Source organism: Zootoca vivipara, chromosome 12 (assembly GCF_963506605.1).
Source record: "Zootoca vivipara chromosome 12, rZooViv1.1, whole genome shotgun sequence".
Lineage (NCBI taxonomy): Eukaryota > Metazoa > Chordata > Lepidosauria > Squamata > Lacertidae > Zootoca > Zootoca vivipara.
In genome coordinates, this window is record NC_083287.1 from 9,989,505 (window position 1) to 10,061,593 (window position 72,089).

General features: G+C 42.2%; 1 protein-coding gene across 2 annotated transcripts; it reads right to left on the bottom strand.

Moving 5' to 3' along the window:
• Window positions 1-33,840: 33,840 nt before the first annotated feature.
• PDCD6IP (programmed cell death 6 interacting protein) lies at window positions 33,841-59,167 on the bottom strand. Of its 2 annotated transcripts, none has more exons than XM_035129289.2 (18): window positions 58,842-59,167; window positions 55,205-55,259; window positions 54,428-54,497; window positions 53,964-54,091; window positions 52,309-52,462; window positions 50,983-51,083; window positions 48,462-48,593; window positions 46,169-46,391; window positions 45,391-45,514; window positions 44,591-44,768; window positions 43,789-43,900; window positions 42,540-42,709; window positions 40,826-41,074; window positions 39,586-39,720; window positions 38,287-38,381; window positions 37,161-37,287; window positions 35,781-35,959; window positions 33,841-34,830 (listed from the first exon to the last, which is right to left on the bottom strand). In XM_035129289.2, the coding sequence occupies exons 1-18, from the start codon at window positions 59,045-59,047 to the stop codon at window positions 34,644-34,646; spliced, it is 2,625 nt and encodes an 874-aa protein (XP_034985180.1). In that variant the 5' UTR covers window positions 59,048-59,167; the 3' UTR covers window positions 33,841-34,643. The 2 variants fall into 2 exon arrangements, with proteins under 2 accessions (XP_034985180.1, XP_034985181.1); XM_035129290.2 differs by having other exon boundaries at window positions 48,462-48,578; window positions 58,842-59,166.
• Window positions 59,168-72,089: the final 12,922 nt, after the last annotated feature.

Here is a 72,089-nt window from a genome sequence, read left to right on the forward strand (position 1 = left end):
TATCATTTTTACTTTTATTTTCAAAGCAAACTTGCTTTGTGCATTGAATGAAGTACACTGTGGCTTACAAAAGCTCATAGCAAATAAACCAGTTAGTCTCTAAGGTGTCACAGTGCTTTTGGTCATATTAGATAACTTATTCTTTCAACAAACAAACTGGTGCATGGTTCATGTGGAAAGCACCGGATTTTAGAAATTGGCAGTAGTGGTAGAAGAAGAAATCAAGCCCTCCATTATAATCTAATCTGTTTTTAACCGCCACACTCTTTCCCTCATATTAAAAATGTGCCTTTTTGACACAAGCTTTCTAACTCAATTCACAAGCTACAGAAGAACGGGGAGGGTAATATTAGAGACTCTTGAGAGCTCCTGCTAAAGTTGTGAAAATTCAGTGAAAAATGGGCAGCATTTTCCTTTTTGATAGGCACCGGCATTATCTTCCATCACTAGGAAATGCTATAAAATGATAGTCTGTGAGAATACCTTGAATTGATATTTCAAAGTGTTTCTTTTGAAAGGATGATTTATAGATCACAAGACCAATGGGGCTTTTATCAAAAGAAAATGGATTCTTTTGTTGAACTATTGAGAAAAGATTGATGATGTGCTCCAGCCAAGCTTAGTTTTGGTGACTTGGTGGTACGTAAATCACTAGCATCGTATAAGCTCAATACTTATTATGCTGCATCCCAAACAACACACACAGACTAATTGCCAGCAAAGTTGTTTTCTTCCAGAAGAGGCTTGAACGGATGATTTTTAGCATAATGGTGGATTCCATGTGATTTATGAGTCTGCTGATGCAGACCAGTCATTAGACCAATTATGTACTATATAGCAAGATGCACATAGAGCTTCAGTATGCTGATGGCAACATAGTGTGTGCACACTCAGAGGATGACCTCCAAACCATCCTAAATATCTTTGCAGAAGCTTACGGAAAGCTTGGCCTATTGGTCCACATCAAAAAAACCAAAGTGCTGCACCAACAAGCACAAAACAACCCCTCTGCAGCACCACAAATCCAACTCAATGGTGTAACACTGGAAAATGTCAATCACTTCTCCTACCAGGGCAGTTATGTATCTTTCCACAAGGGCTGACATTGATGCCAAAATCCAGCATCGCCTGAGCTCTGCGAGTGCAGCTTTTCCCCAATGGAAGTGCAGTGTGTTTGAGGACCGGGACATTTGCAGGGAAACCAAAATGCTTGTTTACAAAGCTATTGTACTACCAACCTTACTGTATGCTTGCAAAACATGGACCACTTATAAACACCGTCTCCAACTCCCTGAAAGATTCCATCAACGATGTCTCCCCAAAATTTTACATATCACTTGGGAAGACAGGCGAACTAATGCCAGTGTATTGGAAGAAGCAAAGATCACCAGTGTCGAAGCAATGATTCTTCAACACCAACTTTGTCCAGCTGCACGCAGAAATTCCCAACCACAAACTCCAGAGAGCAGCTGATCCCTCCTGAAAATGCAGTTGGCATCCATCAACTGACCTTGAAACCCTGCATTCAGGAGTGTTATTCAGGGAGGTTTATGGCTGAACACATCCTAAGGCAATCAGGTGAATACAGGGGGCATCTGATTTGGGTGACTGGTGTTAAAGGTTTCCTAACTGTAAGGCAGAAGGGTAATGGGACATGTTGTGAAGTTTGTTCTGTCTCTGGAAGTGGTTTCGCTCCCCAAACCTGTTTAATATTTTGGGGGGGAAATGTTCTTGTTGTTGTTGTTTGTTGTTTAGTCGTGTCCGACTCTTCGTGACCCCATGGACCAGAGCATGCCAGGCACTCCTGTCTTCCACTGTCTACCGCAGTTTGGTCAGGCTCATGTTCGTAGCTTCAAGAACACTGTCCAGCCATCTCGACTTCTGCCGTCCCCTTCTCCTTGTGCCCTCAATCTTTCCCAAAATCAGGGAAAGCATCAATTCTTCAGCGATCAGCCCTCTTTATGGTCCAGCTCTCACTTCCATACATCACTACTGGGGAAACCATAGCTTTAACTTTACGGAGCTTTGACGTAATTGGAAAAAGTTTGGTTCTGGTGCTTCTATTCAGAGAGTGTTGGATTCAGAAATCCTTTGAGCAGCCTTAAAAGTCTTTGAAGCTCTGACTAGACTAGGGCAGAGAAAGGAGAAATTCATGTGATAAATATACTAGGGAGTAGTGTTTTCTAAAAGCCTGCTATAAACTTAATCCATTGTTACACGTATTTTATTAACCCACTTGAGTGGACACCACAATGAGGATGAGGGTAAAATTCGGACTAAATCCCCCACAGAAGCCACAGCTTCATGCGCTATGCTCCTCTAATGTACTTCTGAAACAGCTTTGCTCCCTGATGATTTATATTTGTTTACTTTTCAAATCCCTAAGCCTGACATACTGTAAAAAGGATAGGTCCATAACTAATAAGAGCCGTATGTTTGTCTAGCGTTCGTTGCCTGTGCCTTTTGTTCTGCTGTGTTAATGTGCCGTGTCTCCAGCCTATGCGTAGACAATAACCCATAATGCAATTTGGACTTGGATTCATTAAACATGATTAGCACAGCATACTAATGAAAATCCAAAATTAGCTTGTGGAATAGAACACCAGGCGACCTTCCCAACCCATTCAGAGAAGCTCACCTTCGACATAGCAGAGCTTTGCTCGATGGTAGATGCTTTCTGCATTCGTCTATCTTGCAGAGAGAAATGTTCACAAGTTAAATAAAATATTCTGGAACACTCCACATGCCCTTTTAATTCCCCGTACCTATCCTGAATGTGTACTGCCGTGTTTATTTTGCAACAAACATTTTGTTGCAGAAATAATACTTAGATTTAGATCCTGCTTATTTTTGCTGGCGATTTACAAAATCATTATCCAGTCACTTCCAACGATCCCCTGGGACTTGGATTGCATGAACAAGTCGAAAGCAGGGCTCCGTTGCACACCAAGTCCTACACTCCATGTTTGTGCCAATGGCACACTTTGAAGATGTTGGTTTGCATTTAAGTTCCATACCTGTCCCCTCTCTAATGAAAAAGTGCTACAATCATATTTGGTATGAATGCAGGAAGGTGATTCCATTCCCCCCCACACACACCCTCCCAAAATTATATCTCACAAACATGGATTTTATCCTCAGAGTGTCAACACTGAAGGTGGCATAGAAATTTTCTCCCTTTAACGACACAAATCTGTCAATTAGTTGCACACAGCAATTACCGGCCCTTTTCTTTAATATTTGTGACGACTCCAACCTTTCCAAGGATGATAAATGACTCCTTAAAGTATGCAGTGCAGGGATTTGCTAAATGTGCACTTTTCCTCTCTCCTTTTATATATTTTTTATAATAATTCCCCCCCAGTTATTTTGCGCAATCAATAGAGAAAAGGCATCATTTTTTTAAAAGAAAAAGAAAAAAGCACAGAGGAATAGTTTAAATGAAAATAAAGTGCCTTCTCATTCAGCAAATGGCCAGAGCAAGGAGACATTCTTACACTTTGGCTAATTAACGGAAGAGCTAACATTGTTAGCCAAATTAGGAACTAAACCTCATTTTAATTGTTTTGAAACTGAACAAAAAAGAATGAAAAGGAAAGCACTAGTATATTCCAAATATGACCTTTGAGAATTCCAGCTTCATTAGCATTTCAAACAGCACAGCACAAATTAAGATGGGAGATGTTCTGGAAGTGAGCTTTACATGGTACACAATTAAAGAGTTGCAAACACTTGTTCCTTTGCCTCTATTAATTGTGGAATAGTATGTAAGTAGTGATTTTTACCCCAGTCACTATTATTCAGGGTAGGATCCTTCAGTTTATTTATGAGTTTCTTTTGGAATGCCTTGAAGAGAGAGTCCTGTTCACATTCAATTTCACATTTCCCCGCCCCAATAATTCAATCCAGTGTTCCCCTGTTACCCTTCTTCTTTCCTCTTCAGTGTCCTCACTGAGGTAGCCCAAAATTTCATGGCTCACCTTCACCCCACCCCACCCCTCCTCCTCCTTCCCTCTAAAGCTCTCTCCTTGGTCTCTCTAAACCACCCCACTTTCTTTGTCTGTATTTCTCCTCCATCTCTTCTCCAGTCCCACTCCTCCTCCTCGCTCGGACCAGAAAGAATGCTCTCAGATGTTGGCCATTCATCTCTTGAAGGATGCTCTCGACGTCCTTATATACCAACGCTTCCCCAGTTGTGTCTGTCGTAGGTTATGTCTTCGCTGCAGTCAGTGCCAGGCATATTAACAGACCCACATGATGGATTCAGTTACGAAATAGGACTGTCTGATCTCTCTGTTGTGCCATACTACAATTTCCACAATTCTCTGAGTCTTTGTTCCTCTTTGCCAGTAATCGTTGGTGTGTCTGTTTGTCGAGAATGTGTGCCCTGTGCAAAGGGGCTGTTGCCCTCACAAAGTGGCTTCCAACCCTCAAACCTGGATCCACCCAACTTTCTTTGGAGCAAGAGTTTGCGAGGCCTCAGGCGGGCACAAGAGACTGCAAAACCGAATAAGAACACTGAATTAGGTACCGTAAGTCAATAACCTCTGCAATATAAATGAAACCTTCAGCATATTTTACCTCTGCAAAGAATCATAGAATTGTAGAGTTGGAAGGGACCCCAGCAGCGCCTATATGATATTGAGCGACAGAATAATTTGGCCGTGGTAAAGAATTTTTGTCCACAATATGGTTATTTTCCACCTAGTCATTTTGGCACATTGGCACCCTATTTATAAAATTTAACAATTCCAAAATACAGGCATGATTTCACTTTTGCAAGATTGAATATACTGGCTTCAGCAGTGCTGGAAGGTCGATTTCAAAAAAAAATCCACTGGAAAAATGGTTATGTCCATGTGGAGATGGAGGTAAAAGGTAAAAGACCCCTGGAGAGTTAAGTCCAGTCAGAGGCGACTATGGGGTTGTGGCGCTCATCTCACTTTCAGGCTGAGGGAGCCGGCGTTTGTCCACAGACAGCTTTCCGGGTCATGTGGCCAGCATGACTAAACCGCTTCTGGTGCAACAGGACACCGTGACGGAAACCAGGGCGCACAGAAATGCCGTTTACCTTCCCGCCGCAGCAATACCTATTTATCTACTTGCAATGGTGTGCTTTCAAACTGCTAGGTGGGCAGGAGCTGGGACAGAGCAATGGAAGCTCACCCCATCGCAGGGATTCGAACTGCCAACCTTCCGATTGGCAAGCCCAAGAGGCTCAGTGGTTTAGACCACAGCACCACCCACATCCCTATGGAGATGGCAGTATTGAGTCAGTGGTTCATGAGCTTCTGGCTTGCACTCTTTATAAAGATTTGAGGAGTGAGGTTATTACCCTTCTATTATTGTCCATGCCAAGTTGCTCAACCATTGCTACTGTGTCCTTTCTTCTAGCAGATCAAGATAATCAGGTGAAAGCAAAAACTGCAAAAAATAATAATAATAATTGCAGGGGCAATTAGAATAAGATCTATTATTTGATTATTGATGTAAACCTCCATTAGCTATGGCTAATGGCTGATGCAAATAATGATTTTTTCTGATCTGATCTGAAGGGTGCCTAAGGGTCATCTAGTCCAACCCCCTGCAGTGCTGGAATCTCAACTAAAGCATCCATGAAAGAGGGACATTCAACTTCTGCTTAAAAAGCTCCAAGGAAGGAGAGTCCATAATTGAAGTTCTTCCTGCTCAACATTTCCATTTGGAATTCTAAATATCAATCTGTTGTGTAAAGGAAAGAAGCTATTTTAAAAAAACAAAATCCTATACTTATCTCCTCAGAAGTCAGCACCACTGAATTCAGTGTTGCTGACCCCCACCCCCACCCCCAGGTAACTGTGTACAACTGTCACTTGCAGCCTGATTCAGAAATCTTATACAAAATTACCTGGAAGTAAGTCCTGCTCATATTATTCATAGGACTGCAGTGTGCATCAGAGAGAGAGAGAGAGAGAGAGAGAATTTTCACCTAACCTAGAGTTTGGGAAGAATTAGCAGATAGGTAAATCGACCTTGAATTTCTACTCTTACTTTGCAGCATAAGTCGTTGCAGTGATTCCCACAATCATAGAGGTGGTGTGTAGAAAAGAGAAGTTGAGCATTCTAAAGTGATTGTTATCAAACTGTAATTCACGCTTAGAAGCAGCTTCGAAACCCCCAGAAATAATGATTCAGCCACCGCCACGCAGGCTGATGTTTGGACAGTCAGCAATGAAGTTGGTGAGCACATGAGTGGCAGGGGGAGCGATGAGATCCCTTGGCTACGGCATGATTTTTCTCTTTGTCACAGACAATGTGTTCTGGGATTAAGAAAATAATTACAGTGGGGCCACGAGACTTAGTAAACAGTAATAGCCCAAGGATGAATCAGATTTGCTGATCCCAGCCGAGAATGACAATTAAGACATAATATTTCCTCCCATTACCCCCTTACTGTTCATCAGTGTTGAAAAGTCAATTTAGACTTCACCATCTCTAGATTGGTCAATGTGCTTCAGAGTAAGCAAGCAAGTAAGTATATAAACTGTCGATCATGCAACGCTTCCATTTCCCTGTTGTTTTTCTAGTGGGCCTAGTGAGATTAGAGCCAGTTGGAAACATAAAACAAATTATTTCCTTTGCTTTGAAGTCTGAAACTACGCATATCAGGAGCCAGATAAATGTTAAGTCTTCCTCAGCAAGTAAAGAGGCACCCTTAAAATAGGTATGTCAGTATAGGAGAATAATGGGGGGGGGGAACCATTGAATTTTTGGAAGGGCAGCGGCGGGCAACTGGTCACCTGGTTCTAATAACTCAACTCTCCACCCGACAGAGGCTTGCAGGAAGAGGAAAATGGAGGATGAAAAGCAGGTCTGAGCCATCTTCTGACACCTCCCCCTCCCATGCATTTCCCCTATATTCCACATGTGGAAAAACATAGGCATCTGATTTTTGTATTTTAAACCCTCCCCAATGTCATTGTCCCATCGTCCCATCTGAATCAGAGAGAGAGAGAGAGAGAGAGAGAGAGAGAGAGAGAGAGAGAGAGAGAGAGAGAGAGAGAGAGAGAGAGAGAGTTGGCTGTTGTTAACTTCTTTCTTCAACTATGGGGCATTTCATTCATTAACCGCAGGGATCATGCCTAGTTGGGCCCTTAGTAAGGGTTCCAAAAGTTCTGCCACTGGTGATAAGGGCTGCTGTGCACTGGCGGAAGAATGGGGGGCAGGGGGACCAGCACCCTGGCACCATCGGGGAAGGGGGGTACCATTGCGGCCGCCCTCAAACACACACCGTGCACCCTCCCCAACACGCCAGGCGCCACCCCCCATTTATTTATACCCCGCCCATCTGACTGGGTTTCCCCAGCTACTCTGGGTGGCTCCTAACAGAATATTAAAAACACAATAAAATATCAAACGTTAAAAACTTCCCTAAACAGGGCCGCCTTCAGATGTCTTCTAAAAGTCAGATACAGTGGTGCCTCGCTTAACGAATGCCCTGCTTAACGAAAGGGTTTTTCAAGCGGAGGTTGCCTCACTAGACGAATTCGTTTTGTGAAAAATTTGTCTAGCGAATCGCAGTTTCCCATAGGAATGCATTGAAATTCAATTAATGCGTTCCTATGGGCAAAAAAAAAAAATTCAGAAAAAAATCAATGCATTCCTATGGGATTCGCTAGACGAATTTTTCGTTATAAGAAAAGACCCCTGGAACGAATTAAATTCGTCTAGCGAGGCACCACTGTAGTTGTTTATTTCCTTGACATCTGATGGGAGAGCATTCCATAGGGTGGGCGCCACTACAAAGAAGGCCCTCTGCCTGCATACCCCCTTATCTAGCCCAGCAAATGCTGAATCATTTGCAACAGCTGGCAGGTGACCATTATTGAAGCTCAAGGTCAGGGGTGCCCAATGGAGTGACCTCCAATTGTTGTCAAACCATAATCACCCCTGCTTTCTGGGACCGATAGGAGTTGCAGTTCAGTAACATCTTGAGATCACCATGATGATTGTCTGTTCCTTAGGCACAGCCATACAGGGCTGAGATACAAGTACTGGGGGAAGGTGTTTTAAAAAATGAGGTGCCGGTTCTCCTATCTCAATAAAGGTGGCATGGGTACCACCACAAATTGCCTGCCACATACCACATATAAAGAGGAAACACTAGTTTGTACCATTAAGTACGGTCAGAAAAAAAATCATTGTAAATCCCTGTTCATTTCTAAGCTAGCCACTACCAGCTCACGGATAACAACGGTGTTTCAAATCTCCTCAACAATAATTCTGCCACTCACTGTCTGGTCACGCACCCAGATCCCTCCCACTTTGTACAGAAGCTGTACAAACCATAACCATTTTCACAAGTGACACTTAAATCAGCTCCTGAATTCCTAGTATCTGTCGGGCAAATGAAAAACCTGCATTGATTAGAATGTACATTCGGTTTTTAAAGTGCCTCTTCTCCACTGTCTATTTACAATATTCCATTTATTTCTATCTTACTCAATTCACAAGTAATGCATTCCGGTCTAAAAGGAGTTCTTCGTCTTTCTTGTACAAAGCCTCCTTTATATTCCTCCAGAAGGAAGATATGGACCATTTTTGGTTTCCTCAAGGTGCTTCAGGATATATTAACTACACAGAGAAAACAACGTTTTATTGACAAGTTCCCCACTCCCTCCCCTGACCATTGCAATTTCCAAAACAAAATCAACATAAAAAACAATCGTCAAAAACTATAAACTATGTTTACATCCAAAATTTAGGTAAAAACAAATAAAACCATACTGTATTTTAAAAAGGCTGATCATTTGTACAGTCAATAAAACATTTTCTTACTCTTGTTGCCTGGCAATCAAACTTAAGATCGGCTTTTGTGATCTATTTCTGCTCATCTTCCAAAGGTTTATCCAAAGACAACTAAAGTTAATTGAACCAAGTTTCCCTCTGAGCTTAATATAACTTGCAAAATAGCACATAGTGAGCCAGATCATTTACATCACTAGAATTTACCCCTATATAAATGATTCGCATAAATAGTCTTATTCAATCTCCCATAAAGAACTACAGTATTTGTGGTATTTGTTGTCCGTGATAAAAGTGTGTGTCTGTTTGTGTGTGACGTACATATTGTTAGGAGTTTTTCGAGGAGGGATAAGGCTGTATGCAGAAACCCTTTCAACCCCTGGATCCAGCAAATGTTAAAATATCGCCAAACTAGCTTCCTGATGAGGTGATAGCCAGGGCAACGGGCAATTCAACCTTTTCAACCTTTTTAAGTCCGCAGCTCCCTTGACCAATCACTTTCTTTCTGCAGCTCCCCTTTGGAAGCCACTACAGTCCAGGATTTTCCCGTTCCACGTTTCCCCCCCCCCCGGTTCGGCACTATTTTTGGTGTGTGTATAAGTGGAAGCCCATGTGTTTGACAGGAACCCAAACAATGTAGCTGCTCTGCAGATCTGTTGCACTCCACATGGCAGACCCAGCCTGCCTTTCCCAAAATCTGTGTGCACATGATGGGAGGGAGATGGAGAGGTCAAAACGAGATTACGTTCTCCCTTTTCTCCATAAAGCTTGGTGGCTGTTAAAGAGGATGGGATTTCCCTTGGTGGGGAGAGGTAGAGAAGAAGAGGGGGGTGTTGGGGGTTGGAGAGAGAAACATAGAAGCCAATCCTCACTTCAGGATTATTTTCAAATCCCTCCTTATAGAGCACACACACACACACACACACACACACACACACACACACACATATCCAGGCACACAGACCATCGAGCTACTTTACAGTTTTTGTGCATGTCTCAAGTCTTCTGTGTAAAACTAAGGGACTGTTAATTGCTGAAACTGGGGAGGATTTTTGTTTGTGCGTGAAGAGGGAGATTTTAAGAAGATAAAAAGTCATGCAAAAGCATTTCCCCACTTTTTTTTTACCTCTGCTTTATTTCGGAAAGATCTCTGAATGTTCCTCAGAGAGAAAGAGAGAGGGGAAATATATGCATTCTATATGTGTGCTGTCCCTTAATATATTCTCTCTCTCTCTCCTGTAATCATGTTTTGGCTGGAGAAGTACATCACTTAATCTGGGAAAGTGCAGATTTCAAAGGATAGCTATGTTTTAGTTCATGTGTTGGTTTGGAAGGTATGAATCAAACCATCAATTCTAGCATGTGGGGGGCACTTTATCTAAATTACATAGTTCGGTATTTGAAAGATTGGTATTACTAATTGTATTGTGAATTGGTATTGTTATAAGGAGGCTATTATTGGATTGTAACTGAAAACTAATAAAAATATTATTAAAAGAGAGAGAGAGAGAGGTAATGCAGGAAGATATAATATGGGCTGGAAGTTAATGAAAGGACAGCCTGCTGGGGCTCCCTGGACATTCCTCAAGTCACCCCAGGGTGCCACAGCACACCGGTTGAAAACCAATGGTATATGGTTTATTTATATATAGAGACATATATATATACACACACACACACACACACACACACACACACACACACACACACACAATGTGAGCCTGGGGAGGGGGGGGGAATCTAGCATTACACTCCAGGAGGGTCCCATCTCTTCTATGCCTGCCATGTTGGGTTCAAACTGTTGGGTTCAAACTGGTAAACGGTGTTTCCGTGCGCTCTGGTTTCCATCACAGTGTTCTGTTGCGCCAGAAGTGGTTTAGTCCTGCTGGCCACATGACCCGGAAAGCTGTCTGTGGAGAAACACCAGCTCCCTTGGCCTGAAAGTGAGATGAGCACTGCACCTCAAAGTTGCCTTTGACTGGACTTAACCATCCAGGGGTCCTTTACCTTTTTTTACCTTACCTTTACCCCACACTGTGTTGTGACAATATGCCATATTGTTTTGCAGAAAATTAACTTCTTCCTAACCTTTTTATGATGAGCTTCCCGAACTGTGAAGTCACAGCAGAATATGCATTCGTTTTTCTCTTCACACAAGCACACATGGTCTCCAAAGAGACCTGCTTCTTGACACGTGAAGCAACACTATTCCTAAACACCAAGGGTCGAATTTTATAAAATTGTCTGAATCTGTTTGAGCACATTATTTTTATCTAGCATTTTTCCCCCTGCAGCATCCATCACCATAGCAACAAAACTCCCTCATCACATACCTACAGGGCATCTGAAATTAAGAGGCGGGTGGGGGGAGAGGATGTCTTCTTAAAAAGCTAAACAAAGCAATAAATGTATGTATCTAGCAATTTAGGGATCTAAGAAAAAACATCCAGAGATGTTCACATCCCCAGCACAAATGCTAATCGGCAGTTGAGCGAGGCTTTTAATTCCCATTGGGCTGCAACTACCCACATCTAAGAGAATCACTTTTGAAAATTCAGCATATGATACGTGCACTAAGAATGTGCTGTATTATGATGCCATTTGTAAATCACATTCCAATTTGGCAGCTGGACATCCACGGAGTTCACCTGAGGACCGCAGGTAACAGCTGGAAGCGAGCAAAACATTATCTCCTAGCAATTCCGCAAAAAAACTATTGCGGGAACAGATGCCAAAGAAACCATCAAGATCTAATGAAAACATTGGAGACATCTCAGATACTTTGAGAGACAAGACGGAAAAGTTTCATTTCCCAAAGATCAGTTAGTAGTGGACTTTGCAGAAATTTAAATGTTTAAGCATGGAGTCCTGATTACAAATTCATTGCTTTCCTTTTCAGTCAAGCATATCTATTTGGTTGCTTTTCCTCAGATCCTCGCTTCCATCACTGTTAGACCAATTTATGAGTGCTCCACCCAGGCGTGCCTTGTCTTGACAGCTCTAGAAATGTTGCAGGCTGAAAGTGCTCCAGAAGACCCATTCATTACAGCCAATGACAGCAAACGTTGGAGCTGCAAGACAGAAAAATGAGTGTATGCCTGTTTATTTTACCTGCATGCGTTTTTCTCTGAGCTCATAAATTCAAGGACAGCCAATCCACTTGGCCACAGATGATCTTCTCCCCCTGCCCTGTTCTCCACTTATCTGCAAGCTGCCTTGTCTAATTTTGTTATACCTTGGTGTCAGAAGCGGCAAGAGAACATGCCAGCGTACAGAAGGTGGCTGCAGATTATCAGACTGATGAAGTAGACAAACCTAAATGATATGATCTAATCTAAAATAGGGTGCTCCGAGTACTTGTAAAGCAGTCACTCGACAAAAACAAATAACCCATCCTGTTCCAAAGACCATTAATCACCGAGGAGAAAGGAGAAGTCGTTTCTCCTGCCAATTCTAGTGATGGTTCAGAGACACCCCAAATTCATCATTCTTTGGGAATAATTGGCTATGTCGGTGTCAAGCTGAAATTTTCCTCCAAACACCTGACACACAAGTGACCAGAAGCACCACTTTCTTCATTATCTCTGGATGATACATTTGTTCTGTTCATAGAGATAAGGCTCCCAAGAGGCTGCAGAGCTGAGAGGCTCAAACAATTCCTTCCAATTGCCACAACAGAAGTGACATGTGTTTTCCCTTCCTCCCCACCCCAGGAGTTCTTCCAAATTTCCTCTGAGCTGGTGCCTGAACAGCTGATGAAGAAGAAAGGTACATTGCAGCCTTACCTAATTTATTTTAGATGGCATCAATGGCCTTTGTTGTTGTTGTTGTTGTTTTGCAAAGGTGTTTATGAAGTGTAACTCCACCGAGAGCTCCACAAACAGCAAGAGGACTATTAGCATGTGTGCGTGTGTTTGTCTACCAGATAGTTAATGATATCTCAGCACATGCTTATCGTAACTGGAAACATATGTGGAGACTTGGGAGGCCAAACCCCCAGCTGTGGATTTAACACCCAGAGCTCCCAACTCTATTTATTTTCCTTGCGTGTGTGCAATGTGCACACACCAGACAGCAATTCACATTCGAAAGCTCAGAACAAAATCCTTTGTAGGGTGCAGGCATGCAGCATCCTCACCTTTTCTTTCAACTAGCAGCAGACACAAAGCAGACAGACCTGTGGTGTTCTGGGGCTATTAAAGGGGCTGCAGGCAGAAAGGCACATGGCAGAAAATACATGCAGCCCTACAGTGGGAAGTTGATTGCTTTTGCTTCTTTAAAGTTTCACTCTAGAGAGATACCGGTAGATGGTAAATGCAAATCCGGGGCAGCACTATTCATGCATGATCCCCTTGGCCTGGCTGGAAGATCAAAACCTTGTATGAAACTCCAAAATCTGGGGCAATTCGTGTGTTCATATAGTAGGGCTATACTGCCCCTGGATTAATTTGGCTAATCCTCAAGCCAGCCATCACGCCTAACCTTTGAAAAGGTGTCAAATATTTCCCAGCTAGGTTTATGCTCTATTTGCACAAGCCTGTGCCTTTGTGAGAGTTAGCCAGTTAAGGATGTGGAATGACTCGCTGGCCAACTCGAATCCACACAACCTATCAGGTGAACTGCAACGTGCAGTAGAAGGGACACAAATGCCTGTGAATCAAACTCAGGTGCCTTTTCAAAAATAGATTCAGAAGCAAGACCCAGGCACATCTCTAGCAAACTTCTGTTTCATATGCAGCAAGCTTAAGCCCCACCTACTTGTCATAAGCAAAGTTGTGCTTAGTCCATGCCCTGCAACATTTCTCTGACGAAAATAGGGAAGTATTTATTCTTATTCTTATATTTATACCCTGCCCATCTGAGAGCTGGACCATAAAGAAGGCTGATCGCCGAAGAATTGATGCTTTGGAATTGTGGTGCTGGAGGAGACTCTTGAGAGTCCCATGGACTGCAAGAAGATCAAACCTATCCATTCTGAAGGAAATCAGCCCTGAGTGCTCCCTGGAAGGACAGATCGTGAAGCTGAGGCTCCAATACTTTGGCCACCTCATGAGAAGAGAAGAATCCTTGGAAAAGACCCTGATGTTGGGAAAGATTGAGGGCAATAGGAGAAGGGGACGTCAGAGGACGAGATGGTAGGACAGTGTTCTCGAAGCTACAAACATGAGTTTGACCAAACTGCGGGAGGCAGTGCAAGACAGGAGTGCTTGGCGTGCTATGGTCCATGGGGTCACGAAGAGTCGGACACGACTAAACGACTAAACAACAACATCTGACTGGGTTTAATAAAACATTAAACATTTAAAAACTTCCCTATGCAGGGCTGCTTTCAGATGTTTTCTATGTCCTTGGCTCGGAGGTCAGATAACTCCCTACCCTCCAACATTTCTCCGATGAAAATAGGGACATCCTATTCTATCATCATCCTACCTTGCCCAGCTGATTGGGTTGTGCCAACCATTCTGGTGGCTTCCAAAATATGTAAAAACATAGTAAAACATTACACATTAAAAAACTTCCCTAGACAGGGCTGCCTTCAGATGTCTTCTAAAGGTTGTATAGTTACTTATCTCCTTGGCTTGCATAACTCCATGGCCTCCAACATTTCTCCAATGAAAATAGGGACATCCTAAGGAAAAGCAGGAAATTCTGGGATCAGATCAGAAACTGAGATGGCTTCTGTAAATCTGGGACTGTCCCTGGAAAATAGGGACACTTGGAGAGTCTACTAGTGGAATGCAATCCAGAACGTATAGACTAGGGAAGAGAAACCCATGGCCCTCCAGAGGTTCCTGGATTACAGATCCCATCATCCTTAGGCAGCATGACCATGGATGATGGGAACTGTAGTCCAGCAACCTAGATGGTCCCAAATTCCTAATTCCTGCTGCAGACCAGCAGCTAGAAACAAGTAGCTAAAATATCCTGGCCTAATAGTTACATTTAACAGAGAAGTAAAAAAGAAATTGGAGCATGTGCTTAATAATCACCTTCATCCGTGCTTACATCCACCTACTGATAGATTTTGAATTTCAAAGAAGCTTGAACATGCAGTCTATGCGGGTATTCGCTTAGGGACACCATTTATGGCAATTGCGATATTTGTCAGCAGAACTGCTCCAGTTGCAGAAGTGCTTTAAATGCTACTTGCAATTCCAGTAGGCTGAATAGCTCCTCGTTGAGGGGCTTGCAAGGTCAATTAAGTATCTCTAAATTTAGAATACCTCGTTTAGGGCTGCCAGAGCTGTGAAAATATCTGAGCAGAAATCGCTGGGTGGTTTAGGTATCTGTCCAAAGAGTTCCGTCACCGAGGTTCACATTTGCTGAATACCTCGGCACAAAGAGTCTTCACTGTGCTAAATTAACCTAACATTTATTATCCTCTCTGCGTTGCTGCATAATGATGCTTCCCTGCACAATTTGAACTGCCGAAATAGGCAGGAGGTCAAGATCATGGAGTCTGTTGATGGCTAATCCATAACTTTAATTTCTGGTAGACCAATTAAATGCTTGCTGGTTTCTAGGATTCTTGCAAAGAATGTACTAAGTGGACCTTGATTTAGCAGGTCTCATGTTGATCTGGACTTAAGTGTTGCGCCACCTGACCTATGGAGTTCACTCACCTTGAATATTAGACAAGCACCATCTGGTGTTAGCTTGGCACCTACTTTTAAAACTGTGATCTGTATTGGGCCAACATCTGTATTGGAATAGTTTAAAAGATGTTTTTATGGTTCTGGTGCTTGTTGTTTGCTGGCCTGGGGTCCTTTGGGAGAAAGGGCAGGATATAACCCTAATAAATAAATATAAATAAATCTGATCCAACAAGAGAAAAGTACACACCCAGGATTAGACGCCTTATCTTTTGGATGATCCTGAGTAAGTAGCTTTGCATATTTAACATACAGCTATGGAACACAAGGATTCTAGTGTTCCTAGTCCCCTTTTCCTAAAACAAGTGTCCCACAAGATTTATCCTCTCACCCCTGCATACCCTCCAACATTTCTCCGATGAAAATAGGGACATCCTATTCCACGATCATTTTACTGGGTAAATGATCTAGGTGGATTCCAACAAATATAAACACATAACAGAGCATTAAACATTTTAAAGCTTCCCTCTACAGGACTGCCTTCACATGGTTTGGCGGGTCAGATTTCTCCGATGAAAATAGGGACGTTCTAAGGCAGTGTTTCTCAACCAGTGTGCCTCCAGATGTTTTGGGACTACAACTCCCATCATCCCTAGCTAGCAAGACCAGTCGTCAGGAATGATGGGAGTTGTAGTCCCAAAACATCTGGAGGCACACTGGTTGAGAAACACTGTTCTAAGGAATAGCAGGACATTCTGGGATCAAATCAGAAACCGGGACAACTTCTGTAAATCCAGGCCTACCCCTGGAAAATAGGGAAACCCAGAGGGTCTGCCCCTGGAATAAGGGGCCACATCCAAGCTTCCTATTTTATTAAAAAAAAATAATGTGACAAGAGATTGTGATCACATCCACACCATACATGTAAAGCGCGCGCACACACACACACACACACAATAATAATAATAATAATAATAATAATAATAATCCTGGAAACTGTAGTTTACCCCTCACAGACTTGCAATGTCCAGAATCCTTAGCAAACTACAGTTCCCAGGTTTCTTTGAAGCATGTGTTTTAAATATGCAGTGTAGATGTCACCTCTGTGTGTTTCTCTGTGTGGGTACCAACATACATCATTTCCTTTAATCCTGTATCTTCTGCAATGGATGACAAAACTCCCATTATTTCCAGTACTACATGATCAATTGTATATCTGTAGACTCTGAGAGAGAAAATATCTACGTGTACTGACATTTAGAGTTACGGCTTCAAGATGATGCTCTAGAATCTTGCAAAGATAACTTTACCTCCAATATGGGTTGTGACAGTGCTTTTTTTCTATTAAAAAAAGTTTAGGGGTACTCTCATTTTCCTGCTCATATTGAAATACTGCCCCTCAATGAGGCCAAACTTAGATTCACAAAATGTTTAGGGGTATGCGTACCCCTGCGTACCCCCAGAAAAAAAAGCACTGGGTTGTGTACAGGAGCGGTGGACCTTTTTGCAAGTTTGTCACAACTCACACTAAAATATGAGATGCTGCCATTTCAATACATGTTGCTCTGCATATGTGCAGCTCGCCTGGGAGCAATTTTACCTCTCCAATGGCCACAGCATCAAGGAATAAATTCCATGTGTAGATTTCTGCTCTGTGTGTATGGCTTAACACAAAATGGCTGCCATATTGGAGACAGGGAGGAGAACAGCCTCAGCAGTGCCAGATTTACATATAAGCTAAACAAGCTATAGCCTAGGGCCCCACTCTCTTGGGGCCCCCAAAAAATTTAATGGGAAAAAAAACTGGATGTACATTTCCAAGATACATAAATTCTGGCACTGCTGAGGCAGCTGGTGCCTAGACCATTTTGGGTTGCCTTTCTCCTCCCTATTTATGTAAGATAAAAACAAATAAAATAAAATCTACATACAGCAAGTGTTTAGTGTTGTGAAGGCTCCTATGATGTAAGTAATGGGCCCCGCCTGCTAGCCTGCTCCCTAAAATATCACTGGTTTGCTCATTTCTATATCAATTACGTTGATAAAATGCATATTTTGTTATGTGCAAATGGCTTTAGATACCTATTAGGTCCATAAATTACCATATAGCATATTGTTTAGTCGTTTAGTCATGTCCGACTCTTCGTGACCCCATGGACCAGAGCACGCCAGGCACTCCTGTCTTCCATTGCCTCCTTCCGCAGTTTGGTCAAACTCATGTTGGTAGCTTCGAGAACACTGTCCAACCATCTTGTCCTCTGTCATCCCCTTCTCCTAGTGCCCCCAATCTTTCCCAGCATCAGGGTCTTTTCCAGGGAGTGTTCTCTTCTCATGAGCTGGCCAAAGTACTGGAGCCTCAGCTTCAGGACCTGTCCTTCCAGTGAGCACTCAGGGCTGATTCCCTTCAGAATGGATAGGTTTGATCTTCTTGCAGTCCATGGGACTCTCAAGAGTCTCCTCCAGCACCATAATTCAAAAGCATCAATCCTTCGGCGATCAGCCTTCCTTATGGTCCAGCTCTCACTTCCATACATCACTACTGGGAAAACCATAGCTTTAATTATACGGACCTTTGTAGGCAAGGTGATGTCTCTGCTTTTTAATATGCTGTCTAGGTTTGTCATTGCTTTTCTCCCAAGAAGCAGGCGTCTTTTAATTTCGTGACTGCTGTCACCATCTGCAGTGATCATGGAACCCAAGAAAGTAAAATCTCTCACTGCCTCCATTTCTTCCCCTTCTGTTTGCCAGGAAGTGGTGGGACCAGTGGCCATGATCTTAGTGTTTTTGATGTTGAGCTTCAGACCATATAGCATATATTCAACACACACAAAACAACAACAATTTGTTGTTGATAAAGGACAGCTGGGCATATAAAGGGCCGCATTACCTTCAGTAGCTTAGGGCCTCATCAAACCCAAATCCAGCCCTGAAGCTGCCTTTGTTGATGAACAGGGTGGGTGAGGGGGGGAGGCAAGTGAATCAGTGGCCCCTCGATCATGGATAGAAGCTCTTTATACCTCTGCTCTGTCCAGAAAGGAAGGGAGTGAGGGTGTTCAAACCTGGCATACAATGAAATACTGGCATGTTTAAGGGTGTATGTTCAGTGTAGGAGAGTCTGAGCCAATGCAGACAGGAACTGAGCAGGAAGAGCAAACACATCTCTCAGGCATTGTGGGTTTTTGGATGGATTTTTACTCTTGATAGCCTTTCACAGGAAGGGTATTGTAGGAGTACTGGCTTGCTGCAGGCACCCCATTGGCAAACCTGTAGCTACTATACAAAATCAGTTTTATGGACCCATCGTATGCATATGGGTCCATAAGGCTGATTTTGTACCAAGAAGCTCTGTGGGTAGGTTTGCAGACTTAAAAATGTAAGATTCTGTTAATGTATCATGGAGGGATGTCTAGTAGTTAACACTCGAGAATGAACGTCCCTATTTATAGCTCAGTTCCTATTATGACAATTCTGTGTGGTCAAATTCTGTGGAAGCTATGCAGGATGTTTCCAAGACCTAGATTTTTCTGAACAAAGCAAAAGTTAACTTTCAGTGCTGCTGGAAAGATTAATGAATGGGTAGACTCTGCCAGTCATATACTAAATTGGCTCATAGCCAGAACTAGTTCAAATCCTGTTATTTCTCAATCATGGAAGAAGCTTTCAGATGAAGCATGTTAATCTTGCTCCTACACAGAACCAACGATCCTGAGAATTTGCAACCCATTCATTGGATCCACTTAGCTGAACTTAGGACCCATTGAAATTTATGGGACAAGTTACTCATAGCTTAATTTCTATGATTTCAATAGGAACTAACTGCAGGGAAGTTAGTCTAGATCAGTGTCTCCCAAATTCAGGTCTCCAGCTGTTTTTGGACTACAACTCCCATCACCCCTAGCTAGCAGGACCAGTGGTCAGGGGTGATGGGAATTGTAGTCCCAAAAACAGCTGGAGAACTAAGTTTGGGAAGCACTGTTCTCAATCCAACCTAGGGTGTTGTATTTCACTCATTCTGGTTACCATCCTCCACAGTGTCCCTCTGATCAGAATTCATGCCAGGTGCCATTTTTTTCAGGGCTCAACACAGAAGTAGGTGGTGGTGGTTGTGGTGGCATATCTAAAACATTTGAATGACTCCTGGTATTTAGACAGTGCAACCTGCAGCCCTCAACCTTATTTCATCTGAGTGCAATGGAGGCGGAAATATAGCAAAGGCAGAGGCAGCAAGAGAGGATCCATTCACTTTTTGCTTCGTCCCAACCCACTGTTTGCTCCAGCCTTTCACACTCCTGGCATGCAACACCTGAGAGATTACCCCGAGAGAAAACAGCCCGTAAAGAAAAAAGGTTCCCCACCCAAAAGTCTAGATCCTCAACCCCTAGAGCGGCTTCTTCCCCACCCCAACTCTTTGGTTCAGTAAATGAGTAACATTTGTGAGAGAGTCTTATTCCCCACTGTTCTGCAATGCCTCTTTGAGAGTTAAATAGTAGGAAGGCCCACCTGGGGGCCCTCAGTAACTGAGATTTCAAAATCCTTTGGATGTTCTCCAGACCAGTCACACAAACAGGAGGTAAGCTTCTACTGAGAGCTGGAGAAAGAACTTAAGGCATGCCACACAATCTAAATTATTGGGCTGCCAGGTCCACAGCAGAAAAAAAGTGGAGCTGGGCTCCCGATTTCCCAGTGGGTATATGTACCCCATATGTAATCTTGGGGTGTGACTTCAGAGACCCAACCCAGCTCAGAAGTTTGCATCCCTGCCATGCACACAGGGCACAGAACTGACGTCATGTCGGGCCTATGAGTCCTGCCGCTTGTGTTGACATCATCCCTGCACATAGGCTGAGGCAGTGGTATTGGCCAGTGATCAGGACGTCCTGCACCTGGATCCTTGTCCTTTGCCACAGCAGCCTCTGTGAGCTGTGACCAGGAACAGCCCCACTGCCTTGTCCCAGAGGACCTCAGCTCAGCAGGAACTGTTGCCTGGCAATCGGCAGGTATCCACAGAAGAAGACCTACCTCCATCATGGGCGGAATGAGATCCAGCTACTCATTCCTCCTCCTTCACCTTAGGGAACAAAATTGAAGAAGGGCAAACATGAAGGCAGTGAGCACCACTTGAGCAATCCAGTCACTGGGATTATAATTTTTATTGTGAGAATTTTTTGTAAGCCTCTCGGGGTCCTATAGCAGGAGATAAGCACCCTAAACAAAATAGCTGCAGCCATTGTTAACTCACTTCCACCTCTGCACAGCTGCTGTTCCTGCACCCTGGGCCCATGTTCTGGAGCCACAAAGATGTGAGATGCTGCAGCAACTTCTACCCTGATCTCACGTTTACTTATGAGTCACTTCACAGCGCTCAACTGCCTTGCTGAGCAGCTCACACACCAGCTTTTCATTCCTTGTCGCGGGAGGGGGGGGGGACAGACATATGTGTCAAACTGATTGACAAAAATTATATCTAATCACCTTACGTGCCGCAGTTGACATGTGAACATTCAGTTGAATTCCACAGGAAGAGCTTCCAAAAACTGTTCTAGCAAGAGGACATATTAAATCATTCCTCTCCTTGCCTTTTGTCTTTGGTTTCTTCCTAAAACATTGTCCTCTGTTTTGCTTAAACGGACATATCCAGCCAAGGAAGGAAGACTTTCCTTAGCTTCTCCTCCAGCGGAAGGAGAGAATATTCTCCTACTTTTTTTCTTACTTTTTTCCAAGAGAGAGAGGAAAATGCTCAGACAGCACCCCCTACTGGCCATGCCAAGCTGATCTGTGTGCAGCTGGTGCAGAACGCCAAACTGATCATTTCCAGTTTCCCTTTCCTGGTTCTTTCACAAAGCGCGAATGGCTCCGCTTTAACTCATCTCGAAATACCTAATAATAGAGTTATACCTAAACATTCCAAGTCTTAAGGGTGCTTTGCGATGTGGAATAACCACGGCACACAGTGCTCCTCGGGCAGGTAGCATCCTCTCAAAAGATTTTGGAAGATAACAGCATGGATCAGGAGAATTACCAAGGCATTAGCTGCTCTGATTGCATCCCCTGCAGTTTAATAACAAGGGCTCTATGCTCGGAGGTGTCGCAGCTGAATTTCAGACTCCCGTGAGCGAGGAAAGCAAAAGCTTATTAACTGAATGAGGGAAAGGGAAAAGTTTATTAGCGGGGTGATATGGATCTGGTTTTGCCATTGGGCAAAAGCAACATGCTTCCTTAATTACATGCAATGCCCATCGCCCACAAGCAGCTGCACTGTCGTGATGATGCAGTTATATGTCATCTTGATAAGACAAGAAGTGGGGAACCTAAAGCTATTAGGTTGCTAAAATTAAGAGTTCTTCTCTCGGGACAATCGGCTCCACCAGGTTCAGGACATGTTGCTGCCTGAGACAAAGGGAAAGATGGTGCCCTTCACCATGACACATATGGAAGCTGGTGGGACTGGTAGTTGAATTCTACTCCAGTACAGAGGCGTAGCAAGCCCAGGTGGTACCCAGTGCAAAAAAAAAAAATTGTCATCCACCCCCCCCCCCACGCGGCTCTGGCCTCTGGTGAAAAGTGAAAAACATGAATTGCAAAAAAACTAGTTTACAAAACAAAACCGACTTCAGACATGAAATCAGCATTGGGACATATAAGAACAGTTGAAAAATCTCATGCAACAGAAAGAAAGAAAAATGTTCCCCAGTGGGGGGCGCTGAGTGTCACCCCCCCCCCTCCAAGGTGGCACCCAAGGCGACCCGCCCCCCTTGCTACGCCACTGCTCCAGTACTGGTGAAAAAAAGTGTCTTCCACTGTACTTGAGGGCATTGGGCTAGTGCAGAGGGCACAGGGCAGGGAACAGTCACAGCTCTGGCAAGTCCCCGCATCTCAACATCTGCCACCTGAGGCAGCTGCCTCATTCTGCCTCATCATAGGGCCAGCCCTGCCCCTCCTGAAAGTAATGCCCTTTCCAACTGCATGGTTGGCCTGAATATTATGGGTCCAAACCAGCCGTAGTTGTGGGCAAACCGTTAGATCGTTAGGCGTCACGCAACATTCATGGTTTCTTGCCTCATGGAGCTGAAGCTGGCATGCTGGGATGCTAAATGGTTTCTCATCCATGCAATGACCATAATCAGACCTTCTTAGCTTCATCAGGACTGCTTCACCATGGACCTTAAGATCATGCCTTTGGAAGCTTTATGAAATGTCTTCCCCAGTCAGGTCTGCCCGGCATCTTTCTTGTTAAGTTTTAGGTGTAGGTTAAGGATGGTGCTGTAGGTTAAACCACAGAGCCTAGGGCTTGCCCATCAGAAGGTCGGTGGTTCGAATCCCCGTGACGGGGTGAGCTCCCTTTGTTCAGTCCCAGCTCCTGCCAACGTAGCAGTTCGAAAGCACATCGAAGTGCAAGTAGAAAAATAGGTACCGCTATGGCGGGAAGGTAAACGGCGTTTCCATGTACTGTTCTGGTTCGCCAGAAGCGGCTTTGTCATGCTGGCTACATGACCCGGAAGCTGTACGCCGGCTCCCTCAGCCAATAACGTGAGATGAGCGGCGCGCCACAACCCCAGAGTCATCCACAACTGGACCTAATGGTCAGGGGTCCTTTTACCTTTTTAAGGGACTTCAACTTGATGGGAATATGTAAACAGAAACACATCAGCTAGGCACACAAAAGGCTGTTTCTTCATGTGCCTCTCCCTTGTGTGATTTGAGCCAATTTGTACGATCCAGCAAATGTTGCAGCACTCCAGACTTGCATTGAAACTGAAGGGGCTTGGTATTCATCCTCAAGTTTGAATTCAATTTACTTAACTGAAACATAAGTGCAGGCAATTTTGCTGGATCACACCCAGTTTTATGGATAAACCTCTACTCTTTCATGGCACTCTTTGTTTGGGTAAAAGTGAAGTTGTGTGTGTCTGGTTTCAAAAGCAAGGAGGAATGTGGTATTATAGGATCTATTAGAATGTGAGGACATTTCGTCCTGGCAAAACATTGACTACTCATCCAATACCATGCAACACTCTTTCTCTTGTTTAGTGCTTCTCTGGGGGACAATGATCACTTATCTCTCTCTGCAAGGGTATTTTGTGGGGTAGACAGAGGAGGCGGTAACTTAATGCCATGACTTCTAAAATTACATACCACCAATGAGATTAACATCCTTCCCCTCCCCAAGGCACATTTACTGAAGATAATACAGAACTTTAAAATCCTGTTGTTCAAACTCCCTGTGCTTTTTAAAGTGCAGGAGACAATCTGTAGTTGCTTATTTTGTATCTAAGCAACTGTCAGACTCCATATCTACTAATAAGAAAGGGTGTAATTATATGCTGCAGCTTTAATTAGCAGCAGATGCCTATGTTTATGAAATAAAATGTAAGATTTTTCTGAAGTGCAGAATCCTGATTATATGCAAATTGAAAATACATTTTTGTTGCTTTTGAAGGCTCTTTTTAGCTGCAGCTTATTTCATATATTCTCCATATTATCCATTTTACGGATGAAAAAGAGGGACCTCTTGTGGGCTGGTAACACTTTTCTTCATATTCTCTCACACACTTTTATGGGTTCAGACAGCTTCTTCTTCATTTTATTAAATATTTTCCAGGATGGGATACATACCTGTATATTTAAAAGACTTTTAATATATTAAAAATAATTCTAATATATTAAAAATAATTCTAATATATTAAAAATAATTCTAATATAATCTGATTTGGAAATCAGATCATTAAGACATATTAAACATGTTATTGAAAAAACTATTTTTCCTTATAAAACATCAGACATATTCTAAATCTTTAGGCATTAGTCTGAAGTCTTGGGTTGTGTTCAACTAAGTTCTACTCAGAGTAGAGTCGTTGAAATTAATAGTCCTCAATTGCTTGTGTCCATTATTTTAAACGGGTCTAGTCTGAATGTTAACAACAAGGAGAGCAGGTTTTCTTTTCTTTGTTTACTACTCCCAAAATATCTTGAATGCTTCCTGTTCATGTTGAAATATGTACCTAACTTGTTGCATCCATAACATCCATACATACCGGTAGTTAACAAAAACATTCATTAATAACCAAAACAAAAAGAAAAGGGGGGAAAAACAGACACATCTACATACATAAACTACATACATAAAAAAGAAGAAAAAGAAAGAAAAAAGAAGCAAAAAGAAAAGACAGTAATCAAGAACACTTAGCTATACCAACATGATAACTTAAACTTAAACAATATCGGTACCTATCACCTGATAGGTACTATTTGATATGATTCAAACCTATACAGTATTAGTATTGCTTGTATATTGTAGCCTTTCGTATGGGTTGAATCTCTTAATGTGTTTTATACTGTTGACTTCCTTCTGCCTCGTTACAGCTTCAGCTCAAGTTTGCCTACTTTTTCCTGAGTTTAATGTTTTATCCTCATCTTGGAATGAGGAGACCTTGTATCTCTGTTTGCGAAGTCATTCGAAACACAACCAAGTTTTAATATAGGGACCTTGTTTCCTTAAATAATTACTGAAACATTTCCATTCTTTTTTTACTTTCTCTGATGATTTATTTCTTATTGAGTCCGTCATTTTTGCGAGTTCCAAGTACTCGCATAATTTTAGATGCCATCCCTCTATTGATGGAATAAGTTCACTCTTCCAGGACTTTGCTTCTAGAACACTAGCTGCTGTCACTGCATAGAGGAATATTCTTTTGCTTTCATTTGGTATGTTATTTGTTAGGATCCCTAATAAAAATGCTTCCGGTGTTTTTTTTTAAAGTAAGCTTTAACATTTTTTTTAACTCCTCGTAGATCATGTCCCAGAATTTTTTTATTCTAGGACACGTCCACCACATGTGGGAAAAGGTTCCCTCGTATAATTTGCATCTCCAACATTTATTTTTATTTTTATTCATTTTTGCTAATTTTGAAGGGGTTAAATACCATCGAAAAATCATTTTCATTAAATATTCTTTAATTAGGTATCACACTGTAAATTTTAGATTTCTTTTCCACAACTCTTCCCATTTTTGTAATTCTATAGGGTAAGCATCCATGCATTTTTATCCAAACTTGCTTACTCTTAACCAAAATGCCATGGCATGAAACCTCTCCAAAACAAATTTCACATTGCTAAATGCTGTTCTCTGCCTGCTGCAGGATTGGAGTGGCCAGCTGGTCAGGGAAGATTTTTATTTATTATTATTTATTGAATTTATAAGACCCAGAGGTCTCAAGATGGGAATTGGAGAACCACGGGTCTACTATAGTCATTCAATTTTCAACAGTGTGCCTTGTACTGGTTTCTTGAACCAGGACACAGGAGTAAACTAACCATAACAATTCTATTTTTAAAGATAGGGAGGCCTAAGAGCTATGGAGGCACAGAGGCAAACAGTGCAGTGACACCACATGATCATGTGAAAGGAAGATGGCTACCGTAAATTAAAAAGAAGTACAATGCACCTTGATAAAAAAAAAAGGGAATGCGTACGGAATGCCCAGCTACACAGCTCCAATGACTGCCACTTCCTTTGTCCAACATTGATCTCATTCCCCAGCTGAATTTCGTCCTGTTTTTGCCCAGGGGGCAAAACTCATAGTTGAATATCATACCTGTGGGAATGTTCAGGGAGGCAGGAGAGGATATATTGTTTAATAATATCCCTCCTGACTTGCGTTGGCAAGTTCTATATCTTAGCAGAGTTTAAACATTCCCTTTAAACGAACAGCGGTTTGCTCTTTGCAGGCTATTTTTAGCCTCTAAATATAGGATTCCTGGTAAGATCCCTTCTTGTCCCTCTTAAAAAGAATAAACACGACAATCTTTTTAAAGTCAGTATAAAAGTAGTTTACTCACATTCGTTCAGTTCACAGTTAGATCCCTGAAGGCAGACTTAGGTTACAAAAGTATATATACATGTGGAACTATCCCAGACATAGGCAAACTCCAGCCCTTCAGATGTTTGGGACTACAATTCCCATCATCCCTGACCACTGGTCCTGTTAGCTAGGGATGATGGGAATTGTAGTCCCAAACATCTGGAGGGCTGAGTTTGGGGGTGCCTGCCCTAGCATGTCCACTCTAGGAATGTTGTACTTGACTGCTATGTGGTTTCACATCCCACAACACCCTCCAGCATTCCTCAGATGAAAAGAGGGACATTCTATTCTACATCAGTGTGTGCCCCGCCCCCAATACGTGCACTGCCAATGGAATATGGGGAAAGGGCAGGGCTGGCAGAACTGACCCAATGGCTGTTACTAAGAGGAGTGTGCAACAATAACGTACCAGCAAATATCTTGGCTGTGCTCCCATGCACACTAATTTCAAAGTCCCAGTTGAACTGTATGGGGCTTACAAGTAAACACATTTAGAACTGAATTTCACCCCTGCCACAGCTTGTTTGAGGGAACTGAGGCGTGAGTGGGCTCAAAACATGCACCAGAAAGGTTTCTTACTATTTACTGAGATAAAGAGGCTGCATTTGCGACTTGAAGCATGTTTGTGGCAGCAGAAATAGGGTTGCCAACTCCTCTCTTCTTTTTTTAACTGACCCTGCTCCTGCGCTTTGCATGAAGAAATGAAGGAGGGGGAAGCTTTTCCTTGCATGGAAATGAAGATCACAAAGAAGCTTCACTTCTTCAATTGCTTCTGTTTAAAGGCGGCAGTGATGTTGAAGAAAAACAAACAAGATGTCTGCAATCTAATTGTTGTTGGATTAGATTGCAGACATCTTGTTTGTTTTTCTTTCTGGTTCCTGGACATACCAGTTTCCACGTTGCACATTATGCAGGAAAGTGAGCTGAAAGCTGATTGTCTCGGTCTCTACAGTGCTGACTTCATGACAAAACAATAAAATGTCACGTAAGCACAAGGAAGGTGTCTCAAAGGAGTGGACACAGCAGATTCTGCCCTCCAGTGCCTGGGGAAGGGAGAGAAAGTGCCTGGCTCCCTTACCTTTTTGTGCTGGCCCATTTAGTTATTGCATTGGAAGACAACAAAAAGACCTAGACTAGAAAAAAGCAGAGGAGAAGATCAGGAGAAGGGGCTTCACAGATTTCATTAAGGGCTCCCTCCCATCAGTAGCTGAACTGGGTTCCACAGTCAGAAAAACAAGTCACAAAAACGAAGTCACAAGCCACAGTGACAAGTCATTCCCATGAAATGAAGAACAAGTCACAGTCAAAAAAATGAAAAAGCCACACAAACAAAAATGCAAAAAATAGCAAAAACAAAAGCTCCAAATATCACCTCTGTGTTGAGTGGGTGCTCGGTCCTAAACAGCCGACAGACTCAACAGGAAGCCTCCGATTAGCAGCGGGGGACTCAATTTACAAACAGGACACATTCAACAGGAAGTGGAACATGTTCTGCTTCCACGGCAAAGTTCACAAACCGGAACACCTACGTCCGGGTTTGCAGCATTCTATTTCCAAGTTGTTCATAAACTAAGCTGTTCTAAAACCAAGGTACCACTGTACTTTGGTTTTCTTAAGCCCGCATCCTTTCATTTTGACCCTCGCCAGTGCCGTTCATAATTTTCCACCCATACCAATGATGCATTTGGGATAGAGGGAATTTAAGAGAGGCACAACACATCAGAAAAAGATTTTGGAGAAGCATCTGGTTTATTTCCCTCTGCTGACATCTAGCGTTTGTCTGGCACAGAGAAGAAGAAATCCAATTCCCTTTGGCGATGAGAAGAAAGGTGAATGGCAGAGGTGGGAAAAGCTCCCCAAAAGCTGACATTTTGTTTTTGGTTTTGGTTTTAAAAGAAGATCTATATTAACAAATCAAATGTCCAAGCTGAAACCGCTTAACAAGTGCGGGATGTGTGAGTGAACACAAATGCACAAATGAGCAGTCCATATAAACACAGAATCCGACAGTCCGTGCAAATGAAATCCCCGAGGCATGGGCAGTTATTGCAGCGGAGTCTTGTGCCACTTTAAGGAATAGATTTCCAGAGCCATCTTAGGGATTTTTACTTCTAAGGAGCGGCAGCCATGTTCAATGGGGCATACTGCCTGCTGCCCATTGTGTACAGCAGAGGTTGGGAAAATGTGGCCCTTGTGTTTTCTCCCCCCCCCCCAAAAAAAAAAAAATCCTGGGAAGTGTAGATTGTCAAGGAGGTCCCCATTCCCCTCACAGAGCTACAGTGTCCAGAGTACACATGGGACTCTGAGAATTGTGGATCAGGGAGAAGGGGACCCAACTAACAACTCTCAGCACTCTTGGGGAAAAAAATATAGCTCCCAGAATTATTTGGGGGTTGTTGTTGTTGTTTAGTCGTTTAGTCGTGTCCGACTCTTCGTGACCCCATGGACCATAGCACGCCAGGCACTCCTGTCTTGCACTGCCTCCCGCAGTTTGGTCAAACTCATGTTCGTAGCTTCGAGAACACTGTCCAACCATCTCGTCCTCTGTCGTCCCCTTCTCCTAGTGCCCCTTCTCCTAGTGATATTTGGGGGTAGTGATGCCTGTTTAAAGTACTACCATAGTTTTAAAAGCATGGTGCAAATGTGGCCTGCATTTACCTAGTGAGAATAACTATTAGCATTATTTGTTGTTGTTTAGTCGTTTAGTCATGTCCGACTCTTCGTGACCCCATGGACCAGAGCACGCCAGGCACTCCTATCTTCCACTGCCTCCTCCCGCAGTTTGGTCAAACTCATGTTGGTAGCTTCGAGAACACTGTCCAACCATCTCGTCCTCTGTCGCCCCCTTCTCCTAGTGCCCTCAATCTTTCCCAGCATCAGGGTCTTTTCCAGGGAGTCTTCTCTTCTCATGAGCTGGCCAAAGTATTGGAGCCTCAGCTTCAGGATCTGTCCTTCCAGTGAGCACTCAGGGCTGATTTCCTTCAGAGTGGATAGGTTTGATCTTCTTGCAGTCCATGGGACTCTCAAGAGTCTCCTCCAGCACCATAATTCAAAAGCATCAATCCTTCGGCGATCAGCCTTCTTTATGGTCCAACTCTCACTTCCATACATCACTACTGGGAAAACCGTAGCTTTAACTATACGGACCTTTGTCGGCAAGGTGATGTCTTTGCTTTTTAAGATGCTGTCTAGGTTTGTCATCGCTTTTGTCCCAAGAAGCAGGCATCTTTTAATTTCATGACTGCTGTCACCATCTGCAGTGAACATGGAGGCCAAGAAAGTAAAATCTTCTTACTAATTTGGGACCTTTGTCCCTGTATCAGACTTCTACATGGTGATTCCCCTCTGTTTGTGGAGACACACAACTCCTGTGCAGTTGTGGCATTTGGGTCCTTGAACTGCGTGGAGCCAGCGCTGGCATCCACCACTGTGAAAAATAATCCCCGCATCACAGATCTGTGGCCAAGCTGTACGAGAACTGTCCCTTCCCCAGCACCTAATGACGGCAGTAAGTAAAACCTCAATGTATTGCAAATACACAGCTTATATTGTGCTTCCCTGCCTACCAACTACTTTCACTTAGGTGGTTAAGAACAAACCTCTTCATCGGTCGCTGGGTCTTCTGATTTCCCCCTTCTTCCATTCGAGAGAGAAGGGAGCATGTGCTTCATGCCACTCCAGTTGAAGTCCATCACAGGAGGCAAATTTGCAACTTTCCCACCCATACACACCCCTTTCCTTTTCTAAATTAGCGTAGAAAGTGTAAATGTTTGAAATTGTAATAGGAATACACTAATTTCCCCTTCATCGTCTGTTTAACTCGCTGCTTGTTTTCCTTCTCTTCCTGTTTTGTGGGATGAAGGTTTTGTTGGGATAGTATGCAATGAATTTTAACATTTTTAATTTTTGTTGTGTTGATATTTGTGTACAGGCATAGTCCTCACAATAAACGGTTTTGTTGTTGTAATAGGAATACACTAATTTCCTGTTAGCTATTTGCACAAGGTAGGTGAAGGCAAGGAGTATTGAACAGATGATACAATTTTATTTTTGAAGAAACCTGTCAAGATTTCCCCAACCTCCGCTCTTTAACATGGTTTTTTTCCTCCTTTAAAAAAACAACCACCTTTTGGTACATCTTTTTACACCCTTTCTCCTGTGTGAAATCATCCACTCTTACTTTCCAATTGCTGTCTTCTTTCTCTCTCACAAACATCCTCCTCCTTCGCTTTTGACCCTTTTGTGGATGGTTCATTTACTGCTTAGTAAAAGCTGCCTCTCTCCTTTCGCACATTCCCTGTCACCGCTGACACTTTCAACACATTTGCAGCAGAATGTTCTGCAAAAGCCTATTGGGAAAAAACAAATACAAAAAATAATAAAAGTGCCACCCTTCATCCTGCCACTTCCTCTGCTCAGATCTGGCAGGACGGCACCAGCTGAACAAATCCGAACCATCTCAATACTTCCTGGTGGCTCACTCCATGTTGTTGAATCTGTTTGGCCTTGCCCCTATTGATCAAACGCCCATGACAAATCAAGGCTCAACATTTGCATTTGGGTGGGACTCTCTCAAGAAGCAAGAGCCCTCAAACACCGCACACAATCTTGGCTCTGAATCTGTGCTATAGATCAGGGGTTGGCAACCTAAGGACCATGGGCCACAAATGGCCCACGGGGGTCGTTTAACCGGCTCACGAGCCCCCAAACCGAGCCGCCCACTCAGCAAGTCCCTGCATGCTGCGCTAAACCAGTGCAGCACGACGCGGGGACTTTCGTGGCGCAGGAAATCACCACACAGACACAGAAAATCGCCCACGGAGGGATCTCCACTGGAGTGAACTGGCCCAGGCAAGGTAAACCTTGCCAACCCCAGCTATAGATGGTCACATTTCAAGATAATGTCACACTCATTTCTTGCAGTTTTCCCAAAGCTTATTTTGTAGGTAGCAGAACATGGCTCTGAGCCATTTAGCTATTATCTTGCTAAATATATTCTTTATCATACAGGCATCTCTGACCTACACGTCACTTGTAGTAGAATCAACTAAATATGAATAGAAAGATGAAAAGTTGAACAATTTGAAATTTGAGCCCTAAAATATGCAGGCAGTAGAAATAGGACTATGCAAGTATTGGATGAGGAATTGACTAACTGGAGATAAATATCAATGCTCTTCTTGCCAATATAGAATACTTGATTTCCAGCTACTTAATTTTTTTGTGAGTGCTGCTAGCACTTTAGGTCCTTGCATCATGTTTTCCTAGGGTATTATAGAAATAAGATATCACAAGAAAATATAACTGCTGGCATATGGTTGGACTAGAATGCACACCCAGCAGCAGAGGGTCATGTCATGTCAGCTATCCCTCTTAGATAGATCTTTAACCCTACCAAGTGCAAGTGGATGAACTAAATGGTTTTCTTCTTCCTTTGATCTGTAGGTTTTTCTCCTCTCTATACATGCACCAGAACTGCACATATCCGGTGCGAGTCAACATCAAGCTGCTAGGGATATGGCAGAAGCATCTTTGAGCAATTTGCTATGAAAGAAGTTTTCAAAGAAAATATTCAGTATGGGTTTTTCACCTTGTGACAGCACTCACATTTCCCTTGTATTATAAAATGGTACACTCCCAAGCAAAACTGTATCACCCAAAACCCCTCCACCTGTAGATTAGCTCCTATACCAATTTTTTAAAAGTTATTCAGACTCCTCCAGCCATCCGCATCAGTCAAAATAAATAAAAATTCTTAGCACTGGTGCAATGCCAACTTCCGATCTACAAGGCTGAATGCCATAGCAATGCCTACAAATTCATCTTTTTGGCCTCTGGGTTCTACTAAGCAATACAGTGGTACCTTGGGAGTCGACTTCCAAAATGTTCGGGAACCAAGAAAACTCCTGCAGCCAATCGGAAGCTGCAGAAGTCGTGTCAGACGTTCGGGTTCCAAAGAACATTTGAAAACCAGAACAATCACTTCCAGTTTTCAATCATTCAGGAGCCAAATTGTTCGGCTCCCAAGTCATTTGAAAACCAAGGTACAACTGTACTTGCTAGGAACTGTCCAGCTATGCTTCGTACAACCGAGACCTACCTTGTTCCTAAAGGACAAAGCCACTAGTTGTCTGCACTCCTCTTCTTCCACAAGTAGTTTGGGAAACCTTTCAGGAATTTATCGGTCATTTAAAGCAAACAAGGTACCGTTTACATTCTCTTTAGTATGTTAACATTATGCTTTAATTTTATTTACCTAAAGTGGACTTTTTTATTTTTTATATGAAAACTGCCCTAGGAACTGTGATAGAGCACGGTAACAAGTGTATTTAACAGTCGTTACCTTTGTATTTAATAGTTTAACAATTATGTGTCAATAACATGGACATTTTCTCTATTTGATGAGAGACTGCCCTCTAGTGGATAATTTTATTTTCAAAACCATGTTATGGTGACATAGCTTTAGCATTCTGAAAAGCAGTTTGCCTTTTCACATAGGGGATGGACAATATTAAATCCCTACACCTCTTATTCGCCTAGTTTCTAAATGTTTGAATGTACGTCACAAAATCAAGAATCGCTGTGACATCAGGTGGGTTTTTGGTTTTTTTGGTTTTAACCTGGGAAGGGTCCTTCAGCTTCTACCACTAAATATTAACACGCACTTCACAGTGAGTTGCTGTATACATGGAATAAAATCTGCCCCGGGTTTCAGAGGCACCAGTACAATATCTTGTTTTCCCCTTCTAACCCACAGTTTTCAAATTTAATTTCCCACCATCTGCTTAGTTTTAACATTTAGACCCAGTTCTGAACCAAGGGTTCCTGGAACGAAGAGGTGCAGCTACAGCAATCTAGCCCATGTCCCACTGTTGACTCGCAGGGTTAAACCATGATTTGATTTAGCATTGCATCCAAACTGTTACTCATAGTGTTTCACTGCAATCAAACCACAAGGTGTAGTCAAGGTTTGCTAAGTCATACACAGGAATAACCATTGGAACTAATGGTCTTAAGTAACTTTAGTCTACAGATTTCAGTGGGTCTGCTCTGAGAATGACTGATTTGGATATAAGCATATATTTTTAGCTGTCAAGTACTGACACATAACCTGCATTAATTCACCCATGTATGATAGAAAATTCAAGTCTTAACTTGTTTAAGGTTTTGTGCGCTTTTAAATCCGGGCCTTGAAACTGATTTTTGGCAAGTTTCTGTCTTTGCCACTGGCCATGCATACATTTCTGGCATCAAAGGCACCATTAAAGGTACAGGATGTTAACTCTAGGATTGACTTTCACGGGACAGAATCCATCCAAATTTTAAAATGAAACTACAGCAAACGCCTGTGCTTGCACTACTCCGAGTCACCTAGATTCAACCACATGCTTAAAAACAAAAATCTTGATTTTTAACTATTATTTCAGATATGTGAAACCTATGTTTAGCATGTGAACCTAGATTATTCTTGTGTGGGATTATCCTTCTATGCCTGCATGGACTGGGACCAATGTGGTATTGTGAAGATACGGTAAGCAGTGCTACTAGATTCATAGCAGTTCAAGCAGGTCGACACCACTTAAGATAAACCAGGAGCAAAATATCAAAATAAATGTCAAGTGTTTTACTTCTCAGCCAGTCATGAATAGCAATTTAGCAACATTTTTTGCAAATCATCACTGATAAACATCTTCCAACTTGAAAGCTAGTCTTCTGAAAGATTCAATAAAAATATGCAGATTTATTTTTCTTGCTCATTCTGGAGTAACATAATATTGATCTATGGAATCATTTGTATATTACAGGAACTCAAATACAACCAATCTCCATCCTTGAGTGTTTAGCAGAAATCTTGGCTTCAAAAACCAACGCCAAAGAGTGCACCCAAACTTCAGAAACATAACACCAGTTATAGGGTGGTAAGAAATATCTACTGTTAAACATTTCTAAACCATCTCTATGCAATATTATGTTGCACTTAAGATTTACAATGTCTTGATTGTGAGCTAAACTGATACCCAAAATACAAACCAGCAAAATATAGAAGGAAACCTGATTTAGTCTTGTGGACTAAATCTCACCCAGTGCAATTCCTTTTGCTTTTCATCTCAATTACCCCAAATACTATTTATAGTAAATTATTTTTTTTTTAATAAAGAATTTTGGTTTAAGTGTAGTTCACACCGTTTGCTGTAATCTAATTCTGTTCATGTACTATAGATGCAGCCTGCTGAGGTTTAATACAGTCAGAATCCAATTGGGAGCGCAGAATGTTTGAGAATCTAACCAGAGAAAAGTTACGGAGCGTTTTCAATACAGCGAGGTACACTAACTGGAACTAAAGATTTAGTATGCTTATTGCAAGTTTCTCTTAGTTATAACAAGCAGTGCTTCTTTGCAGATATGTTATTGCTGTGGATAAGGATATCCAGGCTGTTGTGGAGGGTGTTGTGGGTAAGGATATCCAGGCTGCTGTGGTCCTGGATACGGTGCTTGTCCAGGATTTTGGTACATAGCCGCAGGATTGTATGGCAGATTGAACTGGCCATACATGTAAGGATTGTAGCCCATTGGCATAGGCATCTGGCAGTATCTGTAAAAACAAAAAGTGGCAGGAAAAGTACAGTTACAATACTGCAGAGCACATAAACCTCTCCAGTTGGCCTTCTGAAGGATCTTCCCCCTCCACAGCCCTTCAAACCTTCTGCTAAAAAAACAGCTTTCCAGAATTTTGGAATCCTTAATAGGGTCTTAAAAGTCTGACATCCTCCCACCACAATAACTTCCACTAGCAACAGCTCTACTCTTAAGCTTTAACCTGGTGCTACTATTGCTTGTGAAACATGGGTCGCTTATAAACACCATCTCCAACTCCTTGAAAGATTCAATCAACAGCGTCTCCAAAAAATTGTTACACATCACTTGGGAAGACAGGCAAACTAATGCCAGTGTACAGGAAGAAGCAAAGATCACCAGTGTCAAAGCAATGATTCTTCCACATCAACTTCATTGGACTGGTCATCTTGTTCGAATGGCTGATTAACATCTTCCAAAGCAACTACTCCATTCCAAACTTAAAAATGGAAAGTGTAATGCTGGTGGTCAACAAAAGAGGTTTAAAGACTCTCTCAAGGCAAATCTTTAAAAATGGAGTATAAACACAGACAACTGCGAAACACTGGCCTACGAGCGCTCCAATTGGAGAACAGACCTTACCAAAGGTGTCATGGAATTTGAAGATGCTCAAACTCAGGATGAAAAGGGAGAAATGTGCTAAGAGGAAGGCAGGCCTGGCAAACCCTCACCGTGACCAGCTTCCCCCCCCCCCGAAACCTATGTCCCCACTGTGGAAGGACATGTGGATCCAGAATTGGCCTCCACAGTCACTTACAGACTCACTGTTAAGATCGTGTTTTTGGAAGACAATCTTTACTTGGCTATGAGTGATCATCAAAGCAGAAGAAGACTCTTGCCGAATAATTAAAAGCAATCTAATCTCTCAAGTGGTGCTTAAGCTACCCCCCCCTTTTTTTGCAAACTTACCCAGAGTATCCTGGATATGTTGGATAAGGCGGCCCCTGAGCCTGTGAAGGTGCTGTGCTAGCTGCAGAGCCAGCCGGAGAAGGTGCTGTCCCCATGGCTGCTTGTACAGGAGTAGTGAGTGCATTTGCCGAAGAAATCACCGGTGGGGGAGGGCGTGCTGGGGGCTGTGGTTTACTGACCTAAATAAGGAAAGTGGAGTTAGATGTGCGCTGCATAGACAAACTACAATGCTATCATCTGTGTGTGGCACTAAACAGTATAGGCTCTGAAAAACAAGAGGAAACAGGAGCCAAGAAACAAGGCTTCAAGTCTAAGCTCTGAACAACCCAGGGCTATGCTGCCTATTCCCTGTATTTTAATCCCAAGGGCCCTATAACCTTCTGGGGGTCACCTGCCAGTGTAGATACAAATATTACCTTTACCAGTTAACATAACTGTTACCTTTGTGCTAGTTCCAATAGTCCCTTATACACCCACCCGCTCTCTCCATCCACAGAGGTGAAGGACACCTGGCCAATTTGGTTGCCAATAAATATTGCCGCAGACATTTCTGAGAACACGGTCTTTCCAATGAGTTTGTTAATTGTCTTACTTTAAATGTTGTGAGGATCCTATGCCCTTTTAAAATGTGGTTTTGGGGGGTGAGGGGTTATTGGGTTGTTGTTTTTATTTTGATTATGTATTCTGTGGTTTTATATTTTGATTTTATTCTGTGAACCGCCCTGAGACCTCTGGGTATAGGGCGGTATATAAATTCAATTATTATCAATAATAGTAGTAATTCCAGTCAGGCATAAATACTGGGGGCGTGAAACTGCGTCACTGACAGGTGTGGCCTGGGACGAAGGGGAGCAGTCTAGCAAGAGGGCCAGACAAAGAGGGTACTATGTAACTACAGCAGGTCCACTAGATCTTTACAGACCTTGCTGATGGTGTCAGAACCTGGGGGCAACACAAAAGCAGGCCTTCTCCACAGTGACACCTACCGGTACATTCCGAAATGCTCTACCGCTGAAATGCTTTACTAAAAACCTCTTTGCTGGCTTGGGTTTTCCCTGACTAGTAACACTAATCCAACTGCCTTATAGTATTGCAGATATCTGGGGCACTGTTTTTATTGAAACTGTGTTCATGTTTTGTTTTTTTAATCGTTTCTATCTTGATAAACCACTTCAAGATTTGTAATGGTAAGTGGTATCATATCGTATACATTTAAATAAGCAAACAGAAATGCTACCCACCTGCAATAGCAGCCACCACGGAACAGGTGGTTTCTCATTCAAGAAACAGCTATGCAGTACCTGAGGCTGGTCACATTAACTTACTGGGACAAGAGAGCAAATAACACTATAAATTTGTTTAAATGGTTCCTTTACTTACCACGCTGGTTCTGGGAGCTGGAGTTGGAGTTGATGATGCTGGAGGTTTGTTTCCTCCAGTTTGGTATGCAGGCACAGAAGGAAAAGAAGGTGCACTGGGTTCTTTAGCAATACTTTGCTGCAAATCTCTTAAAAGGATAATGTTTTTCATAAGATTTGAAACATAAAATAGATTGCTGCATTATTCCCCTCCCCCCTAACTTTGAATTAAAATACACAGGGTCTTTGCAGAGAAAGCTACCAAGCTATTATAAAACTGGTCAAATTACCTCTGCAATTGGGTTGAGCTTAATCTCACCAAAGCTTATTAGAATTAAATGTGGCCTTTTCAGATCAAACCATATTTGAAAGAAGCAAAAATGTTGTTTCTATTGCAATTTCATTTTTATCACTCCTGTTGTTTCTTACATTGTATTTCATTGTGTTACATTTTGAATTCTATGAAATACAATAAAACACAGGGCTTAAAAAACAGAAGCAGCAGTCCTATTATAAACCACACAGCACCAAACACATGGCGTAAGCTACAAAAGGCAGAAAAAAATCATTAAGTGATTTTTAAGTTGGGGCACCACTGGAATAGAGGAATATAGCTGGCTCTATGCATAATAGAGTTCCTGCCAACCTAGCAGTTCGAAAGCACGTCAAAGTGCAAGTAGATAAATAGGAACCGCTACAGCGGGAAGGTAAACGGCGTTTCCGTGTGCTGCTCTGGTTTGCCAGAAGCAGCTTTGTCATGCTGGCCACATGACCTGGAAGCTATACGCCGGCTCCCTCGGCCAATAATGCGAGATGAGCGCGCAACCCCAGAGTCGGTCACGACTGGACCTAATGGTCAGGGGTCCCTTTACCTTTACCTTTTTTTATGCATAATATATGCATATTTAGCCCTTACTAATTGGCCAACTTCTTGACACACATAAAGAAGTTACTGCAGTATGACTTAAGTATTTCCTGTAATTTTCTCAGATTACTACCAAGCATTTACGATAAATGCATATTTATCATTTGAAGAGTCATCTCTGATCTCAAGACCCCCTGACTGGAAGGAAATCTTCCCTCAAAGGTAGTTAAGAAAGCCATTAAGATGAAATATCATCTAATATTTGAAGGTGGAGCAAGCTTACTTCAGAAGTTCATCTCTCTCCGTTTTGCGTGCAAACACAATGTCAGTGCATTTGTTTTGGAACTTCAGAAGGATTTCAGTCAATTCATTGTAAAACTAGGAAGGAAGAAAACAGTGACTACTCACCACCAGCAGCATTTTAAAAACAAAGCACTGGATATTGACATAAGTCATATTTGCAAGAAATGAGAAAACTAATGACAAGGAAACATTTTAGTCCACTGCTATTTCCAGCATTGCCACTAGGAAAAGTGAACGTGGAACTGCATACCAAGGAATTCTATGCAAACACAGTCTGCAGGTGCTTAAGGGGTAGTCTGAAGACCATATATGTCAGCTGACAATTCTCATGACCATGATTTACTATTTCTTCACTTCTTACTACATTACATTCTGGTCCAAAGAGCCATAAATAAGATGCATGTGCTTCAGATGGAACAAAGGTTCTGGTTTTAAAAGCTTAAAAAATTCGCTGTCCACTCAACATCAACAACTGGACACATAATGTACCTTGTATACAAAGGGAATGTATATCATCTCTACTGTGCTAAGCCTAACTATCACTGCAACAAATTATATACTGTTCCTGTTAGCCCAACCTCTTTCCTGTGTTGCCTCCATTGTGCCATTTGCAATCCTAGACTGTTTTGATTACAATATATCCCCACTAGTACCTGGGAGACCAGGATTCAAATCTCCACTCAGCCATGAAGCTCACTGGGTGACCTTGGGCCTAATCTACCCTACAGGGTTGTTGTGGAGATTAAATGAGAACTATGCAAGCCATCTCCAGCTCCTCGGTGAGAAAGGTGGGATAAAAGGTGTTATAAATGAATACACAAACATTCTTCAGTTTAAAACAATTAACACGCTGCCAGGGCCTTCCATTCTCTTTTTTTGTTTTTCTCTTCCTTCTTGTTCCCTATATTCCCATTTCTCTGCTTAAAAGAGGTGTTACAGGTGTTAACTTCAAAGGAGACTCAAGGCTGCAATGGGAGGAGCATATTAAGAACTCTTCTTTATTGGTTCTGTATAACCCAAAGGAATGTCATTTCCCAAACTTCCGATTTTTTGTTTCTATTTTGTTTAGAACTTATCTCTTTCAGTTTTATTGCTTATTGTCATTATAGGTAATAAATACTTGCTCCAAAATTTGTGGCATTTCAAACCCATCCCATCAAAGTAGTATTAAGTACATGAAACGTCACCCCATTTTCAACTTTTATAATTCAAGACCTGCGTTCTCTCTAGAATATAGTATACACATTCATTCAACTGGGCTTTTGGGACCTTAGAATACCTTTGTGCCTTCTCTCAGGTTGGCTACAAGTTCCACAAAATTGTCATTAGCAACAGCTAAATTCTTTAGAACTTCTTCTCTTAAATTGGATTCATTATTTGATTGCTTCATCTTAGAAAATTCCTGATGTGAATTCTACCATGAGAAAAAAGAAAACATTTTAAGAGGGTTTCGCAAAGTTAATACTATACCAGTGTTGTTAATACTATACCAGCATTGTTAAGACTATACTAGTGGTGGCGAACCCATGGCATGCCAACTCACTGCTGGCACGCATGCCATCGGCACATCCACGCTGTTGTTTTTTTCCATTTGTGCTCCTGCTCCTCCCTATGCTACCGTGTGCATCCATGGCTTAAACCCAGAAACCTTTTTTTTTTTTTTTTGCTGGTAGCCGGCAATTGTGTCTGTTTTTCAATTGGCTGCAGCAGTGGCTGTTTCTGATTAGGCATAACAGCATTCATTTATTTGACCTTCGTGGGGTTTTTTTCGGCACTTTTTTCGGTGCTGTGTGGTAGTTCCCAGCTCCCCTCTCCAAGCCAGGCCTCGCCCATTCCCTTCCGTCCCCACCCACCAGCTCTAATCCTCCACAGGCCCCTTGCCTCCCACGGACCTGACCTGCCTGAGCTAGGAGGGCACTTGCGCCCGCCGCCTCTCTGCGTGCCTGGCCCAACCCAGCCTCACCCTTTTCCCACGGCGACATTGCCAGAGGGAGGGGGAAGATAGGGAAGACCACACCGGGATCACGGGCGGGGAGCAGGCAGGCAGGCAGCAGCAGCTGTTGGGCTGGCTGGCTGGGGTGGGGGCTCTCCCTCTCCTCCTGGCTGCTGCTGCTCACCTGGCCTCAGGGCTGCTCCGTCCTCCCCATTGCAGTAGCCCAAGAGCGAGCCAGCCAGCCAGCTAGCCGGGGAGCGTGCCCAGCAGGAAGAGGGAGGGAGATGGTGAGAACCGTGGCGGTTTTTTTTCTTTCTCTCCCCAAAAAAGCTCAACAATTTTGGGGAGCCCCCCCTTTTGGCACTTTGCGATAAATAAGTCAGTTTTGGTTTGCAGTTTGGGCACTGGGTCTCTAAAAGGGCATAGATCTTTACTAGGATAAATACATTTATCTACTAGAAGAAAATATTTGTGGCTGCGAGTCTGAATTAGTACAAGCACACTGAAATCAATGACTACCAGCACCCTGTCCCCCAGAGGTATCAACTGCCAAGCTGGCCCTTAAAATGTATCACAAAGAAGATACCTGAATGTTGGTGAGCAGCTCCTCCTGTTTTTTCAGGGTCTCCTGTACTTTGTGGGTGAGACTACCATAAATGCGATCCAACTCAGTGACAGAAATGGCTTCTTCATTTAAAGTACCATCCTGTGCAAGGGCTGTTAGGAATTTTGTTGTCATGTCAAAGTTTATTGCCTTCAGATCATTCTCTAATTGCTCTCTCTGCTTTTTCACTTCTTCCAGATTAGCTAGCAAGGATTTTAGGACATTCACCACCTAGAAAGCAAAGTGCAATTAACTGTTGGCGCTTTGAGGCACTTGTTCAAGTTTTATTTTCCACTATGTACCAGAAAGAGAAGAGTCAGAACTAGCAGTTGTTTTTGAAATACTTATTTTCTCCCACTACTGCATCATCAAGACTGTACGTTAAAAAAAAAATAGCTTAGCAAGGCTGGGCCTTAAAGAGGTCAACTAAGTGACAAGTTTGTTGCATCACAGAACACAGAGTTGACCCATCTGGGGCAAAATGAAATGGCATATCAAAGATCTGGCTGTGAAGTTTTCTGATTTTCTCAAGTTTTTCTGATTTTCTGATGATCCACAAAGTGGATCATGATGATGAGCTGCTTACAAAAACCTATAAATTTGTATCAGATAGATTGGGTGGGGATGGCAAACAGGGTAGGCCATTCTCCATTCCATGCCACAACACTCATGTAATCTGGGAAGGCCTTGCAGAACTTTTTAATGTAAAAAGCACAACACAAAAACCCCAATCTCCCGTGTCTCATTAATTTTTCCTTTCAAATGAAGTTCTGCCTAATAGATGATTAAGTTTCTGTGCTGCGTCGGAAGAGTTTAATATTAACATCATCCTCTCATGTACAAAATTTACTAAGTCTTGAACATAACAGTCCCTGCTTTCAGGCGTACAAAGTTAAAAAACAAACAAACCACAGAGCACATGGAAGAAATGGTGGGGAGGGAAGAGGAAAACAAGCAAATGCAAGCACCAATTGGTCTCTCATCAAAGCTGCTAAAGTGGGCTCTATTGTCACAGCTCTCCCACTGCTTTAACCAGGTAGAATTATTCTATAATTAATACTTATAAGCAGATCCCCAAACTAAGGCCTGGGGGCCGAATGCGGCCCAATCACCTTCTCAATCCGGCCTACGGACGGTCCAGGAATCAGTGTGTTTTTACATGAGTAGAATGTGTCCTTTTATTTAAAATGCATCTCTGGGTTATTTGTGGGGCACAGGAATTCGTTCATATTTTTTTCAAAATATAGTCCGGCCCCACACAAGGTCTGAGGAACAGTGGACTGCCCCCCTGCTGACAAAGTTTGCTGACCCCTGTCTGTGTTGCATTATCTTTAGCAATGTTTTTCCAATGGTTCACCTTATTTTAATGTCTAAAGATGCAACACAGTATGACTGAGGCCAAGCAAACACATCTTTTCCATGTAATCAATGCTCATTTAGGATCAGAAACTATGTTGAGATGCTAAATACTTGAACAATTGGCCCTGACTAGCCAGAGATTAGCTTCTGATCACTACAGCAGCATTGTGAGATGAACCCATGAAAGCAGCACTTTAACAGTGCTCCTATAATATCTAAGGGAGATTTTTACAACTCTTCACCCTAGGTTTTAAGTAGTCTATCAAACAACTGTTAAGGCAGAGCATTATCAATCAAGAACTGAATTGTTAAGAAACTTTATATGCAATTCTCTTACCTCACTTCCCTGCATAGTTTTTGCCGGATTTGCTGACGGAATTGCTGCATTCAGTTCTGGTTCTGGTTTACATAACAGTGAAATTGTATCACGATGCGTTTGGTAACGTTCCTTAACCTGTTTGTCAGCTTGCACAGCTTTATCCAAGATATTGCTGTAATTGGCTCCCTCTACAAAATAATAAATAATAATAATAATAATAATAATAATAATAATAATAATAATAATAATACAAAGGTTCATTCGATGTTCAAGTAAGGCTCTTTTTCCAATACACAAAATACAGTACTGTACAATTACTAGTTTAAAAACTTAGTAATATACTGAGTCTGCGTTACAAATAATCTAGTAAATTGGTGCTTGTGTGAATTTAAACAATTCCATTGATTGAAACCCATTTATCAAGATAATTTTTAGTCCACCCTTCATCACATGCTCCCAGGGCTGGTTCCAAAACAGTAAAACACTAAAGTAAAAATAATTCCAAAACAGTAAAACACTAAAAATACTTCAGCGCATAACTTATAAAAACAGGTATGATTCTCAAACTCATCCCCACCCCCATAAACCACTCAAAATCTGCAGATTGTCTGGGTCTACCCTTAATAATTTTTATGTTGTAACAACTGCAATGTATTGTGCTAGATGCTGTATGGTTTTTATTTTTATCGCTCCTTTGGTTTTAGCATACTTTATCATACTACAATCTGAATTCCACAGATTTTAAGTTGCAATATAATAAAATACAAGAAATAAAAGCAGCAAAAACTTTTTTAAAAAAATTCAGTCTCAATAATGAAAGCATTCTATAGCTGCAGACAATGTGAGACAATGAGTAAAACTTAAAAATAGTTGATGAGGTCCGTAATGAATCAAGTTAAGGTTCTTCAGCATAATGAATTCTGAAGTATAGAATTAAGTTGCTCTCCTATCTCCATTCTGCACCTTTCCCCAAAGTGTAAGCAAATATGATACATTTCATCCTATTATTTGAAAATCTTACTATTCTGAACTGATATGTAGTATAAACCACTTTTTGCCATTAGTGTGCTAAACCTAGGTAACCAGATCAGAGAGGAGCTTAGAAGAGGCCACCTGTTGTTCAGAGTCCAATAAATGTTTATCTCTGCTTCCTCTGATGTCTTTCCTTATCACTCCAACCCCTTTTGGGAGAAATCTGAACACAGAATCAGGTTCATGCCAATATATTTCAGCAACTCAGTACCAAGTTACGAAGAACAAATATTACCTGCTCTTAAAGGCTTATAAAGGTCATTTGATGGTGTTCTTTGCCAACGTTCCTTGAACTTGTTCTTTAGCTCATTATCTGTTGTTTCTTCTTCATTCAATATCCTTAGAGACTAAAATTGTTTAAAAATATTTTAATTAAATAATGTCAAACCATAAAGAAAGGCTGGATCTTTGCAAAGTGTGCTGAGTGTAGGCTTCACCTGTATCATAATTAACTTTCCCCAATTATTTGAATGGCATCCAATTTCAACTTAGTCTGGATTTAACCAAGAAAGCAAAATTCAACAGTGTTCATGCAAGGTTTTGAAAGCTGGAGCATTCGTTGAGCAAACAGTAGTGCACAGGCATAACCGTTACAAGAATTATGATAGCAGCAGTTGTGTTAGTCACTGTGCACTCTCTTTCACAAGTGGACAACATCCACAGGATTTGGCTGTCCGTCTGTGCTAAAATGAGGTTCCTACTTAGTAGAACAGTTGTTGTGCAAGCAGACTGCCAGAATTGGGTATCATCCAATGTCTTTAGAATGAAACAAATCCAGTGCTGCTTTGAAAACCTATCCCCTATGAACACCCAATACATATATTTACACACACACACACACACACACTATGCATATACATTGGAATCCAATCAAATGCAATCTATTTTTAAAACATATGGTGATCTAGTTTCTTGTAAATAAACAAAGAAAGTGTGAGAATTTATCAGCTCAGGTTTTGCCACTACCACAATATGGTAAAATGCAAGTTGATGTGCTAACAGTGTAGACTATTGGTACGGTATTACTGTAGGCTTACCTCATCCAGAATCTCTCTATTTCTCTGTAACAGTTCCGGAAGATCTTTCATCAACTGATCAATAGTTTGGACACCTCCCTGTTCAATCACAGACTTAGACTTCTGCAAAATGGACTGAGGAACACTATCCCCAGAAACATCTTCTATGGCAGCGGGGAGATTGAGGGAAGCCAGCACTCTGGGAAGGACAATTTGACACTTCAATTGACATCAACCAGCTTTTAAAGACACTTGACTGACAGTTTGTTGGGAGTTAACATTCCCGTTTAACAATGTGTAAGAATATACTGTCTTCTCTTGTACCATTCTGTTTGCTGTAGCCAAAAAGTAAAATTACAGGTGGCCCCCTATTGACGCAGGGGTTATGTTGCAAAGCATCGCTTGTGTAGGTGAAATTGCGTACGTATAATGGAAACCCATCGAAAAAGCCTGCAAATGCCCACCTCGCCCTTTTAGGGATGTTTCAGTGATGTCTTTATGACATTTCTGGGTCACTTCCAGGTTGAACATGTGTAAATAGGCAGGGGTGGGGGGCTGCCTGTACCAAGTATTGCTGAAGTAAAAGTCAAATTGTCCAAACAACACAAACTACTTGATGGTGTCACTGCTAATGAAGACTTCTTTTTGAGTGCCATTGTACTCTTCTAATGCTAAACACAATTTTGGCAACATATAAATTTAAATGACATGAAAACGTACCTTTAATAATACTGAGCTTCTGTTTTATTCCACAGTGTCTCTTTGGCATGCCAAGTGAACACAATGTTTTAGCAAGTCAGACATCAGAATCATCAACTCACCCATTTGCCAGATTGGTGGCCTCCCTCATCTGGGCTATTGATCTGTTAACCAAGTCTGCCTTTCTTTGGTTGTAGAGAGTGAGAGCTTGCTGCACTGCCAGGGGAACCATCTTCTCAAACAAATCTATAAAATGAGCAGTATTACTAAGAAGACCAAAAAAACCCAATGCTTATACCTCTACCTCCCAAGGGTACTTATCCGGAAAGATCAAACCACCAGCACATGCTCTCCATTGCCTTCTGGAAAGGGAAGCCTTTCAACCAAAATTTTAACACAGGCAAAGTATTGACGTTTAACACGAAAACACCTCAAAATAATTTTTCTTCTAACAGGCTTTTGCAAATGGACTTTTAATGAAAGGGCTGGTGCAGTAATGTTTTCATTTAAATTATCTGTATGGATTTAATACGATTTAATATATGCATATAGTTTTACTTCTAACAATGCTTAATTGTTTTAATTATTGTTTTTTCTATGTTTTTAGCAGTTCCCATTTTTATCTGTAAGTTACCTCGGGTCCCATCAGGAAAAAGGTTGGGTGCAGGTGAATAAATGAGCAACTGCTCAGTGATAGGCAAACTAAACTTTCAGAAGCAGTTTGTCCATCTTCAAAACGGAAAGATTACCAATACATCTCACGATAGCACTGAGAGATTGGGAATAAAATATACTCCCTTCAAAAGGTTATAAGTGCAAAAACATTAGTCCAAAAATTAGAAAGGTATTGTTGGCTGTAATGTATGTTAAATAGTAGACTGCAATAAGAAGCCTGCTTACCAGTAAATTTCTGACTCAAGGGGACAACAACTGGAGTGGCTTTCACAAGACTGGCTTTTCCAATAGGCTCTAGATCTTTAAGATCAGGTATCCTGTCATGATAGATGAAGTCATTGTCCTTCTTAGCAGCTGTAAGTGCACGGCTGATTTTATCAGACAAGTCTTTTACATTTATATATTCATCATAGCGAGATGCCACTGTTTTTACTAGATCGGCAGCATGCTAAATTAAAAATAAAGTTAAAGTTAACACTTAGTTTCTACATACAACTGCAATATCTAATTTAGACACAATCATGACTATAAGGGTAACATACATATCTGAAAGAGTTTGCAAGGTATTTGCCAGGAATTTACAGAACCAAATCTTTAGTTTCTACTCCAATGCTTTCTAACATAATGTTCAGATATCCTCTTTTACAGTGCAATACTGTACATGCCTACTCAGTAAGCCCTGTTGTATTCCATGGGACTTACTCTCATGTAACTGAATATGGGATTGAAACTTTGAATGCCAGTAGAGTTAAATATCTAAACCAGGCATCCCCAAACTTCGGCCCTCCAGATGTTTTGGACTACAATTCCCATCTTCCCCGATCACTGGTCCTGTTAGCTAGGGATCATGGGAGTTGTAGGCCAAAACGTCTGGAGGGCCGCAGTTTGGGGATGCCTGATCTAAACTGTTTCCCAAAAGATACATTTCTGTTTCAAGCTAGGTCAAAGTCCCTAAAAAACACTCAGCAATAAAAAATAAACCCAATAAAAATGAATAAACCATGGTGTGTCCAGAACATGTTACTCTTATAGTGCTCAGGTGCCTTTTTAGTGACAATATATTTGCTGCAAAAAAACCTTTTCCTAGAACAGGAGGAAGAGGAAATATGAAAAGACAAAAAGCTTGGTATTATGAACAGAAAGGTGTCTGTATATACACACACATGCTTATTCACATTAAGCATATAATGCCAATCCTGGCCTGACTGCACTGGCTACCAATTAGTTTCCGGGCACAATTCAAAGTGCTGGTGTTGACCTATAAAGCTCAGAACCTCAATACCTCTCTCCATATGAACTGACCCAGACTCTGCTCTTGTCATCCAAGGCCCTTCTCTATGTCCCGCTTCCCTGAGAGGTTCGGAGGGTGACAGTGCAAGAACGGACCTTTTCTGTACTGGCTCCCATTTGTAGAATAATCCCCCCAGAGAGGCTCACCTGGTGCCATTGTGACATGGCTTCAGGCACCAGGCAAAACCATTCCTTCTTTACCCAGGCCTTTAGCCATTAAATAATCTATGTGGCATGTTAAAGGTGTGGTGCAGGGGAGATACGGTAGTTATGATGATTATTTTACTATTATGCTTGTGCTGTGTTTTCATTACTACGCTCCGTAAAATGAGTTCTTATCGTTGTACACCACCCTGGGATCTTTTCATCAACGGCAATATCTAAATTGAAGAAATAAAATAATAACAATGATCTTTATTGTTATTATCCTTGTTTCAATGTCAATGTGGAAACCACTAGGAGGAATGAAAGCCACTTCCACCTTAAAATGTTTATTTTTGCTGTTGATTCTTTGTCTGTCTGTCTTTGACTCTTATCTGAGACAGTTCTTACTATCTTAAAGCAGCAGTATATTTAATTCTTGCCATCAGGCTGCAGTTCAATTGAAAGTGCTAATGGGAGGGGAAAGGATTCCCGTGGAGTGTGCTTGAATGGCACCTTTAACACAGACGTGGGTTGTCATGCGCAAAGCAGCACTGCTTACCTGGCTTCCCAACACCACAAGTTGCTACTGGTTACTGAGAGTGGGAGGTTTGAGGCAGCAGGCCCTTGGTAACTGGCAGTAGCATATTAACGCTGGAAAGCCAGGCAAACAACGCTGCTCTGACTAGCACTACTGATTTGACCCCTGGAAAGCATGGCAAGGGAAGCAAAAAAGGGGAAATGATTTCCAGGATAATTGCTTGAGTGGTACATTTAATACGTGTGGCTGCAGCTCAATGAATCTCACAACTTTCTTTTACAATCCCTTGGATTGCTTCTGCGGAACACAGTTTGAGAAACTCTGTTTTATCCTATAGAATTATCATCCAGTTAATTTTTTTATTGTCAAAATGGAATACATTAGTTAACACTGTTGCAGGCTTGGACTTCAGCCTCCTAATTGAGGTTGAAATCAGATGCAAGATGATTTTAAAACGTCTTCAGATATCCCCCCCCCAAACATACTTACATCTTTCTAGAGCTGGAACCAATTATAGCATTCTAGAAAGGAAATGAAGTTACTCACTTGCAATCTTGCAATTTCTTCGCCAAATTTCTTCTGCTGCTTTGCCAGGATAGACTGGTGGTATTCTGCATTGGCCTGCATTATGCAGTGTTTTGCTGCCAGAACAGGAAACACCTCCTGGAAATAAAAATACTGACCAGGGGAAAGTCCAACCACATAAACCATCACAGACAACATGGGATGCAGGAGGAAAGAGGAAGAAGAAGAGGACATTAGAGTCACCCAATTAATGGTTTAGAAAGGTTAAGACATGAGAAGCCGTGGACACCCACCCATGTAACATTACATGGATGAAGTTTGGTGGAAGTATGAGCACAGCTCTGTATAAAAATAAATATAATTTGGGCACATTTTAAATTTGCTTAGGATTTCAGTTCAGCTAGCTGAACCCAAGCTTAGTAATCTTATTTAACAAAGATTAACAACTCAAATAAGAATGAGGAAGTACAGCAGGGATGCCAACCAACTATTCCATATAGTTTCAACTATATGAACAGAAGCCAGTATAAGATCATACAAAGGAGAAATGTAGAGCCAACTTTTGCCTGTTACAAGGTTCAGTTATGTGGGTCAGTCCACATATGCATCTATGTACAGCTTTATTCCTCTGCATGGCAACTGCTTTTTCTTATTTGGAGCTTTTTAGCTTAGAGAAAAGGCAAAACAAGACGTGATAGAAGTGTATAAAATTATACAAAGTGTGGAAAGAGGGTTTAGAGAAACAGTTTTATCCCTCTCTCATAACACTAGAACTTGAAGTAATGTTGAAATAATGTTGGAAGATTCGGAACAGACAAAATAAAGTATTTCTTCACATACTGCATGGAGAACTCCAGAATTTGCTCCCACAAAAGGTCATGACGGGTGGCTTCAAAAACAGGATTAGACAAATTCATGGAGGATAAAACTATTGATGGTTACTAGCCACAATGTCTGTGTTCTACCTCCATGGTCTGAGGTCTCTGAATGCAGTTACTAGGAATCACACATGAGGAGAATGCTGCTTTCAGGCTTCCCACAAACATCTGGTTGGCCACTGGGAGAACAGGATGCTGGACTAAATGGGCCATTGACAGGCTTAAGTTCTTACTGAATATTAAATACATAACCGCACAGAAAGAGGTAGAGATACATAGAGCATAATTCTTCAAGGAGGAGCTACTGTGATTGTAGAGTTGTTCTTGAGAATCCCTATGATCTGCCAATTCACATGGGAAGAATAATTCATCTTGAAGTTGCTGGATATGACGATGCGGAAGAGACAGTATGTGTAAACTTGACATAGCAAAATGGATGCAATTGTTGAAGCAGCTTCTAATTACTTCCCTGCCAATGATTACGTAAGAGGTAATATCATGTGCTATTTGCTGCCTCACTGAAAGTGCTTGTGCAACAGGAATTCAAACTTTAAAATATTCTTCCAAAGAAAGCTTTGGAAGGTCTACACATACAACCAAATGTGGTGGTAGAATACAGTAATGTTAAAAACCTGATGCTTTCCTATGAAACATACACACAGTCTTTAAAAATGATCTCCACCTGCAACCAGATTTAAGGTTTGACACAAAATAGGCTATCTGTGTTGCACATGTAAACAAGGTGTAAGTTGCCATAAAATGAATGAGTCATAATTACTGAACTGCATACCAGTGCACATATTCCAAGGTTCATCCTGTTATCAGCTCCTCCTGCCTTTCCTAGCTCACTCTCAGTAGCTGTACTGAGCATGAAGCAAAGGGGGGAAATCTAGTGGGAAAGCAACACCCTGCCCTTTTACTAAATTAATTTTAAAAGTGTTGACACGTGAACTCAAGCAGCCACTATATCAAGGAAAAGGAGGGCTGTTGAACCTGAAAACATAGCCTCTCTGAAAATTTAAGTATTCCTATCCAAGCCAGCAGCAATGTCTCCTAACAAAAGCACCATATTACTAACTCGCACAGGCCCTTACACCAACTCTAGAGTTGAGACTCCATCCAAATAATTGAGATGCAAGTGCAGCTAACGTACATGTTGAAAAGGGGGAAGCTTGAAATAACATTTTTGCTTTTATTACCTGTTTCTGAAAGCCATGAAATCATGCAACACACACATACTGCCACCAAGCCTATCTCAAGATCAGTTTCTTTGGTTGTGTAAGAGGATGGTACAGTAAAGACTGAAGCATGAGTTCCATTAGGAAGTATGTTAGTTTGAATTAATTTTAGTAAAGAATTGAAACCACATTCCCAGGCAGAGGGGAGAATCAGAGAAACATACAAAATAAAAAATTTGTAAAAAAAAAGAAATTCAAGTTCGCTTTTTTACAATCAAGTAGTATATGAATTTAAATAAATAAACCAGATTGTCTAACTGAAGGACATAATGTTGAAGCAATAAGTTGGAATGAATCCATGTGCTTTCCTCAATCTATAACAATTAGCAAGTATTCATTGGATTCATGTGGGATTCTTCAAAATTTAAGTTACAATTCCTAAATTTTCCTTTCTTCATAAGCAGCCTTCACTAGGAAATTACTAACCTTGGGTAATGTATCCTTGTACTGACACTGTTTGAAAGCATCGCCGTAATAGTCAGCAGCTTGATTTGCAAGTTTAGCAATGATGGCATCTTTCATTTTATCTAAAACAAAATATAGATGCCATTAAAACATGACAGCTTGAAAAGCAGTAGCAAGGCAGTACATTTTGCATGTACAACTTACAAGAGTAAGATCATATTAAAATCCAATGGAAATGTGTGATCTGTGTTAAAAGTTCTGAATATTTTATGTACACTAAAGCAGCCACATTGTTTAAATTTAGAAACTTACTGACTTTTAAAGAATTTCATTCAAATCCCTTTGAATTAATAGAATACAATATTTCTAAGAAATGTCTAAATCAAATAATAAGATTTCCAAAGGGAAGTCCAGTTATCAGACATTATATTCCACATCTACAACATAAACCTGGTAGAAGAGCCTTACCAGGGTTTGCAAGCTCTAATCATGTCATTGTTTTGAACCACACTCTTTAAATCCAAATATTAACTAGGCTGTTGTGTGAAAGTTATATTACAGCGTCTTCAAATCTGCTTTGCAAATAATCCAAATGGTAGATGCACTTCTGAAAGGGATATGATGATCCATGCTTCCCCCCACAACTACTGCTCCCCACACTTTCTAAGCAAATTTATAAATCAAATGTCAATACTCTGACAATCTACTAGCCCACAATCTTATTAAGCTTTCCGAAATACATGATCTTAATTAAAAAAAGACTAACTCCAGAGCTGTGCTTGTTTGTAACCAACAGCATGTTACTAATAGATTTTATTGCCCATACTATTTTGCTTGCTGCATTGTGTTTAAGATGGGATATAAATGCATATATAAATAGAGCAAAATATGAAATAAATTTATCAAGTGGCCCAATCAATTTTCTACATTACTAAGGGTAAATTAGTAAAAGACAGTGGTTCACTAGCTGCTCCTTAGCTGTGGTGGCAGATGAGGTTGCAGAATGCGCATGTTAGAGGACACAGTGGAATATACAGTCACCCCCTATTTACGTGCGTTCAATTTACACGTGGCCCCAGAAATCTGGAATTAGGGAGAAGAAACCCGAAGAGCCTCAACAAAGTGCCACTTGCCGGCTTGCAATGAGACCCTCCCCAGAGCCCGAAGGGGACATCCTCTTCAAACTCCGAGGAAGGTCTTCTCATGAGCCAGATCTAGGTTTGTTGAGACTGCTCAGCTGACCACATTAAAAAGCTTTTTATTGAAATTAGGAGCAATCCTAATTGTTGTAGTTCCTAGCAAAACAAAAAAGTGAAATGTAAAAATTTCAAGTAGATCATTACATACCTCTGGTAGCTTTTAGAAAAAAGACTTCTTGAGCCTGAGCCAGCATGATTAGGCTTAGTGTTCCAACTGTATCTGGGGAGATGTCCACTGTAGGTTCTCGACTTAATGATGAGAGGACAGTATCTTTAATGTGCTGGAAGGCACCACTAGCAAACTTGAGAGAAAATGATATTCTATTAAAGACACATGTTTGATATCATGATGAACAAACATATTGCATGTTTAGGTTCTGCTGGTTTTGTATTTAGTAGAACTCAGATTTTTGAGCTAGACCAAGTGACTCTATCACCAACAATTCTCAGGTTGCAGCAAGACAGAGAGGCAATGCTGCTTAAACATTGAGAGCTCAAAAGTCACATTTTGTTTCTAAGCCTGTAAAAGATACTTCCTTGTATTAGAAAACTATATTGCGGCCTATTTTAAACTGCTATGAAAGGGAAATCTATAAAAGTATAATTATTTAAATCATTATGATGTCTGTGTCGATATCCAAGAATGTTGTTTGTTATTTCTTTCCAGGACATCTGAAAAAAACTGACAGTACTCCCATCTGTGCAAACAGTGAGGGGGTCAACTGATGCCTTTCCAAATTCCTTCAACGGTCTCAGAGTTAAGGCCTATGTACTTCCCTCAGCAGCTCAGACCTTTTGAAGTATGTAGACTAACCTTCCCCAACCTGGTGCCTGCTAGATGTTTTGGACTACAACTCCCATCATTCCTGACCACTCATCATGCTGGCTGGGGCTGACAGGAGTTATAACAACAAAAAACAAACAAACTGAAGGGTACCAGACAGATGGTGTAGACAGTTGCCATGATACAGTTAGCTGTTTCATATGCTTCCTCAGTTTTCAAAAACAGAATGGGGTGGGGTAGGCTTTGCTCCCCAGCAGCCTCTCATATTCCAAAGAAAAGTGAACACATGCAGTTCCAACTATGCTTTTCATAGGATTTGCACCCTTTTAAGTTGGACTACTGGCTCCCTATCTGAACCAGAATAAATTTGAAATGTAGCATGATGCCCTAGGGCAGGGGTCCCCAAACTTACCCAGCTTTGGGTCGGTGCCCGCCGTGTCGACTGCACGGTGGGCCGGAGGGTGGGGAGCGCGCACCCAAGCGCATGCGCACACACTTTTACTGGCGCGGTGACGCGCTTCCGGGTCGGGGAAAAGCGCCGAAAATCGCTTGTGCGCATGGGCCTCCCCCGCCCCGGAAGTGCACCAGAATGACATTTGCGCAAACATCATTTCCGGTGCACTTCCAGGTAAGGGGAGGCCCATGCGCACAAGCGATTTTCGGCGCTTTTTTCCCAACCCGGAAGTGCACCGCCGCGCCAGTAAGAGCGCGCAGCGGGGGTCGGCGCGGGCCGGATAAAAGAGGCCTTCGGCCCGTATCCGGCCCGTGGGCCTTAGTCTGGGGACCCCTACCCTAGGGCATCCAATGAATATATGGCAAAGCTACAACTTAGATCCAGGTTTGCTGTGTTTCAAAGTGAATAAACCCTTTGCATGTTTCTCACCACCTTGTCCAACAATGAAAGGTCATTGCCCCACAACCAAGGTGTAGCTTTTTGAATATACAATCAATCATACATAGCCAAATTTCAAGACAACTAATAGCAATTTCAATCATATGTTAGAGGGGAAAAGAAATACCTGATAATGTTTAGCAGCAGCTTTCAATCCTTCATCACTGTCAAGATTCTGTTCTGCTGCTATCTGGCTAGCCAGTGCTCCACAATTGAACAGCACACAAGTCTTCTCATAGCCCAAACTTGCCAAAGCTGAAACAAAATATCCACAGAAAGTATGCATTTTGTGAGTATAAATATTCTTATTAATTAAAAAATGCCTTAATGCACATTTTTTTTTACAAACCTAACTCAACCTTGAGATAGAGAACATATGCCTGCATTCTACGTATAGAATCACATTTTCAGGAATCCCCTGCTTGCACTCAGCCAGCTGGTAAATATAAATATATGGCTTCTTTCAAATATTGATCTTTTAAAATGATGACTAAAAACATGAATTGAAAGGTTGTATAAATTTCACTTATTTTTCTGTATTTCAATACAATGCAATTTAACTCAGATTTCATTTTCATAGGAGAAGCTTACCAAGTTTGACAGATCCTCCAAAGAGTGAACCTTTGTCAAAAGCATCTTTCCAGGTAAAGGTTACACAGATCTATATGAGAAGAGTAAGTTAATTTCCAGTTTTAAGAAAGATATGGATCAGTCTTCCCCATCCTCTTACCCTACATATGTTGCTGGACTCCAAGGCTCCTCAACCCCATCCAGCAAAGCCAATGGTCAGGGCTGATGAGAACTGTAGTCCAACAACACATGGAGAGTACCAGGATTTTTGGGGGGAGGGTAATTGATGCAGACATTCCAAGAAAATCTAAGCAGAAATACATGCCAAACGCAGACAAAAGTTTTTAAGCTCAAAATAAGAATTACATTATTAAGGAAAATGCAGAACAAATTGTCAGGAAAACTGCAACAGTTTGGTGAAAATGGGGGCTCTGAACACATTCACAGCAATCTTTGTCAATCTCTTCTATCAAGCAAAAGCACATCTGGACTTGCAGCCTTCACTCCATATTAATAACTACAGGCATGTTGAACACAGTAGTTATTTGAACTGTCATTAATTTTAATGAGTGTCATTTAAGTATACACATCCAAATCGCTTGTGAAGCCAGTTTGCTTTAAAGCATTGGTCCCTCTTTCCAAGTTTACAACAGTTATAAAATGGGTGCTATTGTTCTTCAAGGATAAGACTTCAGTCTCATACACATGAACAGAAACTGCCATCCACTCAATTTTATGCCGCTCTTGGGGCATTTCAATGCCTATCAAAACAATGTTTAGAGAGACGTAACGCATTACCTGATTCTCAGAAAATGGAAATTTTGGCTCTATGGAACACAGCTGATCATAGTATCTGAAATAAATAAGTAAATATGCGTAAGATTAACAGTGATGTTTTCTTTATAAAAAGTCATAAAGTGACCATCAACATACCAGGAAAACAACAATGCAGGAATTTCAACTAGATCACACATTATCTAAGTCAGATGTGAACACTTCAGAGATAACCATTTTGCATTCTGCGGACGTTTACAGATTGCAATTTTAGCAACATGTTATATCAATATATTGATCATTATTTAGGTAAAAATGCTTTTACTATAACCACTAAAAACTCTTTTCAAATCAGTCACTAAATTACTTCAGTGAATGAGCAAGAAGTTGTGGACTATGGCTCTTCCTTTTATGAATTTTTATTTTACAGCAGCATTAGTTTCAAACCAAGCATTTGAAATAAAGCAGTACTATATATATATATATATATATATATATATATATATATATATATAATCATGTGCTCACTTTTTTGTTTATTTTAGAACAGGAAAACCTTTGCTTTGTTTTTTAACTAGGCACTTTCTTTTCCCAATTAATAACAAAAAAAGAGCATTTTCCAGAGTTACTTCTGGAAAACAAGTTTGTATGTGCCTAGCCAGTTATTCACACCCGGTGGGCCACTGAAATGCATTTTATGTGCAGCTGTCTTTCAAAACTGCTTGGAAACTGCAGCTAGTCCAGAACAGTATGGCAACATTGCTAACAGGGATCATCCGAACAGATCACAGCTTGTCTGTACAGTATTGAAACAACTCCACTGGCTCCTAATTAAAGTCAAAATGCTGGCCATGACATTTGAAGCCCTAAACAGCTTAGGACCCAGATATTCCTTGTAATGGCTAACACGTATCAACCCACTCACTGAGGTTTTTCTCTGGGTGACACCACCTACAGTACTGTGGGTGGATTTTTTGTTTCCTGTGGTGGCGCTTCCCCTAGAGACCTCATTGCTATCATTTAGGCATCAGGTGACAGAGACATAGCCAGGCAACCCCTGTCTAGCAACAGCTGGTGCTGGTGAACCAGCTGGAGGTGGAGAAAGACAATCCATATCATCAAGACTACTTGTTCTCAAGTGACAGAGTGCACAGAAACAAAGTCAGATAGTTCAATCTACATACGTGGCCCTTTAGAGGGAGTGTAGCCCATTAAGAATAGATTGCCTTCCCATTTCCCATATTTGAGCTAATACCAAGCCACAGAACCTTTGACTTGTCAGAATTCATTTTCAGCTTTTTGGCTTCAATTGAAGCCATTACTACCTCCATGCACTAAAAAAAGGCACAGCACATTTACCAAATGTAAATGTGCTTTATTGCTTAATTATTGGTGTCACTTTGCTGCAAATCTCCAGGTGCCTACTCAGGATGGCTTCATACACAAGTCAGAAGAGCATAGGACCCCATACAAAATTGTCATAGGGAAAGTAAGCAAACACACCTCCTCACTGCCACTCTGGATTTGGCCCTGTATGGTGAAGCCAAACCATGGAAAAATGGAGTCTCCAGCCCCCAACCCACAGAACAGGTCCAGGAGGATGTCATGGCTGACATTACTCCTCCTGTCTCTCCCCCAACAGAGGTCAATCAAGAGTGTCAAATGCAGTTTTGGTGCTAAAACCAGGCATTAGGCCAGTTTGTCCACCCAGGGTGGTCACCACAAACCAAAATCCTGGGATTATTCAACACCATACCAGAAACCACCTCTGCCAGATCAGTTTGACAGACTACCAGGTAGCTAATGTCTAAGGGAGAAATTCAACATAGCACTAAGGAGATCACAAGCATTTCTGCTTACCTGGTGGAACAATCCCCCTTCTACTCCCTCCAGGTGCTGTTCTGGGGGTTCTCTTGACCCCCCCTCAAGCCTATTTAGGGGTGGCCAGGGGGAGGAAAGGGGAGAATATTTCCAAACAAAGTGTTTGAATTGTTAAGAGCAACAATTTAGAATACATGCTTGCTCAAAAATTATATGAAGTTCCAAAATGGGAAACTTTATGTACGTCAACCCACCCTAATTTTTAATGGCATTATCATTTGTAAACTCTTCTTTCATTCTGATAAAATCCTTTTAAAAGTATCTTATGAGAACTGGGACAGCTGGAGTTCTTGGCCCATTTATAAAAATCATAAAGCAGAAAAACTGGTTCTCCTACCTAGAGAGTGAAGTGACTATCCCAAAAGTTTAAAGGGACTTCTCTTAGGTTGCCGCCCTGTTTGCAAAATGGAGCAGAATTAATCTACACTATTTGACTTATACTGTGCAGCATTCAAGTTCAGAATGCCAAGCAGCAGGAGACGGGGGAAATATGGCTTACTGCAATGTTTCCCAACCAGTGTGCCTCCAGATGTTTTGGGACTACAACTCCCATCATTCCTGACCACTGGTCTTGCTAGCTAGGGATGATGGGAGTTGTAGTCCCAAAACATCTGGAGGCACACTGGTTGGGAAACACTGGCTTACTGGAGCATTTACAAAACAGAGCATTGCTAACAGAAGTCCAGTGTTTCATACGCCAGGCAGTGTTACCTTACGTCAAAGTCTGGGCAGTAGGGACACACCTAAATCTGCTGCTTTGTGCAGGGCCTTCTAGATCAATTTCTCCCACAGTATAAACTTCTGTACACACCCGGAAGTTCCTTCGCTTACCACCGACAGCATTCCTCTCACCGTCAATGCTTCCCCATCTTCTCCCTACACATTTCCCACCTGTAATCATTTTGTGCCCTGCCGAAAAGTTAACAGATCCCCATATAATGCAGCCCAACCGAAAGGGCACCGGAGTCCATGAGAAAAGACAGGTGCTTGCTCCCCTGCGCCCCCCCCCCCGTTATGGAAAGCCTTGGGCTCAATTTTCTGAACACATCTGCTGGAGGATAAGCTCCCACTGGACACAGCGATTCATTTCCAAGGAAACCTGCATCGGATTGCCCTGTTGGGACGTTTGTCCTCTGTCCGAAACGACGCACTTTGGGAAGAGGAAGGCTGAGAAGGGGCAAAGCAAGAATAGAGCATGGAGGCGGGTTGGGGGAGGGTTACCGATGACAAGTACAGACGCGGAGCGGCGCCTATTTCGGAGCAGCCACTCCTGAATCAACACTCCTTTAAATGAACAAGATCTCCAGAGTTGTACGATAATAATAATAATTATTATTTTTAAAAAACCGAAGGCGAAGAGAAGGAAGGAGAAGGCGCCTCCCTCTCTGGGTTGTGTAAGAGGGCGGAAGGTAAAGTACGAGAAAGAGTGTTGGTTTAAATTCGCTTAAAAGCACATCCCCAGACGGCGGGTGGGGAGGAGTGCAAACCCTGCGCCGAGAGACTGTGTTGTTAACTTTGAACCGGCGGCGGCAACTTTTTTTTTTGTACCGTGTCTGAGAAAAACGAAGTGTTCAGGACGTTTTCGAGTCCGCGGCTTCCCCACCCGGCGCCTCCGCCTAGAGCAGAGGCCCAACGGCTTCGGCTCGCCGGTTGAGGGCGCGGCCGAAGCGCAGCGTCACTCTCGCCGTCACCTCACCTTTTCTCTCCCCCCTCCTCCCCTGCCAACGAACGCCAACGGCCGCCACCAACGCGCGCGTACTCCCCTCCCCCGCTCGCTCACCTCAAGAGGGTCTCGAGCGAGCTCTCGTGCTTGTCGAGCGCGCGCCCAAGCGCGCTCTTGCGCAGCTTGTGGAGCTCCTCGGCGGCGCGAACGTGCTCGGCCTGAGACTCCCCGCCAGGGTAAGTCTGCTGGATGAACTTGCACAGCGGCTTGGCCAAGTCCACCTCCGAGGCCTTCTTCAGCTGCACGGTAACGAACGACGCCATCTTCGCCGCCCCCGCCGGTCGGCTCCTCACTTCCTCGGCCCCAACTCAGCGGCTTCAGCGCCGAGCCCGCACTCCCAACTCACTTCCGGCCTCCGCGCAAAAGTTCTGAGTCTCTATGGTCTCCTCACGCCCGGCTTCGTCATCGTCACGCGGCTAGGCCCCGCCCATAGCCGACGGACCCCCACCCCCACTAGTCTTCCCGCTCCGCTCTTAGCCCCGCCCAGGAGCCTTTTATACTTCCCCGGCTCAGCCCTATTTTCCCCAGCGCCTGCTTTCCGCGCGCATGCGCCATTGGCGCTTCTGTCCTTCATACTCCGCGTGGGGCCGATTGCTTCATTTTGGGTGTCGTGTGTCCCTTGGTTGTTATTACAAGGGTCGGTTTTCCTCAGGAATTCCCGTTTTTGAGGGGCCTCATGGCTGCCTCGTCTGTCTGATGTCTGTTCTGCTGCTCCGTCCTTATCTGTCTGGTCTTTGACCTCCCTTCAGAATAAGAAAACCCTTTATTATTATTATTTATTTCTACAATCAGGGCGGCTTACGGTATAAAAACCCCAAAAAATAACATCAACAAAATGGCCCCACCCCGGTCATATATAATGCTTTCTGACTACAGTATAGAGGAATGTTTTTCCCTGGTGCCTAAAGAAATGGAGGTAAAAATTGGGGTTTGGCTTTTGCTGCCCAACTCTCTCATGGGACTCTGAGAAGAATGGATGGAGGCAGGATCCAGTGGAAAGCAAGACAGATCTTTATTTTTCTGTTGCAACAGAGTTCCCTCTCTTCCAAGGAGGGAGAGACCCTGAACAAAAGGGTGCAGAAACCTTTAAAGCCCTTTGACATTAGCCAAAGACCACCCAAAAAGAATCATACATCCATCATAGGAGGCGATCTGCAGCAGAAATCCCATTTGCCAGGATACTTGAAAATGTCTGCTGTTTGCGTTACCTGGATAGCCTGCCCATTCTTCTGGAATGCTTCATACTTTTGTTCCTGAATCCGGGTCCTAGGCTCACCCTAAAGGTAAAGGGCCCCTGACCATCAGGTCCAGTCGTGTCCGACTCTGGGGTTGCGGCGCTCATCTCGCTCTATAGGCCGAGGGAGCTGGCGTTTGTCCACAGACAGCTTCCGGGTCATGTGGCCAGCATGACAAAGCTGCTTCTGGCGAACCAGAGCAGCGCACGGAAACGCCGTTTACCTTTCCGCCAGAGCGGTCCCTATTTATCTACTTGCACTTTGATGTGCTTTGAACTGCTAGGTGGGCAGGAGCTGGGACCGAGCAATGGGAGCTCACCCCGTTGCAGGGATTCGAAACGCTGACCTTCTGATCAGCAAGCCCTAGACTCTGTGGTTGAACCCACAGCGCCACCTGGGCCCCTATCCCTACACAAATGCCCCCTTAAGATGGGGTTTGTAAGCGGAAAAGACAACGGGAAGGCTTTCCCCATTTGCCTCCCTTACTGCAGAGGAATGTTTGATGTTGTCGGAAGAGTCAGAATGCCTTCCGGATTGCTTTCCTGTACTCTTTCAGACACATGGCTTTATATTGAGATATTGGTACATCTATGAATATTTATTCCATATTTGAGGCATTTGAATTCTTGGAACAATTTGGAGAGAAGTCACCTGGCGAGCCTTGCTGGGGAAAGCATGCCATGTACAGTGAGCTACTGTGGAAAAGGCCTTATTATCGTGTTTTCGCTCTTGTGGAGAAAGCCATCAAGGATCAGAATCTGAGTAAATCGGCCATCTTTTGTAAAGAGTCCTCACAGCCGCAGGGGTACAATGTTGATGATGCCGCGAATGCCTTTGGAAGGGGAGTGCCCCTGCCAGCCAGTGGGGTACATTTTTTAGGAAAAGGGCTAGTATCAGAGCTCTCGGAGTTAGGGGCTGTGTTTGTTGTGGATGTCCACCCACAACAACGAAAAGGACAATATTTTATTAGATTTGTACACCACCCTGTGCCCATAGATCTCAGTGCCGTTCGCAGCATAAAATTGCAATATAAAAAAGACAACCCAATGATCCCCACCCCCAGCACAACCACATTGGCGCTCTGGCAGAGGCTGGCTTTGCCATATAAATAGATGAAAATGAAAATTGCTATTCGATAATATGGTGAAGACAGAAAGAAATGTGTATTTCAGTACCTTAAATACTTAACAATTTTTATAGTATGTTTATGAACTAAAGCTCTGTTTGTCCACTTTATACCTAAGTCTAGTCCAAGACCCCACACCAAATTATTATGCCATAAAGAACGCAGTAATTGTTCAGGTGTCATGAAGCTTTCTGTTTTTAAGGAAGAGCCAGTGTCATATCGTGGCTTTAGCTGTTGTTAGGGAAAACGAAGGTTTGTATTCCTAATAAAAGAGCTGCTGCAGGTCTACATGGGGCTGGAAGTAAGCCCTGCTGAACTCAATGGGGTTTTCACAATAGGATTGCGCTGTACGGCTGCTATCTGCGATGAGATCTACAGCTGAGTCAAAGTGCATCTTATGCATGCTTAGTCTGAAAAAGCACCACAGAACACAGTCAGCAATTTATTTCAACGTGCAAAGGATTGTACTGCAATTCAGTGTGATTTATAGTGTGTCTGCTCAGAAGTTATTCGGCATACATGCAAGGTACTACAGAATCTACTATTATTATTTCACATTTTCTTATTTTCCTGCATTAAGTATAGTTTTGATTTTTTTATAATTTGAAACAGAGCTTGCATTCTGGTTTGAATCTAGATTGGTTTCCTCCTTTAGAACTTGGACAGATAGCACTGTAATGTGTTTTTTTTTTAACATCTTGTTTTTAAACACTGGCCTCAAGTATCAGCCGTGTACAGCAACAGGCATGATTCATGACTATATTACTTCAGTGCCAATATTTGTTAGTCAAATTCTCCATCCACTGTGGATTTTGAGACATAAGAAACACGGCTGTTAAATGAAAATTAAATTGTTCTTATGACATCAGGGGCTGTTTCCCTTACTTTTTGATACCATTGGTCCATGCTTACTACTGACAGGTCTCTCCAGTGTCTGGTTATGATGCCTCTGGCTGCTGAGAGTAGGTGGGTTATGAGCTCCTTAAAATGTGAGTGGGCATTATTATCTTAGAAGATGTTCAGTGGGAACAGTTCTAATACTTGCTTAGTTATTTTGCATATTTCTTGTACTGTATAACTGATGTCCAGAAGAGTTGGATTTGGGGACATTCCTACCACATGTGGAGGTATGTGCCTGTGGAGGTGCATCCTCTCCAGCATTTTTGTGAGGCTCCTGGGCATATCAGCGCCAGTTTCTGTGGTGTTAGGTACAATTTGTAGATGAGTTTCAGAGTCAATTCTTTTATTTTGCTTAGATGGATTTAAAGGGAGGTTTAGACCAAATTCTGGGTGGGGTTAATCTCATAGCCTATGTCGTCTTCCCATTGTTTTTTGATTACGTTGAGGGCGTTTGTAGGATTTTGGAGGAGTATTTTCTATATTGTGGATACCATCCCCTTGACGTCCGATTCACTTGAAAGCAGTGCAAATGGTCCTCTGCAACTTTTGGTGGTGAAAACCCCACATTTCACAGAACCCCATAAAATGAGCCTTTGGTTCACTCACCCTCAGGGTCACAGTTTCGCGAAAAACCCTACCCTTCTCTTTGGTCAGTCAATCAGAGCCAAGGAATTGGACTGCATTTTCTGGGGAAGGCTGGTGTTTCTATATACTTCTATATACTGTATTTTGGTGTTACCATATACTTGTCAGCTGCATCATGAAATTCTGGTGCATCCGTACCCAAACATTGGCAATGAGAATTCATGCTGAACAGGTCCTCCCTGTTTCAAAGGGTGCAGAGTGTGGTTGCATAACTACATTGTGCTCTTTTGGGCATCTGACGAAAACTTTTTTATTTTCTCAGACTTTTAAAACAGGTGCTTTTACTACACTTTAGGTCAGGCATCCCCAAACTGCGGCCCTCCAGATGTTTTGGCCTACAACTCCCATGATCCCTAGCTAACAGGACCCAGTGGTCAGGGAAGATGGGAATTGTAGTCCAAAACATCTGGAGGGCCGAAGTTTGGGGGTGCCTGCTTTAGGTAGTTGGCACAAATCACTTCCTACCCAACCCCCTTGCTGGTTTTTAGAGCCCATATAGACAGTATACTGCCTTGGGCTGGGTTTTATCCTGATTTTCGTCTTACATTGTACTGATACAGTTTTAATAATATATAAACCAGGCAACAATATTTCAAGACACATGGCAGCCCCTCTCACGGCCCCCTAATTCCTCACTAGACCATTTGTGTCTTTCTTGTCATGCTTTCCTATAGATTCTTTCTGACCCAATCTTAAAGGTGCGAAGACATATCCCGAGTAATTGCATTACATATTGGTTAATAAATGTTGACAACCAATATATTAATAATAACTAATGATTGTTAAGTCACTTATAAAGTATTTCAAGAAGCAAGAGCTATGCAGCGACTGGAAATAAAAGGACAAACCCCCCTTTTAAAAGGATGAGTCCCCCGTTTTAGAAAGACAAAACACAGGCTTACAATCTAAAAGGACAAGGCCATAAGGAAAAAGGGAAAGGAAAGTAGGGGATGAGATTAAAGGTCACAGTCTTCAGAAGAAAAGGTGTTTTCAAATGCCGTTTACACATTTGCAAAAAGGGTGAAGTGCAGATGTTAGGATATAGTGAAGTGCAGAGAAAAGTGGCTTTATCTTATATCACATCCATTCACTAAGTTTGATCCAATTTGGGAAGGGCTGTAGCTCAGTAGTAGAGGAGTTGCTTTCTTCAATCCCCATCATCTCCATATAGGCTTGTCTGAAATCCTGGAGAGCTGCTGCCAATCAGTGTAGTGTGGGGATGGGAATACTTTTGACACGGGAGGCCAGTTCTTTATCTCCCCTCACCCTACAAGTCAACTTTCCCTTGCACTCCTTCCGCTGCTGACAATTGTAAAAGTGACAATGGAAAAAACTGACAATTGCAAAATTGCTGACAATTGTAAAAATCTGCTGCAGTGCTGCATGTTCCTTCTGTGTTCCCCCTCTCTTCTGCTCCTTAACATAAAATGCTTACATTCAACCTGTCTTGAAATGGCTTTTGCCAAGTAATTTATACGTTCCTTGCAAATTACATAGCACAGGATTAGGGAAGAAAGAGCGCTATGTCCTCACCTCATGTAGGTTTGCCAACCTACAGTTTTGTTCATTCAAAATTGCTTCCACATCTGTCCAGAGAAGTATGAGTGCAGAGACCCAATACATTGCCCATATTTCCCTAGGAATGATCGTTCTCCGGCATTTCACCTAGGAGCATTTGCTTTCCCAAGGCAGTGCTTTTTAAAAATAGTAAACCCGATCTACCAGACGTGACACGAGCATACACCGAAGAGTGGGAAAGAGTACATGTGAGCAAGGATGCTAGTCAAGTTGATGGGTACCATGACCATGAGGGGTTTACAAATAAATGTTAATAGTTATTGGCAGCATATTAATAAAATGTCTAGGAATGCTTTGGCTCTACAAAACACCCACACAAAAATACTGTATATAAAATATATAAATATATACAAAATGGAAATGTGTTTTTCTTGTATTTTTTGGGCCACAAGAGGGAGCCCAAGTGTAGTCAGAAAAAAAGGCACAGGGGCTCAGCGTGCCAAGGAAAAGTGCATTAACATTATGTAGGTGTCCAGGAATTCAGTGTCAGCTTAAATGCACGCCCAGATTGTAATGCATACAGTTTAATTGAAATCATACCAAATGTATACGCATTGCTTCTCCAGCAGGCCAACCAGAAAAGCAGAATGAAGAGTCATTTTTCTTTCAATGAGTGGTTTCATATCCATTTGTTTCCTTGATGCTTTCTCAAGCAAGGATGTGCAAAGGTTTGCAAGGCATGACACTATTTATGAAATGGCACTTGAAATGAAGTTACAATACTCATATCATTTTCTTCCAACCAAATGTCTTGTTTTTCCACTCTTCTTATTTTCACATAATTGATCATGGCTGATAAATCTAGAAACTACTTCAGTTATTATCTCTAGACATGGACATTTTGTAAAGAGCAATGCCATTCGATAGCAAATTTGGAACACGTCACCAAATACTTTCCAACAAACACTAGCTCCATAAATAGCACAGGGCATCTTGGGCAAATAGTTCCTCTATTGTTGTACAGCATTTTGTCTTAACATTTCCCCCCATTGAGTGGAAAGTGCATTGTTCATTGGGAAGTTCTCCTGCACAAGTCCAACTGAAAGAGAACTGTGCAAGAATGGTGTGTTCTTCTTACAAAGGAGCACATTTATGCAATTCCCTTTTGCCTTAGCAATGCTTGGAGAGGAGACGTTCCCGGTGGATTGTGTCCTTAAAGTTTGACATTCTCGTTATTCAACACTGCCCAGTTTCAGATTTTGTAACACATGCTAACTACAGGCATATATTAATATATTATATTGGTATGCTAGGTATGCCAAACAATTCACAGAAGCCAGCAAAACAGAATTGTGCGACAACAAGGAATTCACCCAGAGTACCTAGCTCATTAGTGTATCCACATACTGTACAGCATACAAATCACATTTCTCTTCCTTTTAGTACTCAGCTACTTATTTGCATTGTACTTCTATTATTGCATTTCAGATAACCCTGAAACAATTTATCCAGCTAAAGTGCTGGTTATTGACTGTAGCTATAAAGACTTCAGTTTAAGAGCAACCTTCTAGCAAATGAGTCTGCCCAGATGTGATGTTCTTTATCAGAGACTCTCTTCTGAGGTTAGGGCAGTGATCATCAAGAGGACCTCCCCAGTTGTGGTACCTGGCATGTGAAATGCCCTCTGTCGAGCAGCTCACCTGCTGCGCATTCTGAAGTCTTTTTGGCACTCAGTAAAGTGTGGTTTTTTTATTTGCCCAGGCAGTTTCATCTGATTGAAGAGCTGGTTTTAACTGGTGTTTTATGGTTTAGTCAGCTCACTGTTTTTTTCATGCTTTCCCCCCTTTTAATTTCACACTCCCTTGGAAGCATATGCTGATGGGCAGCACATTACCCCCAACCCCAAATAAAGGATATTATTGTGTCCTTGAAAATAGTGCTAAGAATTCTCTGAGAGGGTAAGAGCAGAGTTAATCTCACACAGCTGTCTCTCGAAATAAAATGGCTAATTGTCCAGCGCAAGCTATGACCTAGGGAAATAATAAGAAAAAAACTGATTTGAAACGTGGCATCAATCAGGGCCTCAGATTTTGCTGCCAGTGATGTACTTAGGGGTCTTTGAGTCATATTTTCCCTACTCAGTTGAAAAGGAGGCTATTGTCTCTCATGCCTTAACCAGAATATCGCTCCTTGATCACTGAACTTTTGCCTGAGTGCCTCTCTCTTTCGTAATGAAACGGGGCCACCCAAATATGAGGTAATTGTTTCTACGCTCCCTGGAGAAATCCCTAGCTATGCCGAAGTACTGTACAGAAGTTTGCAAATTAAAAGGGAGTGGAGGAAAGAATCATTTTGTTGTTGTTGTTGTTCAAGGCACACGCACGCACCAAACACTGCCTGACAAGAACCTAGTTTACAGAAGCCTGATGGCAACTGAGCCAAGCTCAAGGGCTGTGTTCCTTCTTGACTAGTCCTTGGGCAAAATAAAGGTGCATAGCCACCCGACACTCTCCTGTGTGCATAAAAAGCCCCCGCACACACAACTGGGCAGCAGCGCTCCAGATTCTCCCTCCAACCCACCTACCCCAGCTGATATAAATCCTCCTGATGGAAGCATGCAGATGGAGACAAGTAGGTTTCTATAGAGATTTTCTGTAATAGTGGGACAAGGGGGTATTAATTATGTATGTGTGAATAGACTAGTTATTGTCTCACCTTTATTCTTGTAGATATATCCCTGCTTTAAGCCATTTACATACTGTCTTCTCTTGTATATCATTTACTACAAAAGGTATACCTTAAGTATGCATTCTCAACGTATTTTTAATTTTAATTTTTCCTTATTCTACTTGTTAATTCAGCGCAATTCTGTTACAATTGATTTTGACAGATCAATGACTAAGCTCTTTAGCGACGAAACATCGGATGACCGGAACAGCATCCAAGCACTGAACCGCTGGTTTATCACAAGCAGACTCTTTATTACTACGTTTACAATTGTTCAAGATAAAATTATTTTGAAAAGAGAAGAAATGAGCCCTGAACCACTGATATATTACAAGTGAATCCTTCATTTACTGCTTTTGCTATTGCTTAAGAGAAAACCGATTTGGGAAAGAAACTACTTTTGCCATTTTTATGGACATTTATTGTTAGTTTACAAATAGTTGCTTTGGTGATATTATCTTGTGTTGATTGCAGTACTCATTGTATCATTACCCTGTTCATTGTTTTATAACTAACCCAGTGGCAGAAGGGAAGCCAAACCCGTGTGAAGTGCAGTGGCAGCAAAAACACATGGTCACTAACAAAGCTGTTCCCACCCACTCTTCCTTCTTCAGCTCTGGCGTTCCTCCTCTTGGGGTATTCTGGAGCACCCAACCACCATCCCTGGTGCTTGTGAATTTCTGGAGGAGAGCAGAGGATGTGGGCAGGCTGAGATCTCCAGTCTGCTCTGGTGTTCATCCAATGCTTTCCGAATGCTCCAGATGCACTCCAAGTCAAGAGGGCAAAGAATACCTGAAGCTGCTCCTAGACTCTGCTTGGTTCCTCTCCAATTTTTTCTTTTCTTTTTAAAGTGCGTGCTGCCTGTCAAGGATGCTTTCGAGTCAACACAATGTACACAGCATATAGTTCACTCCTTAACATTAGACATAAATCACAGTCGCTTCTACAGCTCTGTATAGCTATGCATGCCAATCTAGCATCTAAGCAGCTATTTCCAGGCCTGCGTTTTCTGGAGCAGTTGCAGCAACAGGGACCAATCCTCCTCCGCCAGTTTATGTACCTTCCCCGAGGAGATGTGTGCACACAGCTGGAGACTGCGCCTGCGTGGCAATGTCCTCTGCACCTCCCTTTTCAGTCCCTTCCTGGTTCTGGGAGAAAGTGGTGCAGGAAAAGGTATGGAAGCACCTGGCCCTTCACTTGCCCGACCTGCCTCATTCTCTTCTTCCGACCCATCATATACTTCACCCTCCTGCTCTGAAGCTTCCACAGCCTCCGGCTCTTGACTCCTGGCTGAAACAGTTCCCCGTAAATCACTGACCCTCTCTCCTGAGACAGACTCCACCGCTGCTATCACCGCTGCAAAAAATGGTGGGAGGTTGATGGGGTGCTAGGATAGGCTTGGTGGGCCGGTTTTGGCCCATGGGTTCACCACCCCTGATTTAAAGCAGAGATGGGGAATCTTGTGGTCTTCTAGATATTGATGGACTACCACAGCCCTCATCTTAGACCACTTGCTATGCTGGCTGGGGCTGATGGGCACTGAAGTCCAACATTTGGAATGGTACAATCACCACCTCCTGGTGTATACTCTTTTTATTACTCTCATTATCTTTTTGTGGTGTCCTTCTGAGTGGGCTTTCCAATAATGCAAAATGTTAGTTTGGCAATGTCTATTTTCCTTTAGAAAGCTTAAAAAAAGAAAAATGGAAGATGGAATAGAAATGGCTTGATCAAGGCCCTGAAAGCTTATCAGTGGCAGCCAGGGGTGGGAATGTGTGTCATGAGATTAAAATCTCTTCCTATGCACTATACAGGGATATTGTAGTTCTAGAACTAGACCCCCCCCCTTCTCCATGACATAACTATATTATGTTCCCATTTGAAGCCAACAACCATGTAATGCTATATAGAGCAAGGGAGATGGTATTGAAGTGGGGAAGTGGGGGTGTGGAAGTGCCCTTTGACCTTTCCCAATTCTGAAAAGCATTCCTCTTAAGGGGTGGGGATACACTGCAACATTGTGTTGCTGGTCCCACTTGTTTTCCTATATTTCTTACACATTTCAGAACATGATACTACATGCAGTAGCAGTTAATGTTCTAGCACAGTTTGGGCGTGTGCAGAACAAACAGGTTTAGTATGACTTTCTGGTTAGAAATACATATTGTTGAGAGTCAAACCCAATACCTTAGCAAGGTAGTAATAATGTTCTTTGCCAGAATATCTAGTCAGCTCGAAAATTGACTCAAGATTTTATATATTCTGCCCACAACAAACAGTTTTTAAATCATACCACAATCCTGTTTTTTTAAATGGTAGAAAAGGCACAGAAATGAAACAGCATTTAAACTTTTAAAAAAATACTGAAAATGTATTCTCCTGCAACATTATTTTGCCATGTTTATGTGTTTATAGCAAAAGTTAAGATGTTCAGGCTAATGAACATACATTTACTGGTCCTGTCTAGCTCACTGAACAAGTTCGGCATAATGTGTGGAAGCACTTACAATCTAACCATACAGGCATAGTCACTCTCTGAACAAGGGCCTTTGCATATTTCAAGAGTCCAGGATAGTGTGGACGGTCTATGGATAAACATTATGTCAAATGCATTTAGGATGGGGCTTATGCTTATTGGATTCCAAACAATCTGCTTTGGCTGAAGATCACCCAAATAGCCAATAGTTACATTGTTTTGTGTGGCAAAACTGCTTTGTGGCATTTTTTTTTGCAAAGGACAGTTTATACATTTCTTAAGAAATAAAAAAATATTCCGTGAATCTGACATTTACAATGAGCTTTCCAAAAAAATGACATCCATTTCAGATGAACCAAATATTTTGTTTTAATACGTATAACCTTACACTTACTGAAGCTGATTATCCTTTGTCTTTCTTTTGTTTGAAACATTCATCCTGTCTGGGGTGAACTTTTAGAACTCTTTGCAGTCTGCTAGGGTTTGAATCATCCTCAACAATATAATGTATTCCACACACCTGACTTCCTGACTACTGATTCAATCTCTAGAGCACTTTTTTAAAAATGTAAACAGTCCCAGTACTGTATATGCAGGTCCCACTATGCGAATGTAATCCGTTCCTGATAAATGGTTTGTAAGCCGAGTTTTTGCATAGCAAGCCAACAATTTCCCAAAATTGTTCCCCAAAATTGTTCCCCAAATCCCAAAGCATTCCCCCAAAAAGTTAATCCCCAAATGTATGTCTCTCTTACTACACTGCCGGATATTGCACTCGGTTGGAGGATCTTTCCAAGTGTGCAATGATTTGTATGCTTGGATATCTGAATCAGACATTTGTGTAGTGGTGTTAGGGCAGGAATCCTTCATGCATGGATAACTGAAGGTTCATATAATGAGTGTTCGCATAGCAGGACCTGGGTGTACAAGACTTTGGGGGACAGCACTGTTTAGTTACTCCTATTATGAAAACTTGCCTGCCCCATGTGAATTACCTTGACGTGTCTTCATCCTAGTGAAAACAGGATGAAATCCCTAGTGAAGCTGAACAACTGGGGATCTCCCAAATGGATTACATTTGGCACTGGCACTATTTTGCTAAACCACAGCCTGTCCCATTAGATTTTCAATAATACCATAAACTACAGCGTGAATGTAAAATACCGTACAATTGGGCAACTAGCTGACTAGCAGCCACTGCTTCCAAACCATAGGATCAGATTGTAAATTCAACCGTATACTTTCAGTCTGAATACAAGAAAAGCGAGGGAAGCCTCTTCAGGGCTTGTTTGCAAATGCATGTTCTTCTGGAGCAAAGCTGTACCTGTGGAAGATGTGGCTTGGTGCTTCTATGACACAAGATCCTGCCTAAACTGGTCCCTTTTGACCCATCCCTTTCCTAACCCTTCTCTGCCATTCATGTGCAGCCTATGACTTGATAAAATGGAAGCTTGGGCCGGGGAAACTTGCAAAGCGAGTCAAAGCCATTTCATAGAAATCTATGGCATCATACATATGGACACCCACCATCGGGACCAGTATTCTCCTTTGACACACAACCAACCACGGCAGAATGTCTTTCACTAAATTGTCCCGGGTCCTGGTGCATGATTGAGGGCTCGCCCACACTTCTGCTTGTCCTCCTGCTTCCCTCAGAGAAAACCTCCTCTTCGCCACCAAACTGGAGCAAATGCCAATTGGGTTTTGTGCAGATGCATGTTTGCTCTGATTCAGAGGGAAAGAGCAGGTTTTCAGGGGGAAAGTGGCAGGCCAGCTGGCCTGGGTGGAGGGTACGCCATGCCCTGGGCCTTGGAGGGTTAAGGTGGCTGGAAGGCCTCACCAGGGACTGGCTGCTTTTTAAAATTTGAGTTTATAACTAAATTTTAACAAGCCTCCCACTGTGGGTCTCAGATAATCTCCATACAGGTCTGCTGGCAGGACAAGGAACAAACCCCTCAGACCAACACGGCTGTAAATAAAACAGGTAGGTTAGCTGTGTTGGTCTGCCGCAGTCTAAACAAAATAAAAAAAATTCCTTTCAGTAGCACCTTAGAGACCAACTAAGTTTGTCATTGGTATGAGCTTTTGTGTGCATGCAGATGTGATATCTGAAGAAGTGTGCATGCACACGAAAGCTCATACCAATGACAAACTTAGTTGGTCTCTAAAGCGCTACTGGAAGGATTTTTTAAAAATTTTGTATAAAAAACACTAATTTATAAAAAGAAAAATTATTCATTTAGGCACTTGGCTGATGGGCAGATCCTCAATAAGCCTGCCTCAGCTAGGGTTGCAACCTGTCCTGTATGATACAGGATTATCCTTTATTTTGATGTAAAATGCTATGTTCTGTACTGATAAAGTGTTTTGGACTGTATTTCAAGTCATCTCTCTTGCTCTCTGCCAGGATAGGGAGCCTTTCCAAATGCATGTGCTTGAAACGGTGCGTGAAATACAGATTTACAAATTCATGTGTCCATGTTCGCGGGACAAACAGGGGCCAGCCCCTGTCAGGCAGCAACAGATTGGGATGGATTGCTTTGGAGTCCCTTCAACCTTCCTTCATGCAACCGTTATGGTGGTTATCTTTGAATACGCGCGGGGAAAAGATTCTCGCCGCGCAGGCGCCGTAGCGAACGACTAATAAAAAGAAGAAAGCAGGGCCTCCTCCCCGTAAC

Bases quoted from the DNA above. Each gene is read 5' to 3' on its own strand.
- PDCD6IP (XM_035129289.2), bottom strand. From the start codon at position 59,047: ATGGCGTCGTTCGTTACCGTGCAGCTGAAGAAGGCCTCGGAGGTGGAC. The intron at 52,463-53,963 runs GTATTTCTTTTC...TTTTCTCTCAAG, and splicing joins CTGCTGCTAAACATTATCAG to TTTGCTAGTGGTGCCTTCCA. The intron at 37,288-38,286 runs GTAAGCTTGCTC...TATCCTTTTAAG, and splicing joins GAGAGAGATGAACTTCTGAA to AGATTTGCAGCAAAGTATTG.